The sequence below is a fragment of the Zea mays genome, chromosome 1 (assembly GCF_902167145.1).
Source record: "Zea mays cultivar B73 chromosome 1, Zm-B73-REFERENCE-NAM-5.0, whole genome shotgun sequence".
In the NCBI taxonomy this organism is placed as follows: domain Eukaryota; kingdom Viridiplantae; phylum Streptophyta; class Magnoliopsida; order Poales; family Poaceae; genus Zea; species Zea mays.
In genome coordinates this window covers 17,908,835-17,980,189 of record NC_050096.1, presented here as the reverse complement: position 1 = coordinate 17,980,189, position 71,355 = coordinate 17,908,835, and the positions used below count along the sequence as shown (strand labels likewise).

At 46.5% G+C, this 71,355-nt stretch overlaps 4 protein-coding genes and 1 non-coding gene across 7 annotated transcripts; 1 reads left to right on the top strand and 4 right to left on the bottom strand.

The window, feature by feature from the left end:
* Nucleotides 1-34,084: 34,084 nt before the first annotated feature.
* LOC100276776 (uncharacterized) lies at nt 34,085-35,098 on the bottom strand. Its single transcript, NM_001150489.2, has 2 exons — nt 34,856-35,098; nt 34,085-34,749 (listed from the first exon to the last, which is right to left on the bottom strand). Exons 1-2 carry the CDS (start codon nt 35,081-35,083, stop codon nt 34,360-34,362), a joined length of 618 nt encoding a protein of 205 aa, NP_001143961.2. The 5' UTR covers nt 35,084-35,098; the 3' UTR covers nt 34,085-34,359.
* Nucleotides 35,099-37,832: 2,734 nt separating this feature from the next.
* On the bottom strand, nt 37,833-45,759 carry LOC100502400 (uncharacterized). Of its 2 annotated transcripts, NM_001347123.1 has the most exon segments (10): nt 37,972-38,291; nt 38,580-38,678; nt 38,753-38,854; nt 39,318-39,401; nt 39,478-39,562; nt 39,710-39,786; nt 40,106-40,147; nt 40,328-41,452; nt 42,775-43,929; nt 44,943-45,737. In NM_001347123.1, coding segments are annotated over 10 exon segments (3,552 nt in total). In that variant the 5' UTR covers nt 45,600-45,737; the 3' UTR covers nt 37,972-38,165.
* An 8,930-nt stretch (nt 45,760-54,689) lies between these two features.
* Nucleotides 54,690-54,889, top strand: LOC111590738 (U2 spliceosomal RNA). Its single transcript, XR_004855775.1, has one exon. It is a non-coding gene; the product is annotated as a U2 spliceosomal RNA (small nuclear RNA).
* Nucleotides 54,890-58,196: 3,307 nt separating this feature from the next.
* LOC109940762 (uncharacterized) lies at nt 58,197-61,312 on the bottom strand. The gene is made up of 3 exons (XM_020540953.2): nt 60,367-61,312; nt 58,694-60,272; nt 58,197-58,617 (listed from the first exon to the last, which is right to left on the bottom strand). The coding sequence occupies exons 2-3, from the start codon at nt 59,023-59,025 to the stop codon at nt 58,350-58,352; spliced, it is 600 nt and encodes a 199-aa protein (XP_020396542.2). The 5' UTR covers nt 59,026-60,272; nt 60,367-61,312; the 3' UTR covers nt 58,197-58,349.
* Nucleotides 61,313-63,315: 2,003 nt separating this feature from the next.
* On the bottom strand, nt 63,316-65,949 carry LOC100272889 (dihydroflavonol-4-reductase). 2 transcript variants are annotated; one of them, NM_001347889.1, is made up of 6 exons: nt 65,847-65,949; nt 65,399-65,733; nt 65,106-65,234; nt 64,270-64,434; nt 63,818-64,123; nt 63,341-63,721 (listed from the first exon to the last, which is right to left on the bottom strand). In NM_001347889.1, exons 2-6 carry the CDS (start codon nt 65,654-65,656, stop codon nt 63,581-63,583), a joined length of 999 nt encoding a protein of 332 aa, NP_001334818.1. In that variant the 5' UTR covers nt 65,657-65,733; nt 65,847-65,949; the 3' UTR covers nt 63,341-63,580. The 2 variants fall into 2 exon arrangements, with proteins under 2 accessions (NP_001140814.1, NP_001334818.1); NM_001147342.1 differs by lacking the exon at nt 65,847-65,949 and having other exon boundaries at nt 63,316-63,721; nt 65,399-65,807.
* Between the last annotated feature and the right edge of the window lie 5,406 nt (nt 65,950-71,355).

The following is a 71,355-nucleotide window of genomic DNA, read 5'->3' as shown; positions in this document are numbered from 1 at the left end:
TAGCATAATAGCAATAGTTTACTTGTAACAAAAATAAGAGTTGAGACATTGTATATTTAGGGCCCGTTTGGCAAAGCTCCAGCTCCTGCTTCTTTAGCTCCAGATCTTGATCCTCGTGAGGAGCTGATCCTCCTGATTCTCCTAGAGAATCAGAATCATTTTTAAAATTGTTTGGCAAGTAAACTGGTTCTTGTCTGCTGAGAGTTGGTGGTCTGTGGCGATTGTCTGTTTTACCCTTTGAAGTTCAACTTTGTTACAAACCAATAAGTAGGATGCATATACGGAAAAAATTATGAAACAATAACATATAAAATATTCCCATCATAGTAGTGCATAAAATGGTCTCAAATGTTTAATCCATAAATTGGCTCGTTATGTTTTTGTCCAATGGCAATTGCGGGTAATTTCGATCAAACTTTAAGGGGAGGTCCATATTTGGTTGGTTGAGGAGCTGTTTTAAGGGAGGGTGGAGCAGGTTTTTTTAGATCCCACCTTTCTTCACATAAACGACTCCCAATCTTTCGGCTCCACACAAGAATCAGTTTTAAAAAATACCCGTTTGACACGGCTCCTCCAGATCCTCGCTTAGAATCAGGAGCTGGAGCTGTGCCAAACGGGCCCTTACATGTTTATGTAATGCAACAAAAAATAAACATATGATCGGAGTTTTAGCCAAAATAAACTTTTTCTAGAGAGACGTTTGAACATTAAGCAAGCTAAATATTTAATAAAATATGTGATAGCAAAATTGTATAGCTTTTCGTTGTAAAACATTCTATGAATATTATAAATAAACACTACAATCATATCAATAAAGAAACTTCGCTGAGCCCATCAGGAGGTATCTGCAGACTGCATATAAGAGTGAGCTCCAACATCCACTTATTACTTGCAATAAGGGGAATAAAACACTGAGTATATATTGTACTCAACAAGACTTATCCGACTAGGTCGGAATAGTTTTTCGACTTTGTAGGATGTGTTAGGACTATTTGGTTTGTTGGTTTATTGAACTTGTAGAAAAACATTTCTAATGGTAGATCCTTATATTCAAAGTTTTAGCAGTTATTATCGTGGTATGACACTAGGGTACAAGAGTACCCAAAAAGAAATAAGGAAAATATCAAAAGGTGGGGGGTAAGTGTGTTGTGCGTTGAAAATAGGAGCGATCGGGATACCAACATAAGGGCAGTTTTGGAGAGGATCAGGCCACAGTGTGTGTAATACACTACACTCTCTTGAGTGTGGTAGATTGATAAACACAAAGGTGAAGCATCAACTGAGCACCATGACCTTCTAGCTCTTAATTCCCACTTAGGTCCTGGTGAGAGTTCTAGCCTAATGGTCCCCAGTTCACCATTATGCATGCCCTTAGGAGATTATGGATCTATCTTGGTTTAGTCTCTAGTTGTTCCAGGTGATGTCTCATGGTCCTCCTTTTATGATGCTCTAGTCCTCCTTTTATAGACCCAGGGAGAGAGGATTACATATTGGATCTACTGTGGGCCCTGGTCATCTGTAGCCCAACAACTCCCATCTTGTTATGTTCATGGAGTCATAATACGTAGCACCATGCCTTCGGTTGTGGCACGACATCAAGGATGTCCTGCTATGGTGGTAGACATACATGCCATAAGGGCAGGTATGTTATGTTGTTTCGATAGACAACAGAGACCATGTCATTGGAAACAACATAGTTGGTAACTGTGGGGGATAGATATCCCCTGGGTCCACTAAAGAAGTAAAAGGCCTCACGAAAGGCCCAAGGGCCCGGTAATTCGTAAGGTCATTCTTTTGTGGGCCTAGGGAAAGACAACCAACAAAGAAGAGAAGACGTGAGACTGGACTGGTGCAAACCCGGACGGCCCACAACGTCGAACGAATGAATCGCAACAGAGACCCGACTTTCCCGCGCTGAAGCCCCCATGCAACAGAGCCATGCGAGGATAAGTCGGCGAGGGTTACGTAGGGATAAACTCAAGAGGTTCACTATCTTTTAGCTACTTGTTGTTATCATATCACATGTACTGCCCCACGGTCGAGTATATAAGGCCTAGGGGGCACCCCTTCAGAACGATCGACCCTGTTTTACTTAGCCGCCCACGTAAACTCTCTGCGCCTTCCATCCAGAGAGCCCTCCTGTAACCACGCTCATATACTCATCAGGACGTAGGGTGTTACGCACTTCTAAGCGGCCCGAACCTGCAAATCTTGTCCATTGTCCCTCGTGCGATCGACACGAACCATTTTGCTACAGTCGTTGACACCGTCCTACTCCTAAAAACACCTTGAGGGGCAACCCCGGGTGTGCGGTCGGACCCAAAACACCGACAGCTGGCGCGCCAGGTAGGGGCTGTGTCGACGATCCAAGCTAGCTCAATGGCCATCACCTTCCACAGCAAGATCACCGTGCGTCCCGGATTTGTATTCTGCTTCGGGACAATCTCATCTGTGGCGGACGAAGAAGGAATTCTACACCGCATCGCAGATCTGCCGGAAAAGAAGTTTCCTCCAACAAACTCCGAAAATGCTGGAAAGACGCTACCTCCGGCTCTTCGGAAAAAGATCGTCTCCGGGGAGGCTGGAGCTAGGAGCTCGCTGACCCGGAAGACCCCGTTGTCTACTTCCCCGACGAAAGAATGGACACGGGTCGTGGGAAAGAAGGAGACCAGGGAGAGGCAAGTCGTTCTTCCCGTTCCTCCGGCCTCAAAGGAGAACGGAAAGAAAGTCGCCGCGACAGCAGTACCGTTCTACCCCGACGTCCTCTTCATCGGGAGAGCAGAGTCGCCCGCCGTCTCTGACGATGAACCGACCGCGCCAGGAGAAGAACCACCTCAGCGAGAATCCCGCCGACGAAGGAACCGACGCAGGAACGTTCGACGACATCACGCAGCTGGAGAACGGGATCCGGAGCAGCCTGTCTCGCGAGACGAGGTCTCAGAGATAGGAGAAACTCCAGAAGAACGCGTCTTCAGGGAACGAAGGAACTCCCGACGACGTGATCGCCGGCGGACTCAGGAGCAAGCCGAGCAAGATGCAAGGCAACGACGCGAGAATCCGCTCTTCGGGCGCAACCTGAACCCCGACTTCGCCCGAGCTATGAACACGCCGAGCGAAGTCGGAGGCGTTCTAGCTCGGATAGCTGACGGTCTTCCTCGGACTCCCGACGCCGAGGGATACCGACGCCTGTTCACTCAGGCGGCCAACCATCTTCTACCGCTCGCTCACCCGCCGAACGATTTGCGACACGCCATCAACAGTCGCCGAGACGCGCGAAGCTCTATCAATGCTTCGCGCGAACGGCGGCACGAGAACGAAATTCGCCGTCGGGAGGAGTATGACCGAGATCATGGCTTCCCAACTCAAAGCCAGGCCACCCGAACTGAGTCGGCAACAGCTTCAACTGGCGGTACCACCCGGGGGCGGTCGAGGAACCACCACCGCCACTCCCCTCCCCGGGACAGGCGTCATCCCCGACGACAGGAGGACACGTGCGGAGTATCCGCTCTTACTCCGCGCCTTAGGGCCATCCAATGGCCTCCCAACTTCAAGGTATCCAATGTCGACAAATATGAACCTAAGCAGGATCCAGGGGGTTGGTTAGCCGTCTACACCACCGCTGCTCGGGCTGCCGGGGCATCCGAAGACGTCATGACCGCGTATCTGCCCATCGTCCTTGGGCAAGACGCGCTGCAGTGGCTACGACATCTACCCCGACACTGCATCAACGACTGGGGAGACTTCAGTCGACGTTTCACCGCCAACTTCCAGTCTCTCTCCGACAAGCCGGCGCAACCATGGGACCTCAAATCCATCAAGCGCCGGGGGGATGAGACTCTCCGGTCATACCTTAAAAGGTTCCAGACCATGAGAAACCGCATCCCCGAGGTCACGGAGGCGGCCGTGATCGAGGACTTCTACAGAGGATCTAACGACTCGGCTTTCGTCCGAGCCATACTACAAAAGGCGCAGACTACCTCCGAGGAGCTGTTCCGGGAAGCCGACCTCTACATCACCGCCGACGAGCGGGCCCAGGATCTCATCGGAGGAGCAAAGCCCGCACCGGCAGCACCACGACGCGGCGCGAACCAGCCACCCGACAAACGCTGGGAGAAGAGGCCTCGTGAAGAAGTACACGCCGCCGGACCACCCGCCTCTCGCGCTCGAGGAGGGCCTCGTGGAGGCGAGCGCACGCTGGACGACATCCTCGACGCCCAGTGCCCGTACCACAAGGACATGCGCCATACTCTCCGTAACTGTCGGGACTTCAAGCACTCCGTCGGACATGGTCGGCCCTTCCAACCCCTACCACCTCCTCCGCCGAGGGGAGGACCAGATGAACCACGACAGCCCCATCAGCCGGAGGAGGGGGGAGGAGGAGCTTTCCCACGCGTTGACAGGGAGGTCAACGTCATCTTCGGCGGACATGGGTCGCAGGAGAACAAAAGACAACAAAAGCTCAACGACCGCCAGATACTGGTGGCGACCACCGGCCCTCCCGCCCCATACCGGTGGTCGGAGCACCCGATCACTTTCACTCGGGAGGATCAATGGCTCAACTTTGACCATCCAGGCAAATACCCGCTCCTCGTCGATCCGGTGATCCGAGAGAGCTGGGTAAAGAAGGTGCTAGTGGACGGCGGGAGCAGCATCAACGTCACCTTCCCCCGTACGCTCCAAGGCTTGGGAGTTCACCTCAAAGAGCTCCACGAGTCAGACACTCCTTTCTTCGGCATCGTGCCGACGGAAGGGGAATACCCGCTGGGCCACATCTACATGCCGGTCACCTTCGGGACTCCGGATAACTACAGAACCGAGTTCCTGAGGTTCGAGGTGGCGAACTTCGACTGCGGGTACAACGCCATCATCGGAAGGCCGGGGCTAGCCAAATTCATGGCCATCCCGCACTATACATACATGATACTGAAGATGCCAGGACCGCAAGGAATCATAACTGTGCGCGCCGACTTCCAAGGCGCCGCAGAATGTTTCCGAGTGGCCATCCAAGCAGCCCTCACCACCAAGCCGTCAACGGTTCCTTCTACACCGGCGAACTCTAAGCCTGAGGAAGACCTCGCCGTACCGGCAAACGAAGCTCAGGCCGCGACCTCTATGCGGCCGACTGAAGAAACCAAGCGGATCAACCTGGGGTTTGCTGATGAGCGCAAGACGGCCATCATCAGCTCCAGTTTGAATGACAAATAGGAAAGCGCGCTCGTCCAGTTCCTGCAAGATAACCGAGACGTATTCGCTTGGCAACCTGCGGATATGCCGGGAGTCCCGAGGGAATTGGCCGAGCACAAATTGAAAGTCTATCCTCAGGCGAGGCCGATCCGGCAAAAGCTGCGTCGTTTCACGCCCGACAAGAGAGAGGCCATTCGTGCCGAGTTAGCTCGCTTGGTCGCGGCTGGATTTATTAGAGAAGTATTACACCCCGAGTGGTTAGCCAACCCTGTTCTTGTACTCAAAAAGAATAAAGTGGATTGGCGCATGTGCGTCGACTATACTGATCTCAACAAACACTGTCTGAAGGATCCCTTCGGGCTCCCGAGGATAGATCAGGTGGTGGATTCCACCGCTGGGTGTTCTGTGCTGTCTTTCTTAGATTGCTATTCCGGGTATCATCAGATTAGTCTGGCAAAAGAAGACGAGGAAAAAACGGCGTTCATCACCCCGTTTGGCGCTTTCTGTTATACCTCCATGCCGTTCGGCCTCAAAAACGCTGGAGCGACTTATCAGAGAGCCATTCAAACATGCTTAGCCGATCACTGGGGCAAGCGTGTGGAGGCTTACGTAGACGACGTGGTGATCAAAACGGAGAATCCGGAAAACTTCATCGAAGACTTACAGCTGGTTTTCAACAGCCTGAGAAGATATAGATGGAAGCTCAATCCTGAAAAATGTGTTTTCGGGGTACCAGCAGGAAAGTTGCTCGGATTTATTGTCAGCCACCGGGGAATTGAAGCTAATCCAGATAAGATTGAAGCTATCATGAAGATGGAAGCTCCTCGGTCGCAAAAGAAGGTTCAACGACTCACTGGATGTATGGCAGCCCTGAGCAGATTTATATCCAGGCTGGGAGAAAAGGGTCTGCCATTTTACAAACTACTCAAGAAGGTGGATAAATTTCAATGGACTTCAGAAGCACAAGAAGCTCTAGACGCACTGAAGAAATTCCTGACAACACCACCAGTATTGAAACCGCCCCGGCGAGCTACGCCGACTCAACCGGCTGAAGATTTGCTGCTATATATCTCTTGCACGACTCACGTGGTAAGCACTGCGTTGGTAGTCGAGCGAGTGGAAGAAGGGCATGCCTATCCGGTACAACATCCTGTTTACTTCATCAGTGAGGTTCTAGGCCCATCGAAGAAAAAGTATCCTCAGGTTCAGAAGCTATTATATGCAGTACTTCTAACTGCCCGCAAGCTGCGCCACTACTTTGACGATCACAAAGTCATAGTAGTTACTGGTTTTCCAATAGGGGACATTCTTCACAACAAGGAAGCCATTGGCCGAATAGCCAAGTGGGCTTGCGAGTTGCGATCCCATGATATCGAGTTCCGACCTCGCACTGCCATCAAAACTCAAGCACTGGTCGATTTCGTATCAGAGTGGACAGAACAGCAAGTTCCAGACAATCCAGAAACGGCAGAAGTATGGCGAATGTATTTTGATGGCTTGCTGAAGCTGCAGGGAGCAGGAGCAGGGATTCTCTTCACTGCACCTGGAGGCGAGCACCTCAAGTATGCTCTCCAGTTGCTATTCCCGGCCTCTAACAACGCAGCCGAGTATGAAGCTTTGATACACGGATTAAACATCGCCATATCACTGGGCGTCAAGAGACTGATGGTGTATGGAGATTCTCTGGTAGTCATCAGTCAGATAAACAAGGAATGGGATTGTTCAAGTGATTCAATGGGAAAATACTGTGTCGTCGTCCGAAAGCTAGAAGATAAATTCGAGGGTCTGGAGTTTCATCATATAGAAAGAGATCGGAACACGGCGGCCGATGTACTGTCCAAACTCGGATCCGGTCGGACTCAGGTCCCGCCCGGGGTCTTCGTGCAAGAAATTCTCCAGCCGAGCATCTCGACGGATCAAATAGAAGAGTGCAACATCATAGATCAACCCGAGTCAGACTCTGATGACTGGAGACAACCGATTATTAAGTATATAAAGAATGAAGAAGAACCAGATGACAAGAACTCGGCAGAGCGCATTGCCAGGCAATCAGCTCACTATACACTCATTGGGGAGGTATTATACAGGAGGGGCGCGTCAGGCGTCCTCATGAAGTGCGTTCTCCCGTCCACCGGGAAGCAACTTCTGGAGGAAGTCCATGCAGGGCAGTGTGGAGTACATGCAGCATCCAGAACACTAGTCGGGAAGGTTTTCAGGTCAGGATTCTATTGGCCGACGGCGAAGAACGATGCAGCCGAGTTAGTACAGAGATGCGAAGCTTGCCAATACCTGTCAAAGCAACAGCACCTGCCAGCACAGCAGCTACAGACCATACCAGTAACTTGGCCTTTCGCATGCTGGGGATTGGATATGATTGGACCTTTCAAGAAAGCTCAAGGGGGATACACCCATGTATTGGTGGCAATTGACAAATTCACTAAATGGATAGAGTTCCAGCCCATTGCCTCTTTAACCTCTGCTAAAGCCGTGGAATTCATACAAAGCATAATATTCAGATTCGGGATACCAAACAGTATCATCACTGACTTGGGATCCAACTTCACCAGTTCAGAATTCTTTGACTTCTGCGAGCAAAAAAGCATTCAGATCAAGTATGCATCTGTAGCCCATCCGAGAGCCAACGGGCAGGTTGAGCGAGCCAACGGAATGATATTGGAGGCACTCAGGAAAAGGGTCTTTGACAAGAACGAAAAATTCGCAGGAAAATGGATAAGAGAATTGCCTTATGTTGTTTGGAGTTTTAGAACCCAACCTAGCCGGGCCCTGCATGGAAACACTCCTTTTTTCATGGTCTATGGGTCGGAGGCAGTGCTACCTGCTGATCTCAAGTTTGGGGCGCCAAGATTGATCTTCGAAAGCATAGCAGAAGCCGAAGCCACCAGGCTGGAGGATATTGATGTACTTGAGGAAGAACGACTAAATGCAGTAATCCAATCAGCACGATACCAGCAGACTCTAAGGCGCTACCACGACAAAGCTGTGCGGCAACGTTTCTTTTCGATAGGAGACCTCGTCCTCCGCCGAATTCTAACGGGGGAGGGACGGCACAAGTTATCACCCTTATGGGAAGGGCCTTTCATAGTAGCAGAGGTCACTCGGCCCGGATCATATCGCCTCACCCAAATGGATGGCACAGGAGTTGGGAACTCCTGGAACATAGAGCACCTCCGAAAGTTTTACCCCTAGCTGTATTTCAAAACAGCTGGGGCGACCGTGTATTCTGTATAATGGAAATACGTCATCAATAAAGAAGAGATTTCAAAGATACTCGGCTCGTTTACGATTGACTTGCATTCTTACTTAACTCGGGGTGACCACTATGCCCTACAAACGGAGCAATCGACTTAAGTCGGCAACGACTTAAGGCGGTGCAACATGCTCACGCTTACTTAACTCGGGGTGACCACTATGCCCTACAAACGGAGCAATCGACTTAAGTCGGCAACGACTTAAGGCGGTGCAACATGCTCACGCTTACTTAACTCGGGGTGACCACTATGCCCTACAAACGGAGCAATCGACTTAAGTCGGCAACGACTTAAGGCGGTGCAACATGCTCACGCTTACTCGGGGTGACCACTATGCCCTACAAACGGAGCAATCGACTTAAGTCGGCGACGACTTAAGGCGGTGCAACATGCTCACGCTTACTTAACTCGGGGTGACCACTATGCCCTACAAACGGAGCAATCGACTTAAGTCGGCAACGACTTAAGGCGGTGCAACATGCTCACGCTTACTTAACTCGGGGTGACCACTATGCCCTACAAACGGAGCAATCGACTTAAGTCGGCAACGACTTAAGGCGGTGCAACATGCTCACGCTTACTCGGGGTGACCACTATGCCCTACAAACGGAGCAATCGACTTAAGTCGGCAACGACTTAAGGCGGTGCAACATGCTCACGCTTACTTAACCCAGGGTGACCACTATACCCTACTAGCGGAGCTATCAGCTAAAGTCAGTGGTGGCTCAAGCCGGTGCAGTTTACTCACGCTTGCGCAACCCAAGGGATGACTTCCATATCCCGAAAACAAACTTCATAATCATCATGCAGCGTTACCACAAATTTGCGACTCGAATACAATAAGAGAGTGATGATGTCATTCGAATGATAAGCCGATAACCTCTAACGAGTACTTGATCATGCTAACCGCGCACTAATAGCACGCGAAATGTTTCTTTATTTTCCAATGTCTTTCTCAGGAACGACTGACGAAGAAGGACGATTCGAGGAATCGGGGGCAGCATGCACGTCGGCTCTTATATCTTCAGGGACAACCACGCCGGGTCTTCTCATCAAGATTCGTCCCGCCCGAATGGCCTTGTCCAGGGCTTTATCGCGCTGAGCTTTGAAAGTGACAGCAGTTTCTTCGGCAACTCTAGTAGCCAGCTGAGCAGCCTCTAACTCCTGAGCAATGGACTTCTTAGAAGCTCGGAGTCCCTTGATGGTGGCATCCTTTGCTGATAGCAACTGTGTAAGGCGGGTCACTTCGTCCGAAGATTCTTGCAGCTGACGACGCTGATTATCCAGTTCTTCCATCGTAAAACGGTGGCTCCTCTCCAAGATGGTTAGCGAGTTGCTGGAATCTCGATACAATCTGTCCAGATTGTCGCGAGAAGCGGCAAGGATGCGTTTTTCTTCCTACAAGCAAAAATCAACTCATTCAGAATCCAAGAGCATGATAAAGCGAAGCACGGTTTCATAAGTTACCTTCTCAGAGTCAAGCTGAGCATGAAGAGAAGAACTCAGAGCGTTGGCATCATCCAAAGCCGCGGAGACCTGACTCAATTCGATCTGGCTCTGAGAATACTTCTCGAAGTCAGCGCACCGTCGAGCCATTTCAGCTTGATCTTGGGAATGTTTTTCTTCAAGAACTGTGATCTGCCGAATCATCCCTATCAAGAGGTATTCAAACGAAATGAGGTCAGAAGGTAAAACAATCCACGAACAAGAACAAAGAAGAAGAAGAAAGGACACTAACCAGCATTAGTTGCCTCCAACTCGGATACACGACCCCGAAGCAACACCGGATTCCAACGCTCAAGAGATGAAGCCACTTCCGGGATGGAAGCACCCTGCGACTTCAGCTGGCTGGTCATTCCATCCACCAAAGCCTGATAAGAAGAGCGGATGAATATAATAACAACAATTCATGCAACATAAAGATCAAAACTGAAGCACAGCACAGCACCTGGAGGTTGGAAAAGAGCGAAGGGATCCCCAAGTCAGGAGAAATCAGCTGGTAACCAGGTGCCAGACCACCTCCCGAAGCAGCTTGCAGCAAACCAGCAGGAACGAGCTCAGTACATTCAACAGAGCCTAACGCCAGACCAGTGGGGATGCTGCCCTCTAAAGCGACCCCCTGATCCGGAGTTTGGGCCACCACCATACCGCCAGAGTGTGGAGGTGAACCCGCATGAACATCCATGGAAGTGCAGGAAGGAGACCTCGCTCGGACACCCTCGGGGGCTGGGTCAAAGTCGGCACTGCCCACTTGAGCCGGATCATCCCCGGCAACACCCTCGGGGGCTGGGCAGTGGCTTGCACTCTTCACCCGAGCTAAGCCTTCCCCGGCGACATCCTCGGGGGCTGGGCGCGTGTCAGCACTATTCAAGGGGTCCAAGCTCTCTGCCGTAACCACCTCTAAGGTTGACGGGCCTTCAGCTACTTCCATGGGACCAGGACAATCCAAATCAACATCCTGACCCTCGAGATCATGCTCTAAGGTCGACGAGGCACGGGATGACCTCAACCCAGCATCAGGCACGGCAGCACAAGTCTCTGTTGCATCAACATCCACAGGCTCTGATAGCAGATCCTCTGGGACTATATCCTCTAGAGTTTGATCAAATTGGCCATGGACAGCTCTTGCAGACCAATAAGGGCAGACAAAGCAGGAGAAGGAACTCCACTACTTCCACCGCTAGCGACGAACTGCCGACTGTTTTTCCGAGTTAATGGAGTTTCATTTTCTTCCTCCTCATCTTCCACAGTAACAGCGCAAACAGCATCCTTATTGGGGTCAGCAGCAGGCAGAGCACACCCATTGGGATCAATGTCAGCAAGGCCAGTTGCAGTCATTTCTTCAACAGCAGGAGCTAAGGTACTGGCGTCCTCGTCAAAGCTGGATACTCGCCGGAGGCGTCTTCTCTTCTTTTTCTGCTCATCAGCAGAAGGCTCGGGCTGACTGGTTCGGCTAGGGCGCCTCGGACGAGTGCTAACAGGTTTCGGGACATCCAAGGTTGTATCAACCTCTGGAAGGGGCACCACTGCCAACGTACCATCAGGAGCAGCATCGGACGAATCCTCAGCTAATAGATCAAGCATGTCATTTATGTCAGCATCACTGGGGTTCAGAGGCACTTCAAAATAAACCTGCCGTTCATCATCAGGAATCGCCCCGAGCGAAGCAACCAAAGTACTGACTTCCTCAGCAGAGGGTCGCACTCTAAGGCCCAAATTGCTGTCAGTCATAGGCGGATTAGACACAAAAAGGGTGAAAGCTTTGGGAGGAGGAAGGTTCCAAGCCGAGTATGCCACTGGAGCACCAACATTTGAAACTTTACCCCTGAGGATCATCTCAAGCCGGCCCACCAAGTCAACAGAAGGAATTCTCCTATTGGTAACTCGGGTTGAGTCGGCCAGCCCTCGATACAGATATGCCGGATAGGCCCTGTCTTTCAGCGGCTGAATGTTCTTGAAAACAAAATCTGTGACCACAGCTTCGGCAGTCAGACCTCTCTCTTTCAGTAATCCGACTTCAGTAAGCAACACGCCTGCCTCGGCCACTTCTTGATCTGTGGGAGACTCAGTCCAACTCGGAGTACGAACGTCTGGCTGTCTTCCTGACCGGGAGGGGAGAGAATTTCCATAATTATCAACTATAAACCACTCCAGACGCCAACCTTTAATGCTGTCTTTGAGGGGTATCTCGAGATACTCGGTCTTCCGCCCACGACGCATCTCCAAGCTGGCACCTCCGACCAACTGATGTTGCCCCCCGGCCATCCCAGGGCGGCAGTGATACAGATACTTCCATAAACCAAAATGCGGCAGCACGCCGAGATAAGCTTCGCAAAGGTGAACGAAAATGGAGATTTGGAGAATGGAATTAGGGTTCAAATGAGTCAGGTTGATGTGATAAAAATCAAGGAGGCCACGGAAAAAAGGAGAGATGGGAAGGCCGAGGCCGCGGAGAAGGAAAGGAGCATAAACTACAGACTCATGGTATCCTCTGTTGGGACAGTTGTCCCGTGGCAAATCTGCCAAGAACAGAGTTCCCGCGGAGGAAGAACCCCGATGGAGACGAGGCGGAGAAGATCAGCTTCAGAAATTACAGACATGTGGTTACCTGCGAAGGGTAACTGACTGTTGGGGTCGATTGCGGGGATCACTGCAGCAGACGAGTTCGCAGTTTTCCTCTTGGGCGCCATCTTGCTTCTCACTGGCGGACAAAGTAGGAGGCGAGTGGCAGAGAAGATTCAGATGCAGAAATGCAAGAACTAGGGCACGGAAAGCAAAGGCGGCTAAAAGCGCAACTCTAATGGAATATTCTTAAGCCAGATACCGTTTCAAAAAGTGCCCAGTCATCACCCGGCGGCTATTTCCGAAACCTCAGCATGCCACGTGGACATCTGGCAGTTATTTCCGAAAAAGCCGACGTGCCACTTCATCACTCGGATATTATCCTCAAAATAACCCGCGCGGCTGGCTATTACTCAGCGTTGCCTCTAAGACGCTGACCCCGTATTCAATCGCTCGGCATTACTTCTAAAATGCCGACGCAGACCTTCAAATCACTCGGCGTTGCCTCTAAAACGCTGACCCTGTATTCTATCGCTCGGCATTACTTCTAAAATGCCGACGCCGACCTTCAATCACTCGGCGTTGCCTCTAAAACGCTGAACTCGCGTTCAATTGCTCGGCATTACTTCTAAAATGCCGACGCCGACCTTCAATCACTCGGCGTTGCCTCCAAAACGTTGGTCATGTGTTCTATCGCTCGGCATTACTTCTAAAACGCCGGCGCTGACCTTCAATCACTCGGCGTGGCCTCTAACACGCCGACCTCGTGTTCAATCGCTCGACATTACTTCTAAAATGCCGACGCCGGCCTTCAAACACTCGGCGTTGCCTCCAAAACGCTGAACTTGTATTCTATCGCTCGGCATTACTTCTAAAATGCTGACGCCGACCTTCAGTCACTCGGCGTGGCCTCTAAAACGCCGATCTCGTGTTCGATTGCTCGGTGTTACTTCTAAAACGCTGATGTCAACCTTCAATTGCTCGGCGTTACTTCTAAAACGCCGATACCGACTACAATATTACTCGGCAGCTACTTCTGGAAGCGTCAATGTGATGCGCAAGTTATTCATCTACGATATCAAAAAACCAGTTCAACAATCAGAGAAAGCGAACCATCGAGATGGGGCCAACGACAGTTCTTCATTAAGGGGAAGTTAATCAGTTTACAAACCAACTCTTCACGAGTTGGTGCTTCCCTACTTCTACTCTACATTACTACTACTACTAAACTACACTATACTACTCTACATTACTACTACATTATTCTAACTATACTAATATCTAAAGACCAGTGGCGTTTAGCCACTGGCCCTGCCGCCGCTGCCCTTGCCGCCGCTGCCTCCGGTGCTGCCCACGCTGCTGCCGCCCTTGGTACCGCCCTTGCCGCCGCTGCCTCCGCCGTCGTTGCCGCCATCACCGTCGCCCTCGCCACCGTCGTCGTCGTCGCCGTCGTCGTCGTCGTCATCCTCGTCCTCGCCGCCGTCCGAGTCCTCCTCGTCCGAGGAGAACTCAGACTCATCCGAGCCCTCGAGCCCGGAGCGCTCGACGGCCCGGATGTACGTCCAGACCTCCGCCGCAAGCCCCTGGGAGTCGTTTGAGTCATCAGACGACTCACGCAGGGGGATGGGAGCCGGAGACCCCTCGGACTCAGAGGAGAACTCCTCCTCTGAGTATTCCGAGTCACCAAACTCCTCCGATGGAGGAGTCGGCTCACGCTTGCGCTTGTTGTTCTTGCCCATGGTGGAAGCAGACAGAAGGGAGGAGAAGAAGGCAGTAAAGAGCAGCGAAGAGATGTGAAAAAACCAGAGAAGCAAAGGTGTTATTTATAGAAGGGAAAGGCAACCGCTCACTTCCAACCGCGGTCACTAAACAGTCGCAAGGCATTCAATAAGCACTCCCACCCATCTGAAGACACGTCAGACGGTGGACGCCGTTTCATGCAACACTACACCCATTGGGACTTCAGTCAACAATGCAAAGGATATGATTACACTAGCCGTCCCATCGCATTACTACTCAGAAGCAGCCGGCTAAAACACTCAGCGTACCAAGCCGTCCCTTGCCCACACCCATTGGGGGGGGACGCCCAGGAATTATCAGTATATTTTTCAAAACGGTCACATCCGTGCAGGGCATGCAGTGAATACCTCAAGACAAAAATGAGATATCAGTAAGGATCAGAGGAAAGCCAAATATAGCCAGCAAAGTACAAGATATGGCCGACAGAAGTGACAGAGAACGTCCGTCAAACGTCCAATCAATCGCAGAAGCAAATAAATTGCACTACCTAGCAAGATATGGATGGATTGCAAACTCGGCTGCTAAAGACAAAATATATGCTGACCTCTGCAGCAAAATTTTGATGACATAATGCTGACCTCCAAAGCATAATGCAAATAGCTTCATGCCAATTTTTTCAAGCAAAAGGAAGACCTTCGAATGGATTATCCTTAAAAAATCCATTTGAAGGTCGGGGGCTACACCCATTGGGTGCACCTCCGGTGCACCCCATGGAGTATTATTCTAAACCGATATATCGCCGACTTCTAAGGCGTGGGACAAGATTGAAAAGACCAATCCTCAACCGAGATGCAGGAGCGCGAATGGAGATAATCTTTGGAGAAGACCTTCGAGTAGATTATCTTCTAAAAATCTACTCAAAGGTCGGGGGCTACACCCATTGGGTGCACCTCCGGTGCACCCAATGAAGTTCAGAACCCTACAAATCAAAATGCCGACCTCTAAGGCACAAGCACAGAACTAAACTTCGGTCGAACGAGTGATCGGAGCAAGAGTAGGCAACAGGAAGTTATCTTTTAGACCTTGGATCTTTGAGTAGATTACCTCTAAATCAACCCAAAGATCGGGGGCTTGTGGGGGATAGATATCCCCTGGGTCCACTAAAGAAGTAAAAGGCCTCACGAAAGGCCCAAGGGCCCGGTAATTCGTAAGGTCATTCTTTCGTGGGCCTAGGGAAAGACAACCAACAAAGAAGAGAAGACGTGAGACTGGACTGGTGCAAACCCGGACGGCCCACAACGTCGAACGAATGAATCGCAACAGAGACCCGACTTTCCCGCGCTGAAGCCCCCATGCAACGGAGCCATGCGAGGATAAGTCGGCGAGGGTTACGTAGGGATAAACTCAAGAGGTTCACTATCTTTTAGCTACTTGTTGTTATCATATCACATGTACTGCCCCACGGTCGAGTATATAAGGCCTAGGGGGCACCCCTTCAGAATGATCGACCCTGTTTTACTTAGCCGCCCACGTAAACTCTCTGCGCCTTCCATCCAGAGAGCCCTCCTGTAACCACGCTCATATACTCATCAGGACGTAGGGTGTTACGCACTTCTAAGCGGCCCGAACCTGCAAATCTTGTCCATTGTCCCTCGTGCGATCGGCACGAACCATTTTGCTACAGTCGTTGACACCGTCCTACTCCTAAAAACACCTTGAGGGGCAACCCCGGGTGTGCGGTCGGACCCAAAACACCGACAGTAACTAGTGTGGCAATCTTGTAACTAATAGTCGCCTAGAGGGGGGTGAATAGGGCGAAACTGAAATTTATAAATATAAACACAACTACAAGTCGGGTTAGCGTTAGTAATATAATTGAGTCCGGGAGAGAGGGTACAAAACAAATCGCAAGCAAAAAAGAGGTGTGACACGCGGATTTGTTTTACCGAGGTTCGGTTCTTGTAAACCTACTCCCCGTTGAGGTGGTCACAAAGACCGGGTCTCTTTCAACCCTTTCCCTCTCTCAAACAGTCCTTCCGACCGAGTGAGCTTCTCTTCTCAAATCAAAACTGGGAACAAAACTTCCCCGCAAGGGCCACCACACAATTGGTGCCTCTTGCCTTGATTACAATGGAGTTTTGATCACAAGAACAAGTGAGAAATAAAAGAAGCAATCCAAGCGCAAGAGCTCAAAAGAACACGACAAATCTCTCTCGCTAATCTCTAAAGCCTTGTGAGGAATTGGAGAGGATTTGATCTCTTTGGTGTGTCTAGAATTGAATGCCTAGCTCTTGTAAGTGGTTGAGAAGTGGAAAACTTGGATGCAATGAATGGTGGGGTGGTTGGGGTATTTATAGCCCCAACCACCAAACTAGCCGTTTGGTGGGGCTGACTGTCGTATGGTGCACCGGACAGTCCGGTGTACACCGGACATGTCCGGTGCGCCAGCCACGTCACTAAAGCCGTTGGGATTCGACCGTTGGAGCTCTGTCTTCTGGGCCCGCCTGGATGTCCGGTGGCGCACCAGACATGTACTGTAGAGTGTCCGGTGCGCCAGTACGCGCGTGCCTGACTTCTGCGCGCTCTGGCGCGCATTAATTGCTGTTGCAGGTGACCGTTGGCGCGAAGTAGCTGTTGCTCCGGAGTTACACCGGACAGTCCGGTGTACACCGGACATATCCGGTGAATTATAGCGGAGCAGCCGCTGCGTTTTCCCGAAGCTGGCGAGTTCCTGAGGCCGCTCTTCCTTGGAGCACCGGACACTGTCCGGTGTACACCGGACAGTCCGGTGAATTATAGCGAAGCGCCTCTGGATTTTCCCGAAGGTGACGAGTTTAAGTTGGAGTCCTCTGGTGCACCGGACACTGTCCGGTGTACACCGGACAGTCCGGTGCGCCAGACCAGAGGAGCCTTCGGTTGTCCCTTTGCTCTTTTGTTGAACCCAACATTGGTCTTTTTAATTGGCTTGTTGTGAACCTTTGGCACCTGTATGACTTATACACTTAGAGCAAACTAGTTAGTCCAATTATTTGTGTTGGGCAATTCAACCACCAAAATTATTTAGGAACTAGGTGTAAGCCTAATTCCCTTTCAATCTCCCCCTTTTTGGTGATTGATGCCAACACAAACCAAAGCAAATATAGAAGTGCATAATTGAACTAGTTTGCATAATGTAAGTGCAAAGGTTGCTTGGAATTGAGCCAATATAAATACTTACAAGATATGCATGGATTATTTCTTCATTTTTAACATTTTGGACCACGCTTGCACCACAGATTTTGTTTTTGCAAATTCTTTTGTAAATCCTTTTCAAAGTTCTTTTGCAAATAGTCAAAGGTAAATGAATAAGATTCTACGAAGCATTTTCAAGATTTGAAATTTTCTCCCCCTGTTTCAAATGCTTTTCCTTTGACTAAACAAAACTCCCCCTAAATGAGATCCTCCTCTTAGTGTTCAAGAGGGTTTTGATATATCATTTTTGAAATACTACTTTCTCCCCCTTTTGAACACAATAAGATACCAATTTGAAAAAACTCTTTGAAAAACTAAGTTTTTGAAATTGGTGGTGGTGCGGTCCTTTTGCTTTGGGCTCATACTTTCTCCCCCTTTGGCATGAATCGCCAAAAACGGAATCATTAGAGCCCTTTGAATTACTTTCTCCCTCTTTGGTCAAAAACAAATGAGTGAAGATTATACCAAAGACGAAGTCCTTTTGCTTTGGACTCATGTTCTCTCCCCCAAGGAATGGAGAGTTGCGTGGAGCGACGGCGAAAGATGAGTTACGGAGTGGAAGCCTTTGTCTTCGCCGAAGACTCCAATTCCCTTTCAATACACCTATGACTTGGTTTGAAATAGACTTGAAAAAACATTAGTCATAGTATATGAAAGAGACATGATCAAAGGTATATAAGAGAGCTATGTGTGCAAATCAACAAAAGAAGTTCCTAGAATCAAGAATATTTAGCTCATGCCTAAGTTTGTGAAAAGTTTGTTCATCAAGAGGCTTGGTAAAGATATCGGCTAATTGATCTTTAGTGTTAATATATGAAATCTCGATATCTCCCTTTTGTTGGTGATCCCTAAGAAAATGATATCGAATGGCTATGTGTTTAGTGCGGCTATGCTCGACGGGATTATCGGCCATTTTGATTGCACTCTCGTTATCACATAGCAAAGGGACTTTGGTTAATTTGTAACCGTAGCCCCACAAGGTTTGCCTCATCCAAAGCAATTGCGCGCAACAATGGCCTGCGGCAATATACTCGGCTTCGGCGGTAGAAAGAGCGACCGAATTTTGCTTCTTTGAAGCCCAAGACACCAAGGATCTTCCCAAGAACTGGCAAGTCCCTGATGTGCTCTTTCTATTGATTTTACACCCCGCCCAATCGGCATCCGAATAACCAAGTAAATCAAATGTGGATCCCCTAGGATACCAAAGCCCAAACTTAGGAGTATAAGCCAAATATCTCAAGATTCGTTTTACGGCCGTAAGGTGAGCTTCCTTAGGGTCGGCTTGGAATCTTGCACACATGCATACGGAAAGCATAATGTCCGGTCGAGATGCACATAAATAGAGTAGTGAACCTATCATCGACCGATATACCTTTTGATCGACGGATTTACCTCCCGTGTCGAGGTCGAGATGCCCATTGGTTCCCATGGGTGTCTTGATGGGCTTGGCATCCTTCATCCCAAACTTGTTTAGAATGTCTTGAGTGTACTTCGTTTGGCTAATGAAGGTGCCCTCTTGGAGTTGCTTCACTTGAAATCCTAGGAAATACTTCAACTCCCCCATCATAGACATCTCGAACTTTTGTGTCATGATCCTACTAAATTCTTCACATGTTGACTCGTTAGTAGACCCAAATATAATATCATCAACGTAAATTTGGCATACAAACAAGTCATTTTCAAGAGTTTTTAGTGAATAAAGTAGGATCGGCCTTTCCGACTTTGAAGCCATTAGCTATAAGGAAATCTCTAAGGCATTCATACCATGCTCTTGGAGCTTGCTTGAGCCCATAAAGCGCCTTGGAGAGTTTATAGACATGGTTAGGGTACTCACTATCTTCAAAGCCGGGAGGTTGCTCAACATAGACCTCTTCCTTGATTGGTCCATTGAGGAAGGCACTTTTCACGTCCATTTGATAAAGCTTAAAGCCATGGTAAGTAGCATAGGCCAATAATATGCGAATTGACTCAAGCCTAGCTACGGGTACATAGGTTTCACCGAAATCCAAACCTTCAACTTGGGAGTATCCCTTGGCCACAAGTCGGGCTTTGTTCCTTGTCACCACACCATGCTCATCTTGCTTGTTGCGGAAGACCCATTTGGTTCCTACAACATTTTGATTAGGACGTGGAACTAAATGCCATACCTCATTCCTAGTGAAGTTGTTGAGCTCCTCTTGCATCGCCACCACCCAATCTGAATCTTGGAGTGCTTCCTCTACCCTGTGTGGCTCAATAGAGGAAACAAAAGAGTAATGCTCACAAAAATGTGCAACACGAGATCTAGTGGTTACCCCCTTATGAATGTCGCCGAGGATGGTGTCGACGGGGTGATCTCGTTGGATTGCTTGGTGGACTCTTGGGTGAGGCGGCCTTTGTTCTTCATCCTCCTTGTCTTGATCATTTGCATCTCCCCCTTGATCATTGTCGTCATCTTGAGGTGGCTCATTTGCTTGATCTTCTCCTTCATCAACTTGAGCCTCATCCTCATTTTGAGTCGGTGGAGATGCTTGCGTGGAGGAGGATGGTTGATCTTGTGCATTTGGAGGCTCTTTGGATTCCTTAGGACACACATCCCCAATGGACATGTTCCTTAGCGCGATGCATGGAGCCTCTTAAATACCTATCTCATCAAGATCAACTTGCTCTACTTGAGAGCCGTTAGTCTCATCAAACACAACGTCACAAGAAACTTCAACTTGTCCGGAGGACTTGTTAAAGACTCTATATGCCCTTGTGTTTGAATCATATCCTAGTAAAAAGCCTTCTACAGTCTTAGGAGCAAATTTAGATTTTCTACCTCTTTTAACAAGAATAAAGCATTTGCTACCAAAGACTCTAAAATATGAAATATTGGGCTTTTTACCGGTTAGGAGTTCATAAGATGTCTTCTTGAGGATTCGGTGTAGATATAACCGGTTGATGGCGTAGCAGGCGGTGTTGACCGCCTCGGCCCAAAACCGATCCGAAGTCTTGTATTCATCAAGCATGGTTCTTGCCATGTCCAATAGAGTTCTATTCTTCCTCTCCACTACACCATTGTGTTGCGGGGTGTAGGGAGAAGAGAACTAATGCTTGATGCCCTCCTCCTCAAGGAAGCCTTCAATTTGTGAGTTCTTGAACTCCGTCCCATTGTCGCTTCTAATTTTCTTGATCCTTAAGCCGAACTCATTTTGAGCCCGTCTCAAGAATCCCTTTAAGGTCTCTTGGGTTTGAGATTTTTCCTGCAAAAAGAATACCCAAGTGAAGCGAGAATAATCATCCACTATTACAAGACAATACTTACTCTCGCCGATGCTTATGTAAGCAATCGGGCCGAATAGATCCATGTGGAGTAGCTCAAGCGGCCTATCGGTCGTCATGATGTTCTTGTGTGGATGATGGGCACCAACTTGCTTTCCTGCTTGGCATGTGCTACAAACCCTGTCTTTCTCAAAATGAACATTGGTTAGTCCTAAAATGTGCTCTCCCTTTAGAAGCTTATGAAGATTCTTCATCCCAACATGGGATAGTCGGCGGTGCCAGAGCCAACCCATGTTAGTCTTAGCTATTAAGCAAGTGTCGAGTTCAGCTCTATCAAAATTTACCAAGTATAGCTGACCCTCTAACACTCCCTTAAATGCTATTGAATCATCACTTCTTCTAAAGACAGTGACACCTACATCAGTGAAAAGACAGTTGTAACCCATTTTGCATAATTGAGATACAGAAAGCAAATTGTAATCTAATGAATCTACAAGAAAAACATTGGAAATAGAATGGTCAGGTGATATAGCAATTTTACCCAATCCTTTGACCGAACCTTGATTTCCATCCCCGAATGTGATAGCTCGTCGAGGATCTTGGTTTTTCTCATATGAGGAGAACATCTTTTTCTCCCCTGTCATGTGGTTTGTGCATCCGCTGTCGAGTATCCAACTTGAGCCCCCGGATGCATAAACCTACAAAACAAGTTTAGTTCTTGACTTTAGGTACCCAAATGGTTTTGGGTCCTTTGGCATTAGAAACAAGAACTTTGGGTACCCAAACACAAGTCTTTGATCCCTTGTGTTTGCCCCCAACATATTTGGCAACTACCTTGCCGGATTTGTTAGTCAAAACATAAGATGCATCAAAGGTTTTAAATGAAAAGTTATGTTCATTTGATGCACTAGGAGTTTTCTTCTTAGGCAACTTAGCACGGGTTGGTTGCCTAGAACTAGATGTCTCACTCTTATACATAAAAGCATGGTTAGAACCAGAGTGAGACTTCCTAGAATGAATTCTCCTAATTTTGTCCTCGGGATAACCGGCTGGGTATAAAATGTAACCCTCGTTATCCTGAGGCATGGGAGCCTTGCCTTTTACAAAATTAGACAATCTTTTAGGAGGGGCATTAAGTTTGACATTGTCTCCCCTTCTGAAGCCAATGCCATCCTTGATGCCAGGGCGTCTCCCACTATAGAGCATACTTCTAGCAAATTTAAATTTTTCATTTTCTAAGTTATGCTCGGCAATTTTAGCATCTAGTTTTGCTATATGATCATTTTGTTGTTTAATTAAAGTCATGTGATCATGAATAGCATTAACATCAATATCTCTACATCTAGTGCAAATACAAGTGTGCTCAACGGTAGATGTAGAGGGTTTGCAAGATTTTAATTCTACAACCTTAGCATGCAATATATCATTCTTAGTTCTAAGGTCGGAAATAGTAGCATTGCAAACATCAAAATCTTTAGCCTTAGCAATTAATTTTTCATTTTCATTCTTAAGGCTAACAAGAGATAAGTTCAATTCTTCAATCTTAGCAAGCAAATCATCATTATCATTTCTAAGATTGGGAATTGAAACATTACAAGCAATAGAATCAACCTTAGCTAATAAATTAGAATTCTCATTTCTAAGGTTATCTATAGTCTCATGGCAAGTGCTTAGCTCACTAGACAATTTTTCACATTTTTCTACTTCTAGAGCATAAGCATTTTTAACCTTAACATGCTTCTTATTTTCTTTAATAAGGAAGTCCTCTTGGGTGTCCAAGAGATCATCCTTTTCATGAATGGCACTAATCAATTCATTAAGTTTCTCCTTTTGTTGCATGTTGAGGTTGGCAAGAGTGCGCAAGTTATCTTCCTCATCACTAATATTTTCATCACTAGAGGATTCATATCTAGTGGAGGATTTAGATTTAACCTTCTTCTTTTTGTCGTCTTTTTCCATGAGGCACTTGTGGCCGATGTTGGGGAAGAGAAGTCCCTTGGTGACGGCGATGTTGGCGGCGTCCTCGTCGTCGGATGAGTCGCTTGAGCTTTCGTCGGAGTCCCACTCCCGACAAACATGCGCATCGCCGCCCTTCTTCTTGTAGTACCTCTTCTTCTCCTTTCTTCTTCCCTTCTTGTCATCACCCCTGTCACTGTCACTAGAAATTGGACATTTAGCTATAAAGTGACTGGGCTTACCACACTTGTAGCAAACCTTCTTGGAGCGGGGCTTGTAATCCTTCCCCCTCCTTTGCTTGAGGATTTGCCGAAAGCTTTTGATGACAAGCGCCATCTCCTCGTTGTCGAGCTTTGAGGCGTCGATTGGTTGTCTACTCGATGTAGACTCCTCCTTCTTCTCCTCTGCCGCCTTAAATGCGACCGGTTGTGCCGCGGATGTGGAGGGATCATCTAGCTCGTTGATTTTCTTCGAGCCCTTGATCATATACTCAAAGCTCACAAAATTCCCGATTACTTCCTCGGGAGTCATTAGTGTATATCTTGGGTTGCCACGAATTAATTGAACTTGAGTAGGGTTAAGGAAAATAAGAGATCTTAGAATAACCTTAACCATCTCGTGGTCATCCCACTTTTTGCTCCCGAGGTTGCGCACTTGGTTCACCAAGGTTTTGAGCCGGTTGTACATGTCTTGTGGCTCCTCCCCTTGGCGAAGACGGAAGCGACCGAGCTCCCCCTCGATCGTTTCCCGCTTGGTGATCTTGGTGAGTTCATCACCCTCGTGCGCGGTCTTGAGTAAGTCCCAAATCTCCTTTGCACTCTTCAACCCTTGCACCTTGTTATATTCCTCTCTACTTAGAGAGGCAAGGAGTATGGTTGTGGCTTGGGAGTTGAAGTGCTCGATTTGGGCCACCTCATCCTCATCATAGTCTTTATCCCCTACGGATGGTACCTGTGCACCAAACTCAACAACATCCCATATACTTTTGCGGAGTGAGGTTAGATGAAATCGCATTAAATCACTCCACCTAGCGTAATCTTCACCATCAAATGTTGGTAGTTTGCCTAATGGGACGGAAAGTAAAGGTGTATGTTTAGAAATGCGAGGGTAGCGTAGGGGAATCTTACTATACTTCTTGCTCTCTTGGCGCTTAGAAGTGACGGATGCCGCGTCGGAGCCGGAGGTGGATATTGATGAAGAGTCGGTCTCGTAGTAGACCACTTTCCTCATCCTCTTTTTCTTGTCCCCACTCCGATGCGGCTTGTGAGAAGAGGATTTTTCCTTCTTCTCTTTGTGTGAAGAAGATTTCTTCTCCTTCCCTTTGGAGGAGTCTTTCTTCTCCTTTCTCTTGTTGCGGGACTCTTCCGATGAAGTCTTCCCGTGACTTGTAGTGGGCTTTTCGCCGGTCTCCATCTCCTTCTTGGCGTGATCTCCCGACATCACTTCGAGCGGTTAGGCTCTAATGAAGTACCGGGCTCCGATACCAATTGATAGTCGCCTAGAGGGGAGTGAATAGGGCGAAACTGAAATTTATAAATATAAACACAACTACAAGCCGGGTTAGCGTTAGTAATATAATTGAGTCCGGGAGAGAGGGTGCAAAACAAATCGCAAGCAAAAAAGAGGTGTGACACGCGGATTAGTTTTACCGAGGTTCGGTTCTTGTAAACCTACTCCCCGTTGAGGTGGTCACAAAGACCGGGTCTCTTTCAACCCTTTCCCTCTCTCAAACGGTCCTTCCGACCGAGTGAGCTTCTCTTCTCAAATCAAAACTGGGAACAAAACTTCCCCGCAAGGGCCACCACACAATTGGTGCCTCTTGCCTTGATTACAATGGAGTTTTGATCACAAGAACAAGTGAGAAAGAAAAGAAGCAATCCAAGCGCAAGAGCTCAAAAGAACACGACAAATCTCTCTCGCTAATCTCTAAAGCCTTGTGAGGAATTGGAGAGGATTTGATCTCTTTGGTGTGTCTAGAATTGAATGCCTAGCTCTTGTAAGTGGTTGAGAAGTGGAAAACTTGGATGCAATAAATGGTGGGGTGGTTGGGGTATTTATAGCCCCAACCACCAAACTAGCCGTTTGGTGGGGCTGACTGTCGTATGGTGCACCGGACAGTCCGGTGTACACCGGACATGTCCGGTGCGCCAGCCACGTCACCAAAGCCGTTGGGATTCGACTGTTGGAGCTCTGTCTTCTGGGCCCGCCTGGATGTCCGGTGGCGCACCGGACATGTACTGTAGAGTGTCCGGTGCGCCAGTACGCGCGTGCCTGACTTCTGCGCGCTCTGGCGCGCATTAATTGCTGTTGCAGGTGACCGTTGGCGCGAAGTAGTCGTTGCTCCGGAGTTACACCGGACAGTCCGGTGTACACCGGACATGTCCGGTGAATTATAGCGGAGCAGCCGCTGCGTTTTCCCGAAGCTGGCGAGTTCCTGAGGCCGCTCTTCCTTGGAGCACCGGACACTGTCCGGTGTACACCGGACAGTCCGGTGAATTATAGCGAAGCGCCTCTGGATTTTCCCGAAGGTGACGAGTTTAAGTTGGAGTCCTCTGGTGCACCGGACACTGTCCGGTGGTGCACCGGACACTGTCCGGTGTACACCGGACAGTCCGGTGCGCCAGACCAGAGGAGCCTTCGGTTGTCCCTTTGCTCTTTTGTTGAACCCAACATTGGTCTTTTTAATTGGCTTGTTGTGAACCTTTGGCACTTGTATGACTTATACACTTAGAGCAAACTAGTTAGTCCAATTATTTGTGTTGGGCAATTCAACCACCAAAATTATTTAGAAACTAGGTGTAAGCCTAATTCCCTTTCAGTAACATATAGTTCTTCCTAGTACAACGGTGTACCTACGTGTGGCTATAGGGTTGATGAATGTATAAAAATGGTCTTGAGTATGCATGTTTCCTAAATTGTAGTGATATTGTACCTGCTAGGCTGTAATGTCGCACATCAAATTTATTGTGATATACCGAAACTATTAGTAGTAGACTTTAAATGTGGCATTGTACCTCAAGAGCAGCCACTGAGTGGGGGCCTTCTATAATCTTTTGATTTGCAGGTACCTTCATATATACTTATCCCTTGTACGAGTCCCTTTGTCTTTGTCCCCTTAGGAGGTCAGAGACTAGGGACTCAAGGCCTAGACCCTTAAATTACCTGAGGTTGGGGAAATAAAGACCTAAGGGATGATAGAGGGTCCTAGGCAACCAAAAGAACACATAAGTTTCTATCGAGAATGCTCTCGGTCATAAGTGTTCGGGTCTTAGATCAGTCTTATTGTTAAAAGTGCTATGGAGCCCTAGGGTATCACACCCGAAATTAAGGACAAATTTGGGTGCATCTCATATGTGCACCAAATCAAGATTCACACATACATACAATGACTTAGCGTATAGAGACGAATGTCATAAACTTTATTACATAACGAGAATGTCTTTAAAAACTAATAGTAAATAAATCGAGCTAAGATAACTATCTCCACGACGCCCTAGTTGACTGGAAGACGACGCCTAGATCTCATCAAACTCGTTGTAATAGTTCTCCCATGGTGGTACCTGCTCTTCACCTGGTGTGATTGTAGCAAGGGTGAGCTCTCATACGATCATCGCTCAACAAATGTGGGCAATAATGTGCATAACTCACTTACGGTGGGGCTCAAGTGTAAGGTTTACCAAGGAAAATTGTTAAGACTAAGCATTGCTTTTAAAGAAGTCGGTTAATTTTATTAGCAATTGCTAAGTATAAGTAGATATCGGCGCAATTAAATAATTGATCACAGTGAATAATAAATTCCATAATGCAATACATGACAAATTAATTTTAATTCCATAAATTACTCATGTGAGAGTCCAAGCCGCTCATAACCGTGAGCACAACTGATATACCAGTTTTACACTCTGCAGAGGTTGCACATCTTGACCCACAAGTTGTGGTCCCTTATTTGCCTTAGGTTGCGCAAACCCTTAAACACTGCCAAGGTGAGTAGGCAAGGGCTCACTACGAGACATTTACAAAGTTCCACTAGTTTGGAAAAAATCGCTACGGTTTCAGGCAAAAGGGAGTATAGGCATTTTTCCACTGTCTGTTAGCCCATCGCAGTAATTACAGCCAGCATTATGCTCTGCAGCGATTCACTCTCTGCTTGCCCCTTTCGGGTAAGGTAATCCCTCCCTAGGCTTGAAAACGATCGGGAACGGTCGGGAAAATGCTCAAACCATTACCGTTACTATATTTTTTGTCGGAATCGGGAACGGGAATGTTGGACGGAAAAACGAAACCGGTATTACGAGATATCGGGAACGAAACATTTTCAATCGGGAACGAGTCGATTACGATCGGGAATCGGTAACACGAAAAAGAAACATTTGCAGGCTTGCAGCCATGCATAATCCATATGCAAACAAGAGCATCACACATAAAATTATAGTATTGTAAGATGTAAGATCGGTCTCCCAGTAGAAAGATCAAAATGTAGTAATGTACTATATTAGTTCCACAACATGTCACGAATCAACCAAATTACAGACCAAGTGCCCAACAGGCCAACATGTCACGCTATTACTTATAGGCTAACAGTATCAACTATCCAGTTTAGTCATGTGTCGAACAGTAGAGAGTAGTACGCCCAAGTGCCCAACAACATAGAGTAGTATGCTGGTAGTCTAGTATTAGTACCACTACAACACTAGTGCACTATCAATGTTAGTAAACTAGCAGTCCACAGGCAAAAGGCCAAAAGTATTTGGCAAGTCCAAAATTATGCACTATCCAGCAACCAAAATTCACAAGTGCCAAGTCCAAAAGTATCCACTATCCAGCAGCCAGCACCAGAACCCAACTCTACATGTCAAAGTAGCTCTGATCATCTGCATTTAGCCCATCTATATCTCCATCACTGTCTATGACATCATCGTCCTGTAATGTATAGAAGACAACATATATTCATATATAGCAGCAACATAAAATTGCATATGACAGGAATTGAATAAAGAAACAAAATACGACATATGTGAGAGGAAGCATTAACAATACCTCAACCTTCAAGTTTGAAACAATAGCCTCAATAACTTCAAGATCACCAACAATTGAACCAACCTTCTTATCTGAAATTCAAAGGTCAAACCATTACACATATATGATATATTAACAAACATTATAGTAATAAAATATTGAATAACGAAAAGAGATTCTTTATAACCTCTTCTTCCCGCAGCAATCCAATCTTTCATGCATATCAAAGCTTCAACCATTTCAGGGTCAAGGCGGCTACGGAAAGGATCAACAACACGTCCACCAGCACTAAAAGCAGATTCAGAAGCTACAGTTGACACTTGAACAGCCAACAAATCACGAGCTATTGTTGAAAGAACAGGATACTCTTTTGTGTGGTTCTTCCACCATGCCAAGATATCAAACTGACCACTTAGCCTTAGAGGAGCATCTGCCATGTACTTCTCCAACTCATTCATATCATTAGCATCATGCCCACTAGACTGGTATAAGTATTTGTCTAGTTCATTATTAACATCATCTGATCCACTTTCCACTAACTGGTCAGCTATATCTACATCCTTAGCATCATTTGACCCACTTGTAGGCCTTAGAGTTGAAGGTGCAGCAGCAGCAGCATAGGACTGGTATAGTTTCTTGATGATATCAAGAAGTTCATCAACATAAACTTGAGAGGAGATGCCATGAAATTTTCTCATGTAGAACTCTATAAGTCTTCTCTTGTATCTAGGATCTAGAAAACATGCAACAGCTAGTGCAGTGGATGATTTCTTCCAATACTTTTCAAACTTCCTACTCATAGACCTAGCCATTTCACTAATAGTGGTATCTTGACAAACAGACCATTCACCTAGTAAATTCTTTATCTCACAAAATCCTCTGTAGAACAGATTTGTAGTGGGATATAATGTACCGGACAACAATTCAGTGAGATCAAAGAATTTCTTTAAGCATTGGAACAGTTTTAATGCCATAGCCCATTCACCAGGAGAAGGAGTGATTTTTCATACCTACGACGATCTGACGATTTCAGCCTCATGAATGCATTCTTGTAGTACAAGGCATCTCGAAGCATCAAATATGTGGAATTCCATCTGGTTGACACATCTAGTGATAGACCCTTGTTTGTATCGAGCCCACACTCAGTTGCTCGCTTCATGAGCTCCTCCCATTGCAATGGTGATCCTTTGACAGCAAGAACTAGTAGTCTAATATTCTCAATTGTTGGTGTGATTACACTCAGCCCATCCCTAGCAACAAGATTTAGTATGTGACAAGCACACCTCACATGGAAGAACAATCCATCACATATTAAAGAACTACCATTGGCCCTGAGATCAGAGATGATGTCCTTGACTGCAACTTCATTTGACGAGGCATTGTCCAAAGTTAGAGCAAAAAATCTCTTGTCAATATACCACTTCACCATAAGTTCAGTAAATGTCTCAGACAACTTTGTGCCAGTATGGTGACCCTTAACATGCACGAAGTTCACAATCCTTTTCTGCATAGACCAAGTATCATCAATCCAATGTATAGTGACACACATGTATGACTTGTTCTGTTTTGAAGTCCACATGTCCATGGTGGCACTAAACCTACAAGGGACTGATTCGAAGTAGTCATACAGTCTTTCCTTTTCAGCTAAGAACATGTTCAGAATTTCCTTCCTAATGGTGACCCTAGATTTGATTGGAAAGCTAGGACGCAGGGATTTGATGAAGTCAACAAAAAACTCATGCTCAGATATATTAAATGGGTACTCATGCATGACTATTGCTAAGTAAAACTTTCTCAAACTAGCCTCTTCATCATACTTGTATGGTACCACAACAGCGATGTCTTTCCCCCCATTTTTTCAACTGCAAGTTGCTGCTGGCCTTTCACTATACTATGTGCCACCCTCAAATGTGTCCAAAATCCAGTTGTTCCATAATTGCTCTCACATCGGCCCTTGTGCTTGCATCTCGTCCAGTTGCAATGAGCCCACAACTGAACATATGTCTTCCCATTATCCTCAATGACCAACTTCTTCTTGGTAAAGTACTGCCATACATCAGATGTGCATTTCTTCTGCCTTTTTCCAGTAGGGACATCATCCTCAATATTGATGGCTTGTTCACTATTGCTGCCTCCATCCGCTGCAGCAGCAGCACTACCTCTGCCACCTCCACTTGGCAAAGTATCCCTACCTACATCAGCTGCACCACAACCACTACCACAGCCATCATTTGTTGCTGCTGCACCAGAACCTCTACCACTGCCATCATTTTGATGTAGACACAAACCACTAAGGTTTTGGCACATATTTTCTGACCTTGATCGCTTAGATCCTGACAACAATTCAATAGATGTTTCTACCATTATATACATGTACATACAGCTATCATTATATACTGAACACACACAACTACCAATGTAGCAGAGCAGTGCTTTACCTGATGTTGGATTTGGTGTGGGAAGTGTGGTGCTATGCACCACCACCGGCAATGGTGGATCCAGGATGAAGCTCTTGGCCTTGGATGCCGATGACGATGAGCCAACAGCAGAGCCATCGGCATCAGCACCCCCAGTCGGTGGCATGTTCTAGTCCCTGTTTCCAGACACGGAGAGATCAGAGCAGGAGGAGTGGAGACTGTGGAGTGCGGCTGCCGGCCGATACCTGTCTCTCCGGCGAGCGATGGAGTAGGGCTCCGCTCGACCGCTGCAGACGTTGGCGACGAGGCGTGGTGACGCAATGTTTCCGGCTGGCGGCTGCCCGCTGGTGCGTCCGTGTGAGTGGAGACGTGGAGCTGGAGGCTAGAGCAGGCTCCACCGCTGGCCCGCTACTGCTGTCCGGCTGTTCAGCCACCGCCCAGCGGCCAGAGCCCACCAGCCCGTCCCGCACGCAAAGGAGGAGAGAGGACCAGAGTCCAGAGGAGAGAGGAGCCAAGCCAAGGGTCAAGGGCGGCGACAGCACATCCACACGGACACGGCACATGCACATCAGCACATGTGATGTGGCGGCCAGCTAGGGTTACATTTGGGGCTTTGGTTGGGCCAAGCACACTGCACACATTTGGGCCAAGCACGTATTTGGGCCAATCGTTAACGGGAATACAAACGGGATTATTCCAGATAAAATACGAGAACCGTAAATGCGGTCGGGAAACATCTCTTCCTGATTTCGTTCCTGTTACCGTCCATATTTCCCGTATTTTTCTCGTTTCCTGTTTTTCCCCGAAAATACGATATACGATCGGTTAACGTGGTATACGGCGTCGGTCGGTACGGGATTTTTCTGTCCCGTTTTCGCCCCTATCCCTCCCTAGTTTTTCCTAATTAATTAGCCAAGAGTGTCTCATGCCACCCTTGTGGTAGCACTGTTGTCTCGAGTGATCGCACCATGTTCCATTTAACAAAAATAACCTTATCATGTATAACAATTAAGCCAACAATAATAATGAGACATGATCATGATTCAGATATAATATAAATCTCAAAACCAAGTAAAGCAATAGCAAGACTATTTAATAATTTATTTGTATGCAAGGTGTAGGATAAACAAAACTAGGTAACATATTAGGTCACATCAAGTTACCTAAGCATGTCATGGTGACTATCAAAATAAAAACATTGTTAGGTCAAAGAATGTGATCAAGGACACAACTTGCATTATGCGAGCTCTTGCCCAAAATCTTCAACCTGTGGTGCTTCGAGTTCATCGGTCACTTGTCTGTCTACTCACAGCAATACAAACAAACAATATAGAAGAAAAAATTAACATCGCACCAATCATGAGAACAAACTGCATAATATTATTTTATAAGTCGAGACAAAATCGTAGGTTCGAAAACCACTAAAATCAGAGTTAAAACAATTAGTTGCAAAATTATTAAGTTTCTGGAATTATTTTCACACAGATAATCTATTTCTGAATTAATTTTATTAATATCTTGAAATCCAAGGACGGCGAGCATTATACTTCTAAAGTTTAGGGTCTAAACCGAGAATTCCAAGACCTTGAATTAATATTCTTTTAACAGACACGGACGACGGGTTAATTTTAATAAAAACTAGGGACTCTTTAGTCAAAATACCCCACGGCTGCAGAAGTGATCGTGTTGTATACTTGTATCCGCCAGACTAATCTGGACAACTTAGATTAGAAGTACACCAATCCGAATCGGTACAGCCATCGGATCGAAGATCAACAGTGATAATTTAAAATACTAGAGATCTGCTCCCGACCGTTGATACGTGGATCAACGACAGCGGTATAAAGGGAACGAAGGGGTATAATCGTTTTAATCTTAGCCGCCCATCAGAGATTCGACGTCTAACGCGTCTCTTCCACCCGGCCAGACCCAAGCGGCGGCGATTTGCTTCACCGCGGCAGCGGACATCACCGGAGACAGAGATCTGATGCCCCAGTGCTCCAATCCCTAGGAGGATCGATGCTACACGATGCCGAGACCCTAGAAACCCAACTAGGACCATAATAACTGGAATTAGAACGCCAAAGCGATCCTGCCCACACGATCAGCAGCCTGATGCTACGATTCCGGCGGCTAAGGCGACCATCAATCCACGATTCTCGGAGCTATGCATAAAGGGAAAATGGGCGAGCGGTAGGATGGTTCATTGGTTCCTCACGGGTGATGAAGTCGTGGCAAGACCGAATCACATAGTGGGCGGGTTCACGGCGGAGATTTGCTCCGGTGAGCAATCTGTCGCAAGCAGGCGACTCCGGCCACGGGTGGTCACCGAACTGGCTCCTACGGCTCCCTGGCGGTGTCCTTCGGCACTTCAACGAGAGGCTAATTCGACGGCGAACCGAGGAGGACAACGCTCCACAAGCATTTCGTGGAACTGGTCCTTACAAATCTAATACTCCGTTTCTTTTTAGTTGTCGCTGGATAATTCAATTTTGCACTATCTAGCGACAACTAAAATGAAACGGAGGGAGTAACATTTACTGTGTCAAAATACTCACTGAATTAACAGAGCAGTTGTTGGTTAAAGGCGTGTCCTGACGCCCACGTTCATACTAATTTATATGACGTTAGAACAGCCATATATATATTGACTTAAATGTCATCACATTTTACTGTCTAAGTCCTCACTTCATAAAATAATGACCAGAGGCTGTAGGCCTTATACACCAAAAATTACCTTCGCGGGACATAATAAGAAAACCATTTTGGTAATCTGGTGAACAAAAAGATTGCATTAACAAGCATAGCATGCATTTGTTGATATGTGCTCTCAATTTAAAGTTTTCGAACACCAAATGCATAAACTTCACTATACGGTGAATTATGTTTCAGTCTTTACTACCATGCATATGGGGTCCATCTCACTTTTTCTTATTCATGTTCTTTATTAAGAAGTTCTATATTCTCAGTTCTATTAGCAAGATGGTTGATTAACCATTATTGCAAACCAGAGACACTGTTTAACCCACTGAAATTTGACAGCTGCAATGTTCCTAAGGCAATAAGGTGAGGTGTGGCTACTCTTGTTGCCTAGGCAACTAGGTGACATGTAGCTCGTCACACCCTTAAGAACATTCGGCAGGTGGAAACTAAATATATAAGAAATGCCTAAATGTATTCAAAGAAGTATACCTTATTAGAAAATGCAAACTAGTAAAGTATTATCACTATTGTATATCATCTGTGATCAGCTTGAACCTAGTAATAATTTATGCCCCCCACCCCCAACTATCCCAAGTTCCCGACAGGACATCTGTGATTGTTCTTTTCACTCGAAAACCAGTGATCTTGTTATGAGAATAAGAAGACTTGCCTGTTACGCTACCAATATAACTCCAAAAATTCAGAAACCATAATGGTACTGAGATAGAAAGGTTAACCCAAACAGCCATCTGACCTCCTGGAAAATGCAATTTGAAGACGGTATTGACATTGCTTTTCAACAAGAAACATGAGGTACAATCAAGATGGTCAAATAAAATGAGGCATGACATCAACTAATCACATCGTCTAAACTGACATGATCGCAAACTTGGATATTTGCATTTTGCACTGGAAAGCAGGTACTCCAACAAGCATGATTATTCTATATAACGGTACTGACAAATTTTAACTCTCAGAAACCTTAAAACCACACATCTAAATTTTGAATATGGGTTATTAAAAAAATTGAATATGAAGCCCACAAGTATTTCAGAGTTCTTACCTCTTTGCTTAGACTGTGAAGGGAAATACATGTCATTATGCAACATCCATCAAACCACCACCCTAGAAATTTATAATATTCAATCCATAAAAATAATTCAATTATTAGAAGACATAAGCAACCAACTAAAAATCAATGTCGAAATCAGCATTCATCCGGGAGAACTCAGAGGTCCTGTTGTGACTCAAAAAACAGGATATGGTACCTAGTACTCACAATTAGTTGGAAACAAATTCTGCCAAAGAGAAACAAATCTTCGGTAGGGAAACAAATTCTGCCGAAGAGAAATGTGCAAGAGCCAATGTAATGAAAGACATAACCGCCTTGACCAGCTACATTCACTCACTCCAATTCCTTGAGATATATAAATTTCGGTTATCGACGTCTGAAGTTCCTCAACCATGATATGGATAGAAGCAGAGAAGAACCTGACGGGGTGGTATATAAGGAGCGCAGCACAATAGCGAGATGGTCATTACATGAGGTTTGAGGAGAGTTTGAGACACTCGCTCTGGCACCTCTTGAGGCAGACGTCGTTCCAATTGGGCACCTGGTGCTGGTTGACGCAGACGGTGCGCGCGCAAGCGTCGGCGCAGGCGTCGAGTTCAGAGACGCCGCAGACGGTGACGCAGGTCTCCGGTATGGGGTCCTTGGAGAAGGCCCCTACCTTCTTGAGCATACGCTTGGAGGTGCACACGCGCTCGCAGACGAATACCTCGTCGGAGCTCTTCTCCCGCCCGCGCGCCGCCTTGAGGCGCTGCTCCTCGTCGCGGCGGCGCTTGATGCGGACAAACTGACCCGCCACCAGCGCCGGGATCGCCGCGCCCAGCAGAGGCCACCACGCGTCCACCATCGCCTCGCGAGTCTGCGGGAAAATCGGTGCTGCACGATCAGATTTGATCGAAATCCCAGGGGCCACAGGGAAATTGTGAGGCAAGGGGAAGAAAGAGGTGGAGAATTAGGAGTGACACCTTGGGATGGAGTGATGGACTGAGTGTTTGCCGACACGTCGTCGCGCGTGGACGAGAGGCGAGGAGCCGAAAGAGGGCGGCGAGGGCTTTAGGCGAGGACGCGCTGCTTCCTCTCTTCAGCTCCAATCTCTTCTGCGGCGAAGGAGATGATGGTGGCTGAAGACGGTGTCGGCTGGAGTCCTGGAGACGGTGTCGGGCTGTAAATGGGCTGAAAGTTCGTTTCGACATTCAGTTCGCATCCCTGAGGTTGCATCCCTCCCCCCGTAACTTTAAAATTATCTAAAAGATTCTATCTTTTTCTAAAAAACATCATTTATATCTTATTATATACTTCCTCCCTCCTAAAATATAATTAGTTTTAGACTAAACAAACATTAATTAATTCATCTACGAATGTAGCTTGTATATATATCTACATCCATTATTGTTGGGATGGATGTAGACAGAAAAAAGATGGCTAAAAAGAACTATATTTTAAAACGGGGTGAGTACATTAAAATTCTATATCAATAATATATTTTATTTAAAAAATTGTACATGCCTATTTATTGTAACATCAATTGTATATATTTTAGTTTTGCTTAATCGGTTGTCTATGGTATAAAAATGAATAGAGAAAAGGAAATAGTCTTTATATAGAGAGAGGATAAAGGATAAATGACATCAAATTGATTCTTAGAGACCACGAGTAAAACTACAAAGTAACGATATCTATGTATATATAAGCTAATTGAAATAGTGGCGACAAAAGTTGTGGCATCATTAGTGGAGGAGGACTCGCATCAAGTGGAAGTTGAAGGAAGAAGAAGATCACGAAACCAGCGGCCAGCAGGGTCCCATATACTGATCCTGAACAAAGCAAGAGTCAGACTCAAGAATGATACGGCAATCATGATCTGTGAGCCAACAAGCAGATAGCAATTGTAAATTAAGATCAAGAATGTGAGAAACAGAAGGAACCATAAACCAAGAAGTGTGAAGGGTGCCATGACTGTGAACAGCGTGGGAAGTGCCATCAGCAGTGTTAACAAATAAGGAATTAGATGGACTCAAAGAATAAAGAGAAATAAACTCTTGAGTCAAGAACCCAGAGCAATACGATACATAACAACGAGGCACTTGACTGTGGCCCTAACTGAGGCAAACAAGTGGCAACTAAAGAGACCACGAAGGAAGCTGACGAAGTAGCACTATCGTCTTGGTCACATGTGTGAGTCTCGCATGTCATCACTTGTCTGTAGTGGTGTTCTTGGGAAGGTTTTTAGTGATACATCCCTCCTTTGTATGGGATGTAAGCTTGTCAAACAGCTACAGTTTCTCTATCCTAGTAGTCAGACTGTGTCTACTCAATCTTTTGATCTTGTTCACTCTTATGTATGGGTCCTGCTACCTTCGTTTTGAAAGAGGGATGGCAAGAAAGAAGCTGGAATTCAGAAGCAAACTCATCACAGGAGTTGTTAAATATGTGTTTAACAGAGAGCTTTTGGATGGACGTCAATCGACAGACGTATTATGTAATTAAATCATTGGGACGTTGTTGTGTTGTTCGGTTTAGCCTTGTTCGGACATCATGCTGCTATTTCGCCTCTTTTCATATTCCTAGACTTTAGCTGGTATTGGGAGCTAAATTGTTGGCTCATGGTCCTATTGGGCATGGTTCAGCTGTATGTGGGTGTTGGCAATGTAATTCCTTTTCCTTTCTTGTTCTGGAGTGATGTAGATTAGGAGTTTGTTGTCCAAGCCATGCGCTGGTCATGTAATAACAAAGATGTTGGACAGTTCTGATTTTGTACCTATTTCATAATAAAATGGGGGGAACTCCTTTCGGTTAAAAAAATTGATGATTTTTCTCATTTACATGGGTGTATTTCTTGGAGTCACAGGCTCTCGTGCTCATTGTCTATCAGATTTTTTCTACTATGGTTCGCACCCAATTTGATTCTTCCATTCGTGTTTTTGGGTCGACTCTGCAGACGGGTACTTGTCTCGTGCTCTCCATCAGTTTCTCACTGAGCAAGACACACTTCCATATTATTCCTGTACTAGTGCTCATGCTTAGAACAATGTTGTTGAGCGTAAGTATCGTCATCTTCTTGAGACTGCTCGCGCATTACTTCTGACATCCTTGTGCCTCTTCATTTCTGGGCCAAAGCTATGTCTGCAACTATTTACCTTGTGAACATTCAGTCCTCTGTTGCTCTATATGGTGTCACTCCTCTTGAGCATCTCTTTGGTCGACCACTACAGTACATTCACATTCGTGCTTTTGGTTGTGTTACCTTTGTCCTTCTTCAATCTCGTGAGAGCCTGAGAGGAGCTCACTGTATAACCTGTTCAGTGTGTCTTCATTGGATATGACTCTGAGCATAAGGAGTATCATTGTTGGGACCCTGTCGCTCGCCGTATTCAGGTGTCTCGATATGTCACCTTTGATGAGTCTTGTCCCTTCTTCATTGCCGCTTTGTCCTCTTCTTCCCCTTCCTCTGAGTTTGTTGATTTCCTCAGTTTGGTTCCACCTCGTTCTACCACCTTGTCCCCGCTAACCTCTCTTATTCCCTCCATCACTATCACCTTCACCTCCCTCACCTCTACCACTATCGCCTTCTCTTTTTCCACCATTGCCTTCTCTACCTCCACAGTCATCTCTACCATAGTCACCTTAATCATCTCGCTCAGATACCAATGTTATGCCTTATTCGATTATTTATATCACGTATGGATTGAAGAGGATCAAAAAAAAAAGAATTTTAATTTATTAAGGATTTAAACACACAATCTCATCCAATCTATATCCAATCTATATGAATTGAGACTAAAATGAACATGCCCTTAAAGAAGAAGAGGAAAATAGCAGCTCAACCATTTCATAGGGATGATTCTAATTTGATGTCATAAATCTTGGTAGACTTTTTTAGAAATATGAAGCAACTCTATACTATAATATACTTATTCAAGAACGGAGAAAGCACATAGAAAGTAATTTTATGAAAATGGCTTATATATTATGAGATTGTTTTGTAAAAAATCTGTTGCTGAAAACTGTTGAGATGATACAGGCATTGGGGTATATAGCTTGATCTTACATGGGGGCAACTCATGTCAACTAAAAGGTAAAAGACAGCTATTTACAGCCTAACCGCTATGTGCAATGTTACTACAAAGTTCGGTGCGAGCTTCATAAACCACAGCACGCCCAGATCATTTGGTCAGATCAACCACCATTCGTCGTTAACGGGAGAAAAGTCTCTGGCGGTAAATGGAAAATGAAGCCTTCAGATTGCTGAAAACTCCACGGCGCCATTGACAAGACCTAGGACTCTGCTCTTTCCAGGCATAATTTGAAGTTCTTCTCCAAAAATGCCAAGGTTTCCGCATAAGAAGGATCGTTCTTGTTAACTGGCTTACATGAATTTATATGATCAGTGGACGGTAGAACCTGCAGAGAAATAAAAAGAACATGACAGTAATCACTTGAAATTTGCATAAATTAGAACCGATGAAATTATGGAAGCATGCAAGGAACAAAAATGGTGGGAAAACGTGGGAAGCGTCCATATGGCTCAGTAGCCTCTGTAATCTAAAAAAACGAGAAGCCTTGATTCTTCCAGTGCTATCCCCAAACTAGTTTAGACTATCAACATTGACATGACCATCATTTGCAACACAACGACAATAATTCCATGTGCACTACCCAATGGTACAATGAGTTGTGAAAAATACTTACGACAAGCTCCCCAAAGCCTGGGTATGCAGATTCAATTGGCACTATCTCCATACGAAGTGCCCAACCGCCATATCCTTCAACAATCGGTGTGACCTGGGTCTGTCAGGAACCAATTAGCATATACTATAACTTAGCATTGTGGCAGTGGAACTTGGCAGTACGAATGTTACTACCTCACTAAAACTAAGAACATCAAGAAATCCTTTGTTGTGTCGTTGACGCACAAAATCGTTCAGTTCAACTAGTCTTGGAGACCCACTTCTTAACTCCCCAATCTATCAAAAATTAAATGTCAGAACATATAGAGAAGATGAAAACTATCAATTTGTAAGGAAACTTATCAGATGGGGAATGGATGTTAGGGCGTAAGGAGGCCCACGGAGGGGCTGCGATAGCAGCAGCCATGGGCCCTCAAGGGGGATTAGATAAGGATAGTTAGAGATAAGATTAGAAGATTAGTTGAGATTATTTAGGAGATTAGTTGAGATTATCTAGGAAGGTTATCAGTTAGTAGTTTGTTGAGAGTTTTTAGGAGATAAGGATCTCTAGCTAGATAGGGACGGCCAACCGGCATATTTATGTAATCAATGGATGAGAAATAAAGCATGCAAGAATTAGAAGGGAGAAACCCTCCTCTTGCTCGGCCGTGGGCACAGGCCCCCGACCGGCGTTTCTGTCCATCGATATCTCTCTCCAATCCCTCACCGATCTAGCGACCATAACAATGGAAGACCATACCGAAGGAGCAGGACGAAACACTAAACCCATACGCCATGGCATGTCTGCAAGTTTACTGCCAAAATGCGGACAACTATAGAAAACCTGTGATGCAGAAAGAGTTAGATCTTATTAACGCGCACACAGATAATCACAAAATTCAACACATAAATATACATACTAGCCCAATAGTATTATTCAGGAACTTGTCATAGTTATTCAGCTTTGCTTGATATAAAAGCTGTTTAACCACCAGTCCTCCCATGCTGAGTATGAAAATGGGGAGAAAGCAAGTCATAAGTTATTTCAGTAACTAGCAGTTACATAGGTGAGGAGTTAGCACAACAAATATAGCAACATGTCATAACAATTGCATGGCCGAGTAGCATCATAGACCAAACAACAACCCTTACCTATGTGTCACGAAAATGACAGGCCGACTACCAATCCCAGCAGCCACCAACTTCCTCAGCAGCATAGAGCTCACCTCCTATAAAACAAATAGGATCTTGAGTGAAAAAACAACAAATAATCAGTAACATGAAAAGAGCTACCAACATATATAGCATCGGACAGAAAATCTTGAGAACTAGAATTATGAAGAGTTGCAAAACGAAAACTTCAAAGCAATGACAAAAAAAGGGTCCACATTGCCACCCCAAAGTTCAAAATAGTTGGTGAAACTTGTAATGTTGACAAGCTGGGTCCAGGTCCGCATATAAAGGGTATATAAGGGCACACAAAAACCCAGGGTTTCTTTAGTTGACGCAGGACGGCAGGAGAAAATGTCGAGAAGTCTCCGAAATTACCTGAAGAGGCAAGCTGGCTCCAGTCCATTGGGTCAAATTTGTCTGCGTAAGTTATTGAAAAGTGGTAAGAACATTGAAAATTTTTAGAAGCAACAAAGTCAGTATCAACATAAATATTCAAATGTACCAGAACAACTCAAAAATAGAAAGGGACCAATGCAGATATCTAATTGTGAGAAGGATAGCAGGCGCAGGGGAGTGATGAGGCATCAAAGAACAAACCTTGTATTTTACTGTAAAAAAACGTGCTTGAGGAAAATCTGCCGCAAGCCATTCTCTTGGCCAGCATGTACCCTCTTTCCCAGCATCCTCGTCAATGCTTTCCACTAAACCAGCTTTGGTAGTTGATGATTTGTCATCAGCAATTCGCCATGAGTTGAATGGGCCGCCACGAAGGCCATGAACAAACACAACATCCATCAAAGGGACACTTTTGGATGCAGCTTCAGCATCATCTACAGAGTTCACAGTTTCAGAGCCAGAGCCTCCAATACCTCCATCTTCCTTACAATTATCTCTTGAAACTCTTAAAATCCCAAAACCACTGTTGTCCACATGAACTTCAAGAGGTAACTCTGGATTTAGCAAGAAAAGTGCATCTCCAAACTGGGGACAGTTTCTTTTATACTCACTTTCTGAGTCAGGATATTCATCAGAGGCTTTTCTTGTATTTGGACTCTCAGAACATAATATATTCAATAATGTTAACCTGCAGTAACTTTTTAGTTTTATATCATTGCAGGGAATTCGCCCACTAGCACAATCCTCGAGCCATTTGCACCATACAGCATCAGAAATAATTTCCTTCTTTGAATTAGGTAGAAGAGAGAGAATGGTAAGCAGCCTCCCAGCATGCCTTCGGATATGTGCTGCAGGAGGAACCCGTACACTTGAGGGATCAGTGGTAGCATCAGTAGACGAAACATTAGGAGCCACGTTCTTGTCTTGCACTTCTCGAGTACGAGATGCATCATATGCTTCAATTGCAGCAAGTTTCTCATAATCATCACCCAAGAGGATGTGCCTCAACAAGGGAAGAGCTCCTAAATCAGCTATTCTCTTTTGGCATGCACCATCCTCAGAACAAAGCTCAGCTAGAGCTTTTATTCCCTTGAGCGTTGCTGATGCTGAGTCAGCGGCATCAAATTTGGGCAGATTCTTTTTGTTCATATTCTTTAGAACTGTAGCAAATGGCTCAAGAGATAGAAAATCAGAAAGTGGTCCTTTATCTTTGTCATCAGACCCAGGCTCACAGTTCGATTGGGTGCTTGCTAATTTAACAACAGCACTACCTAATTGATTCAGGACCTGAGTTGCAGTTGAAGCATTATGGTAATCAACCGGATTCTGTCAATAACATATGTATTAGGATGGTAGAATGAACAATGAACAAGAATGTGAACAAAAAAAAAGATATATACCAGTATAGAGCCATTAAGATTATCAGGTAAACGATAATTCTATAATTCAGATCAAGTTTATAATGTAACATGGTAATATAAGATAAAAAACATGACAGCATGCACATGCCTACATGTATTGTCAATAAATGATGCTATAATCAAATGATAACTCTGTTACAAAATCAACATTCTAGTTAAAAGGGATTCTGGTTTCCTGTCAAAGACTGGATGTTTTATAGAACATGCCTATGACCATGATGACACAACTGTAAGTCTAATATAAACAGTGTTTAACGTAAACAGACGTGTTGCCCATTTACTCGACCTGCAGGGGGTAAGACAGCCGCGAGTGTTGTATTAAAAAGAAGACCTTCTCACACAGGTCGAGAAAACCCCCGAACCCTTGCCCCACCCATACACAGCGGCATCGAAGCCCATGTGAGAACGACCGCGACCGGGGCTGAGCCTTAGACATGTGCTTTGGCGTGAGACACACGAATGAATTTTTTTAACCACAGCCTGAAATTCGCTCCCACGGGAAGTCGAACCCAGGACCTGAGGAGTGCTACTCAGACCACCTAACCATCTCAGCTAGAGACCCTTTCGCGTGTTGTCCATTTACATGTTGTTTAAACACTACATGGTGACTAGCCATTTCTGTTCAGTCAGCCTTTTATCCCGACCATGTAGCCAGTTTAAGTGGCCATGTAACTTGAATAAACGCTAAACAAGAGGCGCCAACTATTTAGCATTTAACGTTTTGGTGAAGATTGAATACAAAGAGCTACTCCCTCCGTCCTAAATAAGTGTTGTTCTCGCTTCCTGAGGAGTCAAACACTTTTACTTTGACCAAATATATAAAAGAAAGTATTGATATTTATAATATATAATTAGTATCATTAGATAGATTGTTGAATCCATTTTCATAATAAACTTATTTGAAGATACAAATGTTGCTAATATTTTCTACAAACCTAGTCAAACTTTAAAAAATTGGCCGTCACAAATACTATAGCAACACTTGTTTTGAGATGGAGGGAATATGATTGTTGTGTTTTTATAATGCATAATAACAAGCTACAAAAAAAACATCACCAAAGGTACTGCAAATGTGATGATGTCTACGGCCATATCTATAGATTGAAACAGTACTTCTGTCAGAGCTAGAACCTATCCATTTTAATGTTGTGACTATGTCTACATGCGATCTTTAAAATGGATAAAACACTCATTCAAAATATATTTTGTAGTAAAAGAAACGCGCACCTTCACTTTCTCTGGTTCAGGCTGTGTCGTTCCTTTTGAACCTTGGGCCTTGTTGTCCCCAAGAATCTCAGAAAGGACAAGAGCTAACCATCCCTGAGAAATTGGCACAGAAGCTGGACCATAATCTTCAAGTATGCATGAAAGGATTTTCATGGCTGTAAGATGTGTTTTATTTGATACAGATTTATCAAAAAGCCATCTAAGAAGAATGCCAGACCATCTTTGAGATTCCTCAAGTGATAAAGGAACTTCACCAGCATAAAGCAAACTTAGAGCACTTGCTATTGATTCTTTCATACTGTTCTGGCCATTCTGATTTTCTATCTTTTTTGCAATACTACGAAGAGGATGAAGGCCCTTCTGCCTTATTACAAATTTTGACTCATTACATCGCATCATAGATAATAGGAATGTTGATAATGACAGTTGACCCAATGGCATGTCATCATTTGCAGTAGCCTGAGAAGCTGTAGAAAGAAGACTAGAGCACCAATCAGGAACTGATGGAGCCAAGGCCAAATTCTGGTCTTCTAAAAGAGCTCGAGCCACCAGAGTTCCATGCCATTTAACAGTTCTTTCGGCTGCTTTCAACGCAGTTGCAACTGCATGTCCATCACTATCAAGTTCTTGAACAAGAGTGCGATTCAGATCTGATGCTATAGCCCAGTTTGCAAGAGCCCATGTAGCAAAAGGTACAGCTACATGTTCCCTCTGTAAGTCATCCCAAAGCCCTGGAACAGCAGAGGAGCTTAATTTCCTAAGTAGTGGAGACTCGGCAGTACTCTGTTCCACCACGGATCTACTACTATCATATGATACATCCATAGTATCATAGTCTGAGTTATCCAACTCCAATGAGTTATTTCCTCTAGAGAACCCCAATACCGTGGTTCCACCAAGCACCTTAATCCCTATCCCCTTTAATCCAGAGTCACCATCATTACTGCTATTATCCTCATGGTCATCAAAATGCATCCCCCCTTGCTCAATAACTTCAATTGCTGTTGCAATATCTCTTGTATCAGCATCAGCAGGCAACAAAGGCTTAAAGGACGAATAGTCTGCATTATCGCAGTTAGAAGTGATTATATCCATAAGTGCAGCCACAAGCATGCTCCTCCCTTTAGAATGATCTAAACCATCAAATGAAGATTTCTGTTTCAAAACTGATAATATATTAGGCACAAGCAGCTAAGTGTCCATGGAAGTGGAAAAGATAGAACGTTAAGAAATCCGGGTTGCTTCTTTTTATAAAATAAATTGTGCCTGAGATGATACATATCCAGAAAAATAATTAAGCTTAAGCGATGACTGATCAGCAACATAAATGTCCATACAGCTTTTACCTTGTGGAAACCACACAGAATAAAAACATGTTTATTCTATTTCCTTTATTTTGCATCTAATTGACATACAGGAAACAAAACATTGACATCCCCCTACTAATGACAGATCATTTTAGCACATGAAAGAAGTATAAGATCCACAATGCAACATTAGACTCCTTCCTAGTAGATTAACCGTCTTAAGCAAAGGACATGTAAATATGCTACCCACAGATACACCAATTCTCTTGTTATAATTTGCCTCACATCTTGTTTTTTCCTTTACCTTATCTCTGAGTGTTAAGTTTAAGGGCCCTGAGGCAAAGCCAACAATGACAAGTTTGCACAGACAATTTGCAGGTTCAGAACTGGAACCACATTCGGTTACATTCAGTAGAAATAAGCTCAAGCAACCAGGCAGAGATTCAACACCAACTGAAGGCATGACACTGATATCCAGATCTTGCAAAAAAATGAGCTCAAACTAATTTCCACTTGTTATAAGCTAGGCAGTAGGCAACAAGCTATATTCACACAACGTTTGAATCCTATGATACAGCTTAAAATTACCATATGTCCTTGCTACAAACAGGCAACAGCAAATCAATGTGCCTAGCTATAAAACATAAATATCAATTGATGCTACAGGGTATATAAAAAGTATGAAGAAGTATTGCAACTTAATATAATATATTGATTTCATGGAGTGTTTACAGCAACAATCACAAATTAGTACATCACATAATCACCTATTACGAGCTTCTACGACCAATCTACATGATGTCAATCAGGCAAAGCACAGCAAGCAGAAGATAGAATTCCAAAAGTAAGATCAGCCATTACCTTCTTGCCGCGCGTGGGCTGGAATGAGAAGATGAAGTGGAGAAGGCATGGCACAGCGTGCGGGCGGCCGAGAACGGCGGGCGCGACCCAGGGGTCGGCCAGCAGGTGCGCGAGCGCCCTGGCAGCCTCGGCCTGCGTGGCCCCCCGCACGACGCTCTCGAGCAGCCAGTCGAGGACGGCGCCGCCGCCCGCAGAAACGATGGCCGTGCGGCGAGCGGCGCTGGCGGCCGCGATGTCGGCGAGCAGCGCGGCGACCCGCAGCTCGAACCCGGACCGCACCTCATGGTTGGCGGACGAGAGCACGGACAGGAGCGACTTCCAGAGCACCCGCGCTGCCGTCCACGTGTGCTGCATCCGCTCCACGACGCGGCCCGCAGAGTCCCTGGACCGCTGCAGCGTATCCTCGAGGTTGTCGGTAGTGAGGTAAACCGCGCCCGCAGCGGCGAGGGAGAGAGAGGAGAAGGCGAGGAGCGGGGCGAGGCGGCGCGCGCCCCCGCGATGGGGCGCGAGGTGGTGCGGCGCCGCGGGCGTGGCGGCGATCGGGAGGGAGGAGGCCGAGGTGGAGGGGGAGGCGTGTGGGGTGGGGGTTGTGGAGAGCAGGCGGAGCCGATGGCGGTGGTGCTGGAAATGGCGGAGGAGGAGGACGCGTCGTAGCATTGCCGGCGCCGGGAAACGTCGCGGGTGGCTTCTCCTCTTCGGTAGGATGTGATTATTTGAGTTATTCCGGCGATGCGGGGAGGGGGCTGTTGCCGTGGAGAGGAAGGCTAGCGAGGGCAAGCGGCGCGGGGAATATTCGCCGGGGAAGAAGGGGAAGAAAGACTATAGCGAGGCGGTTTTCCGGTGCGGCAAACACGAGAACGGGACGGGAGAGCCTAGCGGGTTTGGGCTTGGGCTTGGACTTGGGCTTGAGCTTGGACACTTGATGGGCTGCTTGGGCTTGGACACTTCGTTTTCTACTATATTTTTTATGGGTTAGTTTTGTATAAGACACTGTTTGGTTCTTTTAGTCTGACTAAAGTTTAGTTATTAAAGTACATCGTTTAGTTCCATTGACTAAACTGGACTAAAAAACATTAATTGCTTTGAATAATAACTATATTATCCCTATTAATTAGTGAATGTTTACTGCAATAAAAAATGGATAAGGCAAATAAGGTAAAAAACATACTTTAGTTCCTTTTAGTTACCTATTTAGTAACTAAAGAACTAAAGTTTAGTCACACAATTTTAGTCACCATGTTTTCTTCTTTAAGGACTAAAAGTGACTAAACTTTAGTCGCATCAAATCAAACGGGACCTAAGTAGGGATGGCAACGGGTACAACAGTGTCTATCATAAATTTCTTATTGCCCACAAATCCATGTAGTTGCATGAGTAGATCATGTTAATGTCCCTTCATGAATGTTCCTTGCACGTGTAGATGTATTTACGGTAAGAAAAACATAAACTAAACTGAAACTATCGTAGTATGTGTGTGGGACAATAAGATGGTGCACAAACTGCTGTTCATTTGAGGGGATTTTCCCTTTATTTTCTTTATTGAAAATATAAGAAATGAAATTAAAAAAAAATGAGGAGGGAGGCCAGCCGAGTGGGCCTCTCAAGGCCTGGTGGCCGAGCAGCCCACCAGCTAGCTCGTCCCGTAGGGCACGCGAAGGGGCACCAGGGTGCCGTAGAAAACCAGAGACTGGAGGCTTCCCAGGTGGAGGTGGCGGCGGCGTTCAACAGATTTTTTCGATCTGTGCGGCTCGTTCGTCCGGATCTTTCGATAAAAATCAGTTTGCTTTCTCTCCTCTCGGCTCCTTAAATGGGAGCTCGATCCCCTGGCCGTTGGGCTCATCTCTCGGCAGACGCTCGTATCTGCTTTCTCTCCCTGTTCACTGCTCCAATCGAATCTCGGTAGATTTGTTCGATCTCCTGTGGTGATTCTCGCTGGTGGTGATTGGAAGAGGGTAGAGGTGATCCCTGCGCTCGTGTTGCTCGGTCTACGTGCGTTCTACTGCTGTACCAGTGCACCTGTGTGGTGCTCTGTGGGCTCTGATTATTGTCCACCGTGGCCTGGTGCTTGGGCTCCCTACTGCGCGGTGTTCCTCTTCTCGGGCTGGTGTCGAGGACGTCTCCCTCGACTCCGGCAGCGGCTCTAGTATCTCCGTCAACCTCCCGCCGTGCAGGTCCGGACGTGGGCGGCGGAATTGGTTTTCTGGGACAGAACCTCGTGTTCGCTGAGCTGGTCTTCCCACGTAGACAATCTACGTGCTGTGAGTTACCCGTTGCCTCTATTTATTTATTGAGTAATTTTGTGCAATCTGCTAGTATTATTTACTTGGGTGTGATTGCACAATTTGTGGGCGGATTTATTAGCTCAATGATGATAGCGGTGTAGTGAGACAACGTGACAGTCTGGGTTTTAGTGTGTTGTTAATTTTCAGCATTGATATTATTTGTGCCTAGTCATCTCTTTCACTATATTGTGCAGGCTGATTATTTAAGTTCATAAGTGTTCCTTAATTCCTGTGCACACTGTTTTGATCTTGATATTCATGCTTGATTTCTAGGCTTATAATATTTGATCTAAAACCCTGATTTGGTAAGATAGGACTGTCACGTTAGTCGAGGATCTTTGATCACCATTTAGCGTTGGAGGGCTGTTTAGTGCAGCAACCCGCTATTTTGAGAGCAATATTTTGAGATAAACAATTATGTTTATTTGTTTAATCTGCCTTCTTCATCTGCAAGCCATGTTTAATTATGAAATGGACCTGTGTAGCTATTTTACATGTTTACATGTCTTAGAATTGCTACTGTTCATTGCTGCTATAATTACATATGGCATTTGTCTGAGTTATATGCTTGTTTTATTCGGAATTAGAATATTTAATTTATTTAAATATGAAGGAAACATGTCACTTATTTCTCTAATATTACAACAATCCAGAAAACCAATTCCTATTATGGCCTCCAGTTCTGATGTCATTAAGCCTAAAGCGTTCGACGGCGCTAGCTTTAAGCGCTGGCAGATTAAGACTCGCATGTGGCTCACTGACCTAAAATTATTTTGGGTAGTGACATCGGCTGTTCCCCAGGCTGCATCAGATGATTCAGACGATGCAGCGAAGGCCGCCGCACTAGCGGAGAAGGCCAAGTGGGACGAAGCCAATGAGGCATGCTTGTCTCGTCTGCTGAACGTCTTGTCGAACCGCTTATTTGACGTGTACTCTGGTTTTACCTCCGCCAAGGGTCTATGGACTGAACTTGAGAACGAGTTCTCTGAAGTTGACAATGGCAATGAGTCATTCACAACGGAAAACTACCTCAACTATAAAATGGTTGAGGGAAGGTCTGTTATGGAGCAGCTACAGGAGATTCAACTCCTTGTTAGGGACTTGGTCCAATATGGCTGCGTCCTACCAGACAGTTTTCAGGTGAATGCAATACTGGCAAAGCTCCCGCCTTCTTGGCGAGACTTTGTGACTTCACGCCGCCACATGAAGAAGCAAATGACTCTCATTGAGTTGTCAGCTGCGATTAATGTGGAAGAGCGTGCAAGGTCCAGTAACAAGCCATCCCAGCAACTCCAGGCTCACGTTGTTGAGAAGGGTGGAGATAGAAAATTCCAGAAGAAGAAGAAGAACTCTCCACAGAAGAATATGAACCAACCTAAGTCCAAAAAGATGAAGAAGAAAAAGGAGGACTTTATCTGCTACGTTTGTGGTGTCTCCGGGCATACAGCTCGGAGGTGCAAACTTAGGAAGGGAAAAGGTCCTCCACCTCAGCGCAAAGAAGGGAACGTGGTGGTTAACTCCACCCCAGGGTATGCACTTCAGGCCTTTATGGCAAGTCCATCAGATGACTGGTGGATGGATTCCGGTGCTACTGTTCATATTTGTGCTGATCGATCCATGTTCTCTTCATTCCAGGGATTCAACAGCGCACCAGTCTTGATGGGAAATGGTGTTCCGGCAGCAGTTCGAGGTACTGGACAGGTCTACCTGAAGTTAACTTCAGGAAAGACGCTCGTGCTGAAGGACGTACTCTATGTGCCCTCGATGAGCCGGAACCTCATTTCAGTGTCGCTGTTATGTCGACAGGGTCTCAAATTAGTGTTTGAGTCTAATAAAGTGGTCCTGTCTAAGTTTGGTACTTTTGTTGGAAAGTCATATGAGTCAGGCGGTTTGTTCCGTCTTTCTGTTTTGAACAATCATTCTTCTTACCATGTTAATGTGGTCTGTAATAACGATTCCATTAATAATATATGGCATTCCCGTTTGTGTCATGTGAATTTTGAGGCCATTAAGAGATTAAGTGACATGTCTTTAATTCCTGAATATAAACATGTTAAAGGTGTAAAATGTGGTATTTGTGTGCAAGCCAAGCAGCCTAGAAAACCGTTTCATACGGTTGAAGGCAGAAGTACCACTCCTTTAGAACTAATTCACTCAGATATCTGTGAGATGAATGGTATAATCACAAAAGGCGGTAAAAGATACTTTCTTACCTTGATAGATGATGCTACCAGGTTCTGTTATATTTACTTACTCAGAACTAAAGATGAGGCACTAGAACACTTTAAGATCTATAAGACTGAAGTTGAAAACCAGCTAGACAAGAAAATTAAAAGGTTACGGTCTGACAGAGGAGGTGAATACCTTTCCAACCTTTTTGATGAGTACTGCAAAGAGTGTGGAATCATTCATGAAACCACTGCTCCATATTCACCTCAGTCAAATGGGGTAGCTGAAAGGAAGAATCGAACGGTGTGTGACTTAGCTAATGCTTTGTTGCAAAGTTCGGGGATGCCTGACATATGGTGGGGCGAGGCAGTACTCACAGTTTGCTATGTCCTGAACAGGGTGTCGCCTCGCAACCGTGAGGCCACACCCTATGAAGGATTTAAAGGAAGGAAGCCAGATCTTTCGCATCTTCGAACTTGGGGCTGCCTTGCAAAGGTGAATGTCCCGTTGCCGAAGAAGAGAAAGCTAGGCCCTAAGACCGTAGATTGTGTCTTCTTGGGTTATGCACATAACAGTGCAGCTTATAGATTTCTAGTGGTCCATTCCGAGACAAGCGAAATCGCTGTAAATGTAATAATGGAGTCTCGGGATGTGACATTCTTTGAGAGCATCTTCCCTATGCGGGATAAGGAAGTAGTAGCCCCAGATGGTCCATCTCGGACACATTCTCTGCCCTCGAGTGTCCATGACCAGACTCCAGATTTGGAGTTAAGGAGGAGTAAGAGACAAAGGACTGAAAAGTCTCTGGGTGATGATTATATTATTTATCTAGTGGATGAAGAACCACGCTCCCTCACAGAGGCATATACATCTCCGGATGCAGAGTACTGGAGGGAGGCTGTCCGTAGCGAGATGGATTCAATCATTTCGAACGGAACTTGGGAGATAACTGATCTCCCTGCTGGTTGCAAGCCTGTGGGCTGCAAATGGATCTTTAGGAGGAAGAGGAGACCTGATGGTACTATTGAAAAGTACAAGGCCCGTCTTGTGGCTAAGGGTTTTACTCAAAAGAAAGAGGAGGATTATTTTGATACTTATTCTCCGGTGGCTCGATTGCCCACAATCCGTGTGCTTATAGTGCTGGCAGCTGCGTATAAACTTCTTGTTCATCAAATGGACGTAAAGACAGCATTCCTAAATGGAGAGCTGGAAGAGGAAATTTATATGCAGCAACCAGAAGGATTTGTGGTTAAAGGACAAGAGAGCAAAGTGTGTCGCTTGATTAAATCCTTATACGGTCTTAAGCAAGCTCCCAGACAATGGCATGAGAAGTTTAATAATACTCTGACCACTGCCGGGTTTTGTGTAAACGAAGCCGACAAGTGTGTGTATTATCGCTTCTCTGGGGGCAAAGGTGTCATCATGTGTTTATACGTTGATGACATATTGATATTTGGGACCGATTTGGAGGCTATCATGGAGACAAAATTATTCCTCTCCAAGAACTTTGATATGAAGGACTTGGGTGAAGCTGATGTTATACTGAACATCAAGCTGATAAAGGGTGAGGATGGGATTACTTTGTCACAATCCCATTATGTGGAAAAGGTCCTGACTCGCTTTGGACATATGGACTGTAAACCAGTCACCACGCCCTATGATCCATCCTACACGCTCAGTAAATATGAAGGCGAGCCTGTGAACCAGCTACTATATTCGCAGATCATCGGATCTCTCATGTACCTGAGCAGTGCAACTAGACCAGATATCTCATATGCAGTATGCAGACTGGCTCGTTATTCGGCCAGTCCAGGAGATAGACACTGGGTAGCCTTGTACAGAGTGTTTCGGTATTTGAAGGGAGCGATGAATCTTGGTATTAAAAATACCGGATTTCCGTCAGTACTTGAAGGATTCAGTGATGCAAACTGGATCTCTGACTCGGATCAAATGAAGTCTACAAGTGGCTATGTGTTCACTTTAGCTGGTGGGGCCGTGTCATGGAGATCGTCTAAACAATCAGTGTCGACACGTTCCACCAAGGAGGCTGAATTAGTTGCACTTGATTCAGCAGCATTGGAGGCTGAATGGTTGAGAGACCTATTATCAGACCTTCCAATGCTAGCAAAGCCGATACCGGCTGTCCTAGTATACTGTGACAACACTTCTGTGTTGCTAAAAGTGAACAGTAGAAAGGACAACCAAAAATCCTCGAGGCATATCAGAAGACGACTTGATTCATGTCGGCATGCTAGAGAGACGGGTGTAATAACCGTAGATTACATCAAGTCTGAAAGGAACCTTGCTGATCCTTTCACCAAAGGGCTGGCTCAAAAGCCAATCCAAGCAGCGTGCATGAGAATGGGACTCGTACCCTGTTAGCGGTTTCAACTGCGGATAACTGTCCTGTGTGACCGGAGGTCCCGAGATCCAGGCTCCAGGAAACGAAGCACTGTGAAACCAAGAGCACAACAAAACAAAGAGTCTCATGAGCTGCTGTGCTCTATCTGTATGGCAGGTTGAGCGATATGCTCTTAATGAAGTCAATGCTATAAGCAGGGAAATTGTCCTACAGAATTTCTTTAATGATTTCACCTATATGAGCTGACTGTGGGGTCGCAGTCCGGGAGAGAATGGGGTTATCTCTCTAGTGAGCTCATGAATAGATATCAAAGGGCATGACCGTAACGCCCTGCCCCGTAAGAGAAGCAGATAATCTGCCTAGTACTATGTGCCTTCTGTGCGAAGATTCTCACACTAGGGTTTGTGGATCAAGGCGTAGTCCTCCGCTTACTCGTGCAGGGTTGGAACACACTGGGATAGGCTTTGGTTCAAACCTAACAAGTACCTCTGCCGAAAAGTAGTATATAAACAGTACGGGAGCTCAATGACATTGATCAGAAAATAAGAGTGAAAATGGTGGGGATTGCTGTTCATTTGAGGGGATTTTCCCTTTATTTTCTTTATTGAAAATATAAGAAATGAAATTAAAAAAAAATGAGGAGGGAGGCCAGCCGAGTGGGCCGCTCAAGGCCTGGTGGCCGAGCAGCCCACCAGCTAGCTCGTCCCGTAGGGCACGCGAAGGGGCACCAGGGTGCCGTAGAAAACCAGAGACTGGAGGCTTCCCAGGTGGAGGTGGCGGCGGCGTTCAACAGATTTTTTCGATCTGTGCGGCTCGTTCGTCCGGATCTTTCGGTAAAAATCAGTTTGCTTTCTCTCCTCTCGGCTCCTTAAATGGGAGCTCGATCCCCTGGCCGTTGGGCTCATCTCTCGGCAGACGCTCGTATCTGCTTTCTCTCCCTGTTCACTGCTCCAATCGAATCTCGGTAGATTTGTTCGATCTCCTGTGGTGATTCTCGCTGGTGGTGATTGGAAGAGGGTAGAGGTGATCCCTGCGCTCGTGTTGCTCGGTCTACGTGCGTTCTACTGCTGTACCAGTGCACCTGTGTGGTGCTCTGTGGGCTCTGATTATTGTCCACCGTGGCCTGGTGCTTGGGCTCCCTACTGCGCGGTGTTCCTCTTCTCGGGCTGGTGTCGAGGACGTCTCCCTCGACTCCGGCAGCGGCTCTAGTATCTCCGTCAACCTCCCGCCGTGCAGGTCCGGACGTGGGCGGCGGAATTGGTTTTCTGGGACAGAACCTCGTGTTCGCTGAGCTGGTCTTCCCACGTAGACAATCTACGTGCTGTGAGTTACCCGTTGCCTCTATTTATTTATTGAGTAATTTTGTGCAATCTGCTAGTATTATTTACTTGGGTGTGATTGCACAATTTGTGGGCGGATTTATTAGCTCAATGATGATAGCGGTGTAGTGAGACAACGTGACAGTCTGGGTTTTAGTGTGTTGTTAATTTTCAGCATTGATATTATTTGTGCCTAGTCATCTCTTTCACTATATTGTGCAGGCTGATTATTTAAGTTCATAAGTGTTCCTTAATTCCTGTGCACACTGTTTTGATCTTGATATTCATGCTTGATTTCTAGGCTTATAATATTTGATCTAAAACCCTGATTTGGTAAGATAGGACTGTCACGTTAGTCGAGGATCTTTGATCACCATTTAGCGTTGGAGGGCTGTTTAGTGCAGCAACCCGCTATTTTGAGAGCAATATTTTGAGATAAACAATTATGTTTATTTGTTTAATCTGCCTTCTTCATCTGCAAGCCATGTTTAATTATGAAATGGACCTGTGTAGCTATTTTACATGTTTACATGTCTTAGAATTGCTACTGTTCATTGCTGCTATAATTACATATGGCATTTGTCTGAGTTATATGCTTGTTTTATTCGGAATTAGAATATTTAATTTATTTAAATATGAAGGAAACATGTCACTTATTTCTCTAATATTACAACACAAACAGTTCAAGTGGAGCTGGTACCATGTCCCGACTTTTGCACCTTACAAAGTCTAAGGTGTGTCCTAACCATTGATCCTTTGCTAGTGATGGTCAAGTCCAAACAACAAAAACTGCTCTTGCTCTTCACCATGCTATCAGATTTTATCCACAGCTAGATTATCAGAAAAGCTCGTTAGAAAAAGTTGATGCCTTGTGTCAATCCATTGGTTGTATTAAAGTCTTGTTTGACATGGATTCTTCATCGGCCATATTAGACATTTGAAACATTTTTTTTTTTGTCAAACAGAAAGCGACAAGATTTCATAGAGGTTTGGGATAGGATGGAGCTCGTGGACTCATTGTGGAAGGATATCTGATTTGTCGCTACATAAGGAGCACACGCACGAGCTGTCGAGCACAGTCGTCGTCATCAGGACCGGCAATTGCATGGGAGACCCTTATCTGTTTCTACTAATTACACTGCCAAGTGATATGAAGTGTCAATCATCTTACTTCGAGACAATTTTCCTGATATGAAATGAACCTTATATTTTTTCTACTAGTGGTATGCGACACTGATTCGATGTACTCTACGCTTGACGACGAGCGATGAGAAGATTAACAATGGCAAACAGTCCAGTGAGTTTTTTTTTCTTCCTGTTCGAGCAACTCGTGTCATCGTGTGGGTAGCTGCGAGACGGCGAGCGGAACACAACAACCGGTCGTCGAATCGAAAGCTCTTAACAGGCGAATCCAAGCAATGGGCCGGACGCTACGTGAAGCCCAGCAACACAACACAGGCCACTTTCACTCTCATCGCTATGGTTGCCCGATCCTGAAGCCGCAGCGTTTGTCGGATGGAGAGGAAAGCGTTGCAGGTTAGCACCACATCGCCTGCCGAGAGCAAGGCGCAGAGGGAAGCAGCTACAAAACAGGAGGCACGCACCATAATAAAGCATACCTTTCTCGGCCTTTTGGCTAAGATCAAGTGTAGTATCTGTTCTTATCAGTTTAATATCTGATATGTGGGCCATGTGCTCACTTCGATATTAAATTTATTTTTTTGTGGGGGAGGGTCCACTACTAATGGCTTGCCATTAGGGGCCCTCACGCGTCGTCCAGCTATTGCACTGCTGGCCGGACGTGGCGCACCCCAACCAAGACAAATTGCAATTTCTCTGTTTGGGAACTCTTCGGTGCCATGAGGCTGGTCTCGGCGAATTAAAGCAACTGGAGTGGTTCTGGTTCTGTTAGATATATTATGTGGGTTATGAGCTATTGTCATGTGTAGTAGATGAGCATGTGGGCTTGAGGAGATATAAATATAGGTCATGTGTAGTAGATGAGCATGTGGGCTTGAGGAGATATAAATATAGGCTGAGTCATCTGTAAAAGTCATCAAACAACAGAATACAAAATATCAATTCACTGAAACCCCGTCTGCTCTCGTCTTTCTCCCGTCTTCCCAGCTCCAATCTCCTGATCTCCTCTCTTCTACCTTCTGTGGTGCTAACATTTGGTATCAGAGGAGTTGCAATCCTTGTCGATCTACCTTCTCCATGGATGTGGCGATGCAGCGCGTTCTCGACGAACTGGCGCGCATGGAGCTCCGCTTGACCGATGTGTTGGCTGGCCGCGGTGGCAAGCAAGCCCCTGCATCCTCCTCCTTCGCCACGCCCTTCGACTCGTTCAAAGCCTCCACAACTTCCTCCACCGCCGCGCCACGGTACGACGACGACGTGATTGGCTCTTCGGCGGGCGCGGCGTACGACGACGCGTTCGCCACAAGCGCTCGTGAACGCACTTCCTCCTCCTTCGGTGACGACCGCATCGAGGAGCTCGACGTGTGGGATGAGGACGCCGCAGGGCTGCCGCGCCTCGAATTCCTGCTGTTCCGCTTCCTCGCCTCCGTCGAATCCCCGTGCCGTATAGCCGCCGCAGCATTCAGATCGGCCGACGAGTTGGCAGATCGGGAACTGCGGTTCGACGAATTGTCCTTCAACGACGAATCGACACCGCATCACCTCGCGCCCACCCACGAAGTCCTCTTCTTCTCCGACGGCGCTGACCCCTTCTTCGGCGAGGAGCTCGACATCCTTCCTACCTCCGAGTTCGACGAGGGTCCCATCTTCGACGAGGAACCCTGCTTCCATCGCAGCCTCCTGAATTCAGATCCAGACTCTCTCTACGACTGAGTCGAGCGCATCATCGCGCTCTCGTCTGACTGCACCGCCACCAACTCCTTCCGCGTCGGCTCCTGTGACGACAACCACATCGGAGTCAAGCAGTCGTCTGTGGACACCCAGTCTCTACGCACGGCATCCTCCGCAGGAGAGTTCGAGGCGCCATACCGCGATCGGCGCGAGCAGCCACGCAGGAACGAGGCCCTCGACGTCGTCTGCGAGCTGTACCGCGACCGGCACGAGCAGACGCACGGGTACGAGGCCCCTGATGCGCCGTCGTTCTCGTCAGGCATCGATGACGACATCGACGTCGTGGAGGAGCTCCACGTCCTGGTGAGAGGCCACCAGAGGGACGCTGCGAGCGCCAACGTGGTTGACTTCGCCTCCACGGTGGGGGACGCCACACCCCAGGCCACCGAGACGCGGCTCAATGCCGGATGGGTGCGCTGGCTGGAAGGGCGGACTGGCCCCTACGACGACATCGCAGCAGCACAAACCCTCTTCTTCGATTTCTCCGACGACGACAGCGCCAGGACTTGCGATGTCACTGACGTCCCCGTTGTGCACTCCGCGCTCAAAGTGTTCGACCAAATGTCCAGCCGTGGCTCGAACGCCAGCCCAGGCTTTCGGGATCTGGTTTTCCTTGCCGCGTCTGCCTCCTCGTCCTGCAGCATGGAGGACGAGCGCCCCAAGGTGCCTTCCTCCATCGGCAACAACATACACTTGGTCTCCAGGTTCCTGTCCTCAAGGCTCGATGGCGGCGTGAAGAAGCCGTTGCAGGAGTACCTGCTGGCGCTCAAGTACCAGAGTACTAAGCTGCTCATCAGCAACACCCTAGACACGATGGTCAAGCTTCAGGCGGCGCTGCTCCTCGCCCAAGGGTGCGTCTCTGAGCAGCACCCAGACACACCGTACCAGCAGACCAACTCGCAGCTGCTCGAGTTCACGTGGGGCCTGGCCAACAGCGGAGCTTTTTGGGATTATGATCCTCCCGTCCGCTGGCTTCGCCCCGCTGGTACTCCGCAGCGTGTCGTCGCTCCTCTGGTCTTCTCGAGCTCGCCAACTCGCCGGTAAGGTGAGATTTTCCTTTGAGCACCCGCTAACAGCGCACGCCCTCGGTAAAAGACGTCGATGCCCTCCCCATTCCTCAACTCACCGTCCCCTATTGTGACCTAACCCTAACTCTTAGAAGCTCCTCCTTCCAGCGCCATCAAGCTCCTTCATCGGAGGTCCTCCTTCCCTGCAATGCCGTCGAGGGGGAAGAAGAGGCTAGTGGTCGAGGTGGATCTCGATTTAGATCCTGCAGCTGAGGTCACCGCCGCCTTCGATCGACTCTGTGTTTCCGTAGTGAACAAGCCGCCACCAGCTGCCGCCGTTGGTAAGGATTCAGCCTCCTCCACCTTGGTCAACAATGTAGCCTTTGGTAAGGATTCTTCCTCCTCCGCTCGATCTCCTCCGACGATGTCCACCGAACAGCCTCACTCATGGAGCACTCCGGCCGTCACCACTCCATTGTCAGCAGCATCAACTGTGCCGGTAACAAAAGCACTACTTCTTCAAGGACTGAATCGAGTATGGTGGCATGAACTGAATTTAGTACTGAAATGGTTGCTCTTTTTCTTTTGTTTTGCAGTATGCCAGGTACAAAGAGGTCTATAATGGCCTTAATGACGCCATTGAAGAGATGCAGAAAGTAGCGATGAATTTGAAGGCATTGTCTACTGAGTACATTGTTCCTGAGCCTTCTTCGGGTAAAGAGATCTTGGTGAACCAATTAATGTGGCGCGTTCATGAGCTTGCGCAGTCACTAGATGAAGCATTGTATCGATCTCTACTCGCTCAGGCCGGTCCTTCACCACCCTTGTCTGAGTATTTTGACAACGACAGATCAGATGATGAAGCCCACATGATGAGTGGTGGGGATTGGGCTCTGGAAGATGTTAATTTTGAAGAGATTCGGGATCGTATGAGGAACTATAATTTGGGAGGCAATGCTTAGCCCATCAACTGGTTGTAGTAATTTGTAATGTAGTATTTGTGATGTAATACATCTAGAAAGTCTTTTGTCGGCAACAAGAGACTACCATATTTGTTCGTTGTTCTGTCAAGTATGTGTCAGTTCGAGTATGTGTTTGTTCAAGTATGTGTATGTTCTAGTATTTGACAGATTAATGTGAGAACAATGTGTGTGTTCGAGCATTTGTCAGCACAATTTGTGAACTAAATGTCTGTTCGAGCAGTTGTCAGATTAAGCTATGTTTGCAGTCGTTGTTGCACTATCTGTCAGGCAATAGTATGTATCACTTGCCATTGCAGGTACTCAAACATATAAGTTCACATGTTCACACAGATTACACTATCTGTCAGGCAATAGTATGTATCTGTCAGGCAATAGTATGTATCACTTTAATAGTATGTATCTGTCCAAGACAGATTAGACAGATTCAAACTGCAGCAGCAGTGAGGCTTTCTTCTTCGGTGTAATCTTGCGTACGACTCTTCTAATCTTTCTTGGAGGCGATGAAAGGCCAGCTTCTGCAGTTGGGGTGTTGACACCAGGAACAACACTAGGAACAGCACCAGCAACAACACCAGGAACAACACTAGGAACAGCCTCTGCAGTAGGGATGTTGACACCAGGACCAGCCATGTTTTCTTTGGGAAACCACTGTTTTGTGGTATTCATCCTTGGTTTTCGTTTTCTGCATATAAACATAACAATCAGATGTATATTATTAACATGAAACCTATATTAATAATGATCTATTTGTGGCTTACCTCTTTTTAGTTCCATTAAGGGGGCATTTTGGGCTTGCTTTCCGATGACCTAGTTGACCACAATTTGGGCACTTTATCTTTCCTCTTAGTATCTTTCTCTCATTTTCATTTTCATTTCCAGATACTTTTTTCTTTCCTTTACCACCTTCAAGGCAACTTTTAATTCTATTCTTTCTCTGTCGACCAACAGATCGTTTCCCAAGTGGTGCCCCTACTTCGTCGGCTAGGTTGACTTTGGGCCAAAAGGACTTATCACCCAGGGACTCAATCATTCTACCATAAGCTTTTTTAAATTTGTCCACTGAAAAATAATCATCAACGAAATGCTCCATTCCTACATCTCGCAACTGTTGCGCTATTATAACCACAAGACCGTGCTGACAAGGTTTCCCAGTGTGCTGCCATTCCAGACATGAGCAATATCTCTGTTCGGCCTTTACAATGTGCCGAGACTGAATGTTGGTGGTGTCCCTCACCTCGGCATGGTAATGATCACCTTTTTGAAGTGCCAAATGACCCAACCCTCTTGTTTTGGCCTTTAAGACATTTAGGATTGCAGGTAGTATCTTTCCACCCAATTTTTCCCCGATCCTCCTTCTTCTAAAAAAAGGTCCATAACCATGCTTCTGATCTTGTCAGCCAGTTCACAAACAGGAAGATCTTTGTAGTCTTTCACCCAGTTGTTGAAAACCTCTGCAATGTTATTTGTTATGTAATCACACCTTATCGCTGGGTTGAAACCACATCTATACCACAACAAAGGATGCCACTCATCTAGACAGTTCTTGACTCCCATCACATCCCTTACATTAGCAAAATGGTGCTCAAAGACAGTGCTTCTGTAAGCCCGTGCAGCAGGATACATGTGTTTGGAACCAGAGAAATGCTTCACATAATTTTGCATTAGATGGCGAAAGCATTCTCTCTTCTCAGCATTAGGGAATATTTCCTCCACCGCTCCAGTTAGTCCTTTGCAAGCATCTGAACAAATTGCTAGTAGAGGAAGGTCTCCAATGGCCTTATGTAACTGTTTCATGAACCAAACCCAACTCCCTTTCGTCTCAGACTCAAAGAAACCAAATGCTACTGGAAACATCCAATTGTGCCCGTCAACACTAGTAGCAGAGGGTAAGTGACCACTCCATCTACCATTGAGTGCAGTTGAGTCAATACTCAAATAGGGCCTACAACCTTCACGAAATCCTTGCAGACAAGGGCCGAAAGCACAAAAGAATCTACTGAAATAAAGTTTCCCAGCCTCAACTACAAGATCAAACTCAATCATTGAATCTGGCATAACCTCCAATACAGCTTCCTTCCAACTAAACAATAGTCTGAAGCTATCCTCCCAGCTGCCATATAACTCTGTTAGGGCCTTTTCTTTCCCTTTCCAGACGGTATCATAAGCAATACTGCAATTGTGCTGCTCTTGTAATAGGGTCTGCAATTCTTTAGCTCCCATATGCGGTTTGTTGGTAAGGATGGGAAGCGCTAAGGAGGCAACCCATGAGCTGGTTGGTGTTGTGGTCTTCCTTCGACCACTAGAAGTGCAAGTGTGGTGGTCAACAATGACTGAAACCTGCATAAAATAAATCATTTACACCGTTTTAGCATCACAACATGGTCCAAAGAAAGTTCAATGATCAAAAAAACAAGTACTAAAAAATACTCACAACTATAGTGGGGGAACCAGCAACTTCGGGTCTCGCATTAATTCTCCAAGGGCAATCACCACCTTTACAGTAACCACGATATCTGAATGGAGCGCTTGACTCAATTCCTAACTCAAACTCATTGTTAATCGCGTATTGCCTTATAGCCAGTCTAAATTCTTTCATATCCTTGTATAAACTACCAACCTTCATAATAGGGTTCGATCGGTTACAAACTAATATTCGCTCTCCTCGTATAGCATCCTTGTAGGGTAATGCACCTATTTCATCATCAGAATCATCATTTCTGTTGCGAACTGGACATGGTCTACAACTAAAAGCTTGTTGTCTCGCATTCGATTCCTGATTATCTTCATCCATTAAGCCCAACTTGTCATACATGACAGCCTCTGACACAACCTCTTGTGCTCCTTCTTCCTCCCATATTTCCTCAATTTCTATGGAGCCCCAATCAATTTGTAAACCCTAAACCGACATACTAGTCACTCACTGCAAACAAAATGAAATATACATAAACAAAATGGCATAACCTTACATCTGCAAATGATGCATCCGGAGGTGGAAGAAGGGGCCTATGAGCAGGGGGGTCGCCTGGTATGTCAATCCCCAAGCCGGCGCACCTCCATTCCTCTGACTCACGATCCTCTCCGTCCATGGCGCAACCAACTACTACTGCAGGACTCAGTGAATGAAGGGAATGCAGGGGTACCAGGGCGCTACACGGTGGGGGGATGCGCCTTCCTCCATGGCAGCAGGGAGTTGGAAGGACGTCCACGCTGACCGAACCTTCGTTCGTCCGTGGCGGACGGACTGGGGAAAATGGGCAGCAGCACGAGTGAAAAAGGAGCAAGAGGAGGAAGGGAGGGAGGGGTAGATCAGTCACAGAATGACTTTTACCGAGGGCGTGCGCTGTTAGCGGGCGCTCAAAGGAAAATCTCACCTAACCGGCGAGTTGGCGAGCTCGAGAAGACCAGAGGAGCGACGACGCGCTGCGGAGTACCAGCGGGGCGAAGCCAGCGGACGGGAGGATCATAATCCCAAAAAGCTCCCAACAGCGGGTACCCGTTCGACATCCGGCCGGACCTGGTGAAGGGCGACTCCGCCGTGCTGCCACCGGAGTTCGCGTTGCTGACGACGTGGTGGCCGCAGGAGGCGGCGCTCCAGCATGAGAAGCCTAATGAGCAGCAGCAGCCGGAGTTGATTCAGAAGGAGCTGAAGCAGTGCTATCTGTCACTGGAGAAGGGGTTCAACTCGATGACGGTGAGCCAGCCGGGCACCCTGTTCCACGAGGCCATGAAGGTTCGCAAGCGACTGGGCGCCATCGTGGACCACATCAGCCAGGACCGGCGCGAGCGACCGCGAGAGCGCGACCTCCTGCTCCTGGCCTTCATTCTAGATAGCCGCGAGACGCTCACCGACGCCCAGATCTCCGACAACGTGATCGATGTCAGGTTCGCCGCCCGCGAAGCCACCGCCAGTGTGCTCACCTGGATGTTCATGTTCCTCGACGACCACACCGCGTTCCTTAAGGCCGTCACCGAGGGCGTCAAGGCGTTCGAGCCCGACCTGATCGCCAAGGCCAACAGCTTCGTCCATGGCGGCTGTGTTTCCGAGCTGTACCACCTCGCGTCCATCGTCTGCGCCAGCGTCAACGGGAAGACATGCATGCAGGCGTGCACAACAACGAGCATGGCGGACGAGTTGGTGGTGTCCGAGGAGGTGGACGAGGTTCTCAACGCCTTGCCCAACAGGCAACCATGGCCGCCACCCAGGCAGTTTGCGATACTTGCTGATGGTGTTCAAGTTAGACCTCTACCGTGGCCATCCTTTTACTGTCATGCAGGAGGAGACTACCACGGTGATGTCTGCATCACTCCTCCTTCAGTACACGGCACAAATCCTGCAAGTGATGCTATGGTTGGAATGAAGATTGTAGCAATTGGAACTGATGACAAGGATTACATACACATTGAGGAACCGAGGAAAGCGGTAGAAGCAAACAAGGACACATTGGCTGGTGATTCTCCTTTCTCTGATGCTACTCCTGCTCCTACGCGGCTACGCCGATGGTGACCATCAGCAAGGGGACACCGCAGAAGCCGACTCCTATTCCAGCTGCCATCTTCGACATGCCCAAGCCAAACCTTCGGAGTCTTAACAAGCCCAAGCACATCCAGCTGCAACAGAACAGCCATCTAGCAAATTTAGCTACAATCAGTTCAGCAATTTACCTGCAACCAGGCTAGCTACACTATCAGCGGCTTGGGGGCAAGCCGCATTTCAAGGAGTGGGGAATGTTAGATATATTAGGTGGGTTATGAGCTATGGTCATGTGTAGTAGATGAGCTATGGGTTATGTGAGCTTGAGGAGATATAAATATAGGCTGAGTCATCTGTAAAAGTCATCAAACAACAGAATACAAAATATCAATTCACTGAAACCCCGTCTGCTCTCGTCTTTCTTCCGTCTTCCCAGCTCCAATCTCTGATCTCCTCTCTTCTACCTTCTGTGGTGCTAACAGGTTCTTGGTTAGCAAATTATTCATGCGACCTTTATATTTTAATTTGCACTATCCAACGCCATGACAACGGCACAAATGGGCCCAGAGCTGTTAAAGACGACACAGCTTTCTGATAGTTTTGGTCTACTGGTGTATGGATTTTGATCTAAGAAGCTGAGGATTTTGCGTTCACTCACTGATTCCATTGACGTTGTAATCAACGGCTACCCTTCCGTCCGTTAATTTGAAAAAGTTATGGTCTTGTCTGCTTATATTATTCTCTGCAGTATACCTTGCAGGATTGTTTGTACTGCCCTGCTGGTGTTCAAATGCTTTGAAATCTTAAGCATGGGTCATGGAATCACGAAATGCATTGAAGCTCCAAGATCTCTTGTATATGCATCGCAAACGCCCAGCAGAATAGTTTGATTGTCTTGGGCACGCCTTTGAAATTTGAATTACCTATGTTTCAATTCAAGCAACTAGTTATACAATTACAGCCTGCAAAGCCTCGAACTAAATACATTGATGTAAAAATAATGCATAATTTCTCTCTTTGTTGCCAACATCAGTATCACACGTCAACATCTTAGATTTCCTCTAGCATAATACGACGTGATGCAATGCCGAAGCATATACACTTCAAAATCCCCAGCACATCCCCAATGTATCGGTGTACATTAAATATGTGATGTGGTGTGTAGTAGAGAACGCTAAAACTTGATTAGTTTTTCTTCCTTGAGCCACAGGAGCATCTCCGACAAACCTTCGGTCAAGTTTCTTGGGGTATAGCCCAGCTCCATCTTTGCTTTGTCACACGAGTATGCCCACTGATGTCTCAGAACACGCACAGTCTGCGAAAGGTGTGAGGGCAAACTGTCAACCCAAAGGACGCCTAATGTATGAATAACGAGCTCAAATGTATTTAAAGGAAGGAACAGTGGACATACAGGGTAACTGATAAGTGGGAGTTTTCCAGTGATGCGAGAAACAAAAACTGAAATCCACCCATACGCTTCAATCAACCAGAGAGGTACGTGGAACATGGGAGCCCTTGTGTTTGTGATATTAGCAACCATGTTAAAAATCAGCACGAACGACATGTTTTCACCAGTGAGGAGATACCGTTGGCCCACTCTGCCCTTCTCCATAGCTGCTATGTGCCCGTTAACAACATCATCAACATGGCAGAACGATTCTCTATCATACCCATCTCCTATGTAACCAGGCAAGCGCCCATTAAACCTCTCTATTAGCTGCAAGCAAATTCGAGGTTCAGGTTGTGGCCATGACTATATTCATAACAAATTGCAAGTGGATGATCATAGACTTTAGATTGAAAGAGATTTAGAATAAATATATTTCATATTTGACATATGCATCTACAAGAAAGTTCTCTTACAATGCGTGAGACAAGATTTCCAGTCGTAAGTTTTCCAGGGCCGTAGAGAACACCTGGGTAGACAATGGTGATTGGCACCTTATCTGCTGCTGCCTGCAGTGCGATTCTATCTGCAAGAAACTTCGATTTCTCATATTCAGTACAAAATTCCTTCCCTCGATGCATCTGCGAATTAGAACCAATAAATTATGTTACAATCTGCAGCAGTGTATACCAAGTCTGCATATACATGTATGAGCCAGTAAGCCAATTCAATAAAAGGAGCCTGGTTGCAGCAGACCACTAAATCCAGTAAGGTGTTGTTTGGTTCACGAATGGTAACGTAAATCACAACGGTAATGATTAACACTCGAGCGACGGCGGTAATAAATTTGAATAGACTGGTATCAATTTCTAGTGTGCTATTTGATTACGATTAGACTTAAACAAACATGTTTTAACGTTATCTGTTATCCATCATGTTACAACTATGTCAATGACCAAACAGACCTAAGTTGTTTGTGCATCCAGAAGGATTGTTGTACAGGGGGGCAATTGGATCCAAGCAATTTTGAAAATATACCACTTGCAGTTCAATGACAAATTGACAATCAAACAATCAATTGAACCAAGCACTGATATAAGCATATCTTGCACCTCTTAGCACCAGAGTCTGTTAAAGACTAGGAACATCTGGATATGGCAATGCACGCACTAGGAACATAACATATAGCTATGTAACAAGGTCACAAAGCCAAAACAATTGTTGGGGAACACCATTCGTTTAATTTCATGGCAAATCTTTCAGGGTTGTGAACAGCAAAAATCCTTGGTACAGCTCACGAGTATAGTCTTACCTGTGTCTCATCTGCAACATAACCATCAGTTGGACCAATTGCAAAGAAAGAAGATGTGTAGATTATCTTCTTCACAGTTGGTGTTCTCTTGACAGCCTTCAACACATTCTCAAGTCCACCTACATTAACCTGTAGCACAGCACAGTATGGAACGCATATTTTCTTAAACCAATCCGACTTATTATGCATTCTAGTTCCACGCTCCAAAATCAGGGGCCGAAACTGATGCTCCTTGTTTTTAAAGCTACGCAGACAGATGAGGGTGTATATATAAACAGAAGCAACTGCCTTACTTTGAAGAAAACGGAGGGGTCGGGCAACCACGGCTCAACGGCCGCGGCGACGTGGAACACGACGTCGCAGCCGTCGAAGGCCACGGCGAGGGACTCGGCGTCGGTGACGTCGCCGTAGGTCATCTCGATGTCGCGGGGCAGGCCGGAGACGTCGCTGGAGTGGCGGACGAGCGCGCGCACGGCGTGGCCCGCGCCGGCCAGCGCCGCGCACAGGCGGCCTCCCAGGTACCCCGTCGCGCCCGTCACCACCACCCTCATGCCGCCGGCGGCAACTGAAGCGCAGCAGCCGCTGATCCGATCCTGGTAGCACTAGACTACACTACACAGCCTGTCTCCTGCTCGAAGGCAACCCAGCAAAGCTTGGGGAAGTCAGCGACACGAGGCGAGAAGAATGATGCGCCTGAGAGCGAGAGGAGGATGTTTAGGGATTTGGGGGGAGATTATTCACCTTATTTAAACTGGATTCGGATTTGCTGCCTAACCAAAGCCGTGAAGAACGATCTGTGTAGTCAACTCCTCAAGACCTCAACCCACCCACAGAAACCACGCCGACTAACGAAATCTTTGGGCCGTGATATACGCGGCCATCCAAAAAAAGGCTTGGGCCGAGAGTGACTGCTGCTGGGCTGGTAAATTCTTTGTTGGGTAGGCCCATGTCTGTCGTCTCTTTGTTTCCCCTTCCGCCATAGCGCATAGGTGGCGGCGCGGTTTAAATTCTATAGGCTAATGCGCGCCTAGCGCGCAATAGTTTGTATGATTTAAAAAACCTACCTTTTCGTTTTAGTTGTCGTTAGACAGTGCAAAATTAAACTATCAAGCGACAATTAAAAAAACGGAGAAAGTATATAATAAAAAGATATTGTATCTAACGCTATTGATATAAATTAACATTGAAGGTTCTTTCTTCGCAGGGAGAAGCACCGATATGATGCTATATATATATATATATATATATATATATATATATATATATATATATATATATATATATAGTATTTAGAGCCCTGGGCTCTCTCTAACTAATGGAAGCCCCGACCAGACGCGCACGCTTTTTTGGCTGACTGTACCATCTAGTTACGTCAATTATAACTACGCGTTATGCTCAATCCTGTTACGTTTTCCACACTTTTGGTGTGCGCATGTTTCGCGGCATCCGGGCCCACGAAAAGATCGTGTCCCCGCAATCTGGGCAGCTTACGTCTATCGGGCCCACGAATCAAGGAACCGAGCACTCATTTTTTCAGCTCATCTCTCCCGTAACTCTCGCGGCGGCCGAACCCTAGCGTCTGCGTCCTTGCCCAGCCGCCGGCCACCACCTCCATCCTCGCTCAGATCCGTCCGCGTCCTCGCCCCCTCTGAACTCGCCCAGCCGCCGGGCATCGGTGATGCGTCCGTGTCCTTGCCCCCTCCAGGCTTGCCCAGCCACCGGGCACCGGCGATCCGTTCGCACCCTCGCCCCCTCCGGACTCGCCCAGCCGCCGACAACCAGCGATCCATCCACGCCCTCGCCCGCTCCGGACCACGCCTGCGCCGCCTCCGCGCCCTACGAACTTCCCGTCACGGGCCCGTACACTGTTTCTGTCTTCCTCGAGAAGGGCTTCCTCTCCATCCCCGGGTTCATCCTCGCCGGCGACAACCACATCGCCAAGTGCCCCTCCTGGTTCTGGTGCATTCTTTACTCATCTCGCCCTGCTCTTGTGATTTTTATTCCTAAATACATCTTTTATGCTAATTTGAATGTGTTATTATGCTCAATTACCAGATCTCGTGTACGCTCCGCATTATAAACACGTAGACCACCAGTTCTATATCATTTTTATGTTCTTTTGGTAAATATGTAGATCCAAGTTATATTTCCCCTAAATAAACTGGACAAACCTAGGAGCAACTACATGATTTATATAAAAAAGATATAGCACGCCAATTCTGTATCGGCTATAACTCTGATTTGGGTAGTCTGTGTGTACATCCACACTTTCAATCAGCTCAGTTGTCACGACCCTCTATCAGTTATGATAATGTGTTTTGAAGATGCTTGAATGGTTTCTTGGTTTTCTGGAATCAGAATAATTGTTCAAACTTTTATTAGCATGGTGTAACCTAATTTGATCAATTTTGAGGAATTATTGCCTCTCCTAATAGACTTTTGCATCTTTCATGTATGTGTACAGGTTGAATTATCAATACTATTTTTAGTTGTGATCGTCAATGTCGTATGCTATAGTAGATAGACTTTTACCAATTACTACTATTTATGATCATTGCCCGATTCTAATTTTCTAAACATTTCTTTGCTGGATTTTGAGAGGGCCTTCATTGATTTCTATAACTCAATATTGCATAAAAATGAAACCGTTTTTCAAGTAATTGGATGGAGAGGGGCTTATAGCCATATGCATCTGTTTGTTTGCATAGTCTAAAACTGAAGTGAACTTAGGTAAGCAGGAGATTCAGTGTAGCATGGCTTTAGATTAAGGATTCAGATGAAAAGATAGCTGAGTTTTAATGTAGCAGGGTGTGTATATTTGCACCTTTTCGTCGTAATCTGATCTTCTAACTCAAGAGATTTTTCTTTTGGTAATCTGATCTTCTAACTCAAGTGTGCATTCAGTTTAGACTGTAAGTTATGTTAGTCATAACAAGCTAGAAAAGATGATCATATTAACAAGGAAAGATCATATTAACAGTTCATGTTACGTTTGCAGATATGGACCTCGATGGTTTTCTCCACATTAGGAAAGCTGGAAGAGCCTTTTGAACTCACTTTTTTTTCTAACAATGGTGTTACGGTGGAACATAGTTTTTGCGTGTATGTACCAACAACTAAAATGTAAACACGACATTATCATAGTTGAGTACAGGAATAATTATCTCTTATATCTTATTGTAAAATCTAAAACAGTTCTCCTGTAGATGGGTAGCTTGCATTTTACGCCACAATTACCTCAGATCACTTCTTGTTGTATTTACTCCAATTTACGATATTTCTTGATGCATTTTATGACAACCTCGTGCGCAGAGAGATATATTCGGTCTACATTCGTTATTATGAAACAGATGAATGATTTACGCTAAAATTCGTACTCATTTACGTTGTTTTGGTTCACGTTTTACGCATAAATCCGTCCGAGCCAAAACCCACGTACGTCCGGTGACGCGCGATTTTCGCGCCGTAAATTTCGGCTCCATTCGCCATTACGAAACAGATATACGATTTACGCTAACATTCGTACTAATTTACGATGTTTAGGTTCACGTTTACGCTAAAATCCATTCGAGCCCGAACCTGCGCACTCGCCCGCACATAATTTTCACGTCGTAATCTCGGGACCTATTTGTTGTTACGAACAGATAAATGATTTACGCTAAATTTCGTATTAATTTACGTTGTTTTAGCTCACGTTTTACGCTGGAATCCGCCCGAGCCAGAACCCGTGCACGATCGGCTGCACACAATTTTCACGCCGTAATTTTAGGCTTCATTTGCTGTTACAAAACATATATAAGATTTACGCTAAATTTTGTACTCATTTACGCTGTTTTAGCTCATGGTTTACGATGGAATCGGCCCGAGCAAGGACCCGCGCACGATCGGTTGCACGCGATTTTCACGCCGTAATTTTAGGCCCCGTTTGCTGTTACAAAACAGAAATAGGATTTACGCTAAATTTCGAACTCATTTACGTTGTTTTAGCTCACGGTTTACGCTGGAATCCGCCCGAGCCAGAACCAGAACCACATACTGCATGATTTATGCTGTCAAGTACATGTCATTATGCAGTCGTAAACGCTGTCCACAGTGTCATATTCATTCCACGTGTTTCGGGCGTCAAAAGATTCCTTTATGCATGGTTTACGCATCTTTATCCATATATATATGCATTCGTATATTGCCTTACGTGCTTATCGTCCTGGATTCCTGGCTGTTGACTGCATGGCTGCGCGGGTGCTGGGTTGACCGCGTCCTGGCTGGGGCTTCCATTAGTAGGGGAAGCCCAGGGCTTCCATTACCTCTTCCCTATATATATATATATATATATATATATATACAACTATTAAGAGCTTAGTGTAGACCGCCCCCGCCGCTACCCAACGCCCCCCTCCCCAGTTGCCGCATGCCTGCCAGCCCCCGCGCAATCCCATGCCCGCCGCGAAATCCGCCGCCGCGCATCTCGCACGCCCTCAGGCCCGCTCGCCCGCTGCCGCGAACCCCTCCACTACACCGCCGCACATCTCCACGACCCGCAAAATCCGGCGGCGTGAGGCGATGACCCGCCATCCCTCCTCCCCACACCCCCTCTCTCACCTACTCTCTCACCTAACTGCCCAGCTCCGATCTCGCCGCCGACGCAACCTAGACCGACGATCTCGACAGAAGGCCGACGGGTCGCAGGGCGCTCGAGCTGCCGTGCAACCCCTCCTCCGAGCGAGCCGCAGCCGGCCCCCGCTCGCGTCCCCGTCGCCTATACCGCGTCGCCACACCGCCCACGCCTCAGCCGCCTTGACCCCGGCGCATTCTCCTCTCGGTGCCGAATGACGAGATCTCCCCGGCCCTCTCCCGAGAGGAGTGCCCGCTCTTGACCCGACGTCTGCGATGACGGGGGCGGCTCTGCAGGCGATGGACGCGCTATCGCGGTGGGGGACCATGCTGTGGGACTCTCTGCGGCGAAGCCAGGGGAACACGGACGACATGGTCACCATCCTCGGCTCCTTGAACCACCGCCTCTCCGCGCTCGAGGCCGCAATGCGCCCCACCCACGGCCTTAGAGTCGCTCGTTCCCGCCCGCGTGCAGTCGGTGTGCACGAGCCTCCGGTGGTGCGGGCCGGAAAGAGCTAGGCCTGCGAGGCACGCACGGGACCTCGGAAAGCAGGGATCAGGCCGCGCCACTGCTCACAGCCACAACGTCGAACAGGTCGCGTGCAGGGAGCAGTGCAGCGCCATCGTGCTGCCTACCACGCACTTGCGCAGGGCGTATCACTCACCTCTTTGCTCGAGCCAAGCTATGAGCTTGGAAGTGGCGGCCACGGCCACGGCCACGGGCGCCAAGCCCAGCCGCGTGGGCGTGAGGGCGCCGGCCGCGGGCGCTCAGCAGAGTGGGGAGTAGTGGGCGCCGCGTGTACCGCCACTGGGCTGAGGTCCCACTCCCAGCCCGCGTCCACGTCCATGGGCTTCCTGGCGGGGGCGATGACGCTCTTTTCCGCGGCGCCCCGACTTTTTCTGCCGCCCTGTGGCGCTGCACCGGCTACGTCCCCAAGATGTGTAATCTCCTCAAGCTGAAAGATAGCAGATGATCATCGCCTCCTGGTTGTAGCTTTTTGTAATCTCCTCTTTTTCGACCGCCAGCGGCGGCGAGCTGTTGCGCCACGGCTAGGGAATTGCTGTGGCGGTGGTGGTGCTCGGAGGGCGCGCAGGGCACCACAAGACCTACTGCGTCGTGGTGGCAGCAGGAAGCGAGACGATGATCTCTGGCTGAAGACAAGCTGGAGTCTGCCTCCGTGTCCGTGCGTCGACTGACGAGCTTTAGGAGCTAGAGCTAGCAGGAGGTGGGATTCACCATTCATCTCCCTTTCCTTTTTGTTCCATGTTCTTCTCGATTCAGCCAGCCATCATAGAACTGCCACCGTTCATTCCGTTCTTATTAGTAAGTTACATTTAACACAAGTGCCGTATAGATGGATTGGAAGGTTATGGCTGCTAAGAAATACACATACCAATTAGTTGTGTTTGGTCCTGAATACCTGAGTTTCTGTTTCCCTCTGTAGTTTGTTGTAGAGTATAGGTATCGATTTTGGTGTGTGCGTGCAAAACTCAATGATGTCGTTGGATTTATGTTAGTAGGGTGTCCATTTTATTTTTCCTCTCTATCTACCAACTTTGGGCTTGAATAAGTAAATGCTCATACGCTCATGTAGCCTTTATTTGCCATTCTCATGTTTAGTAAATTAAGCCATGTTCC

Excerpts from the sequence above, each read along its gene's own strand:
- LOC109940762 (XM_020540953.2), bottom strand. The coding sequence starts at position 59,025 with ATGGAGCATTTCGTTGATGATTATTTTTCAGTGGACAAATTTAAAAAA. Across the intron at positions 58,618-58,693 it reads CTTAATGGAACTAAAAAGAG|AAAACGAAAACCAAGGATGA; the intron begins GTAAGCCACAAA and ends GTTTATATGCAG.
- LOC100272889 (NM_001347889.1), bottom strand. The coding sequence starts at position 65,656 with ATGAGGGTGGTGGTGACGGGCGCGACGGGGTACCTGGGAGGCCGCCTG. Across the intron at positions 65,235-65,398 it reads ACCCCTCCGTTTTCTTCAAA|GTTAATGTAGGTGGACTTGA; the intron begins GTAAGGCAGTTG and ends GCTGTGCTACAG. Across the intron at positions 64,124-64,269 it reads GAAATCTTGTCTCACGCATT|CTAATAGAGAGGTTTAATGG; the intron begins GTAAGAGAACTT and ends ATTTGCTTGCAG.
- LOC100276776 (NM_001150489.2), bottom strand. The coding sequence starts at position 35,083 with ATGTCGAAACGAACTTTCAGCCCATTTACAGCCCGACACCGTCTCCAG. Across the intron at positions 34,750-34,855 it reads GTCCATCACTCCATCCCAAG|ACTCGCGAGGCGATGGTGGA; the intron begins GTGTCACTCCTA and ends ATTTTCCCGCAG.